This window comes from Schistocerca cancellata, chromosome 9 (genome assembly GCF_023864275.1).
Source record: "Schistocerca cancellata isolate TAMUIC-IGC-003103 chromosome 9, iqSchCanc2.1, whole genome shotgun sequence".
NCBI classification, from domain to species: domain Eukaryota; kingdom Metazoa; phylum Arthropoda; class Insecta; order Orthoptera; family Acrididae; genus Schistocerca; species Schistocerca cancellata.
This window is the reverse complement of record NC_064634.1, coordinates 449,650,343-449,722,431: the sequence shown is the minus strand read 5'-3', so window position 1 is coordinate 449,722,431 and position 72,089 is coordinate 449,650,343. Positions and strand designations below refer to the sequence as shown.

The 72,089-nt window shown below is 49.8% G+C and overlaps 1 protein-coding gene across 1 annotated transcript; it reads left to right on the top strand.

The window, feature by feature from the left end:
• The first annotated feature begins 28,610 nt into the window (after positions 1-28,610).
• LOC126101478 (uncharacterized) lies at positions 28,611-61,202 on the top strand. Its single transcript, XM_049912128.1, has 6 exons — positions 28,611-29,302; positions 35,442-35,666; positions 40,474-41,021; positions 42,495-42,789; positions 60,407-60,752; positions 60,864-61,202. Exons 1-6 carry the CDS (start codon positions 28,611-28,613, stop codon positions 61,200-61,202), a joined length of 2,445 nt encoding a protein of 814 aa, XP_049768085.1.
• The last annotated feature ends 10,887 nt before the right edge of the window (positions 61,203-72,089 follow it).

Below are 72,089 nucleotides of genomic sequence, written 5' to 3'. Positions count from 1 at the left end.
GAGAAGCGAGCGATCACGTGTCGGCCGGCCGCGGATGGATTACGACTCGGACGTGGATGCTGACGGAGCCAATGATGCGCTCATAGAGAGCAGGCGACGGGAGAGGCGCGAGGGAAGATCGTCGCGCGACCGTTCTCCGGCCAGGCGCTTCCGCGATGAACCGAGACAACAGGGATTCCAGTTGCCGCCTAAGAAGAAACAGGCAAAACAACAACTAGTTGTCTCAAGAGAATTAGATGTCACCAATCGATATCAACCGCTCCAGGGGACGGGAGCCCCTTTGGAAGAGGCAGCAGCTTCACTTGCTCGACAGCAGCACGAACGCGAGACGCAGCAGCGAACGCAACAAGACGTGCAAACCCACCAAGGAGAAATGGAAGCTGACCCGCCACCTGAAGATCAAGCATTGCAACATGCAGTACATAGGAAAGTACCTCCTATTGTACTGCAATTCAAGGAAGACTATAAACAATTCGGGAATTGGCTCAAAGAAAACGGTAAACAGTCATTCACGGTTAAACAAATTGGTGAAGGGACTCTGAAGCTTATGCTCTCATGCACAGAAGATTATACCATGGTGATCGATAAGCTTGGTCGTATGGGCATTCCAAATTACACTTTCCCATCAGTGCGCTCACCAACGATAAAGGCGCTCATCAAAGGCGTACCTAAGAGTTTGACTCGTGCAGATCTAAAAGAGGAGCTTGAAGATATGGCTTTTGTTGCTACCCGAGTTGACGACCACCGGATGCCGGGGACCAACCAGCTAACAGGGCATCGAGTCGTGATTCTGTCCGACACGCCAGCCCACCGTGAAATATTTCAACTCACAGGAGTCTACGACCTCAGCGTTACGGTTGAGAAGCTAAGGAAATCTCGTGGCCCTGTGCAGTGCTTTCGCTTTCGGGGCTTCCGACACGTCGCACGCCACTGCACATTGCCGCCAGCGTGCCTGAAATGCGGCGGCGAGCATGACAGCCGGTTCGTCCCTGCTCTTCGTACATTGGCAGCTAAGTGCGGCCTGTGCGGGGGAGCACACCCAGCCAACTTCCGGTCTTGCAGTAAGCACAAGCAGGAAAGCAGACGCCAGAGGGGGCGGCCTGCACTTCTGAAGACGACTAATACCGACGCCAGACGTCGCAGCAGCCCACCACCTCCACCTCCACCTCCACCTCCGACCACTGAAAGACGAACATGGCCGACGTTCATGGAACGACGCGCTGCCCGCATCCGAGACGATCTGACAGTTGCGGATACACTCAAGAATTCGCTCAACCCGACAACGGCATCGACTGCAGCACACCCGCCAACACCACCAGAGAGGCCGGCGACGCAACCCAGGCAGCACCAGCAGCAACCCACACATGCGCCGCCACCGCCCCAAGTCGCAACCTCGCTTGCTGAAGTGAGCAGCAAACAAATCACAAAGTTCCCAGCCATCATCGCCGCCTCAGTAGAACAGGCGGTCAGAGCCATAGCGGCATCAAGAGACGCTTCAGCATCACAACATGGCCAGAGCTCCTAGACTGGAAGACCTTCGTATATTGGCATACAATGCCGATAATCTGACGCATAACATACCGGAGCTCCAACAATTCATCGTTGACCACAACATCGACATATGTCTGGTCAATGAAACTTTTCTAAAACCAGGAATACGGAGCAACATAGCAAATTATAGATGCTACAGAACCGACAGACAGACACATGGAGGGGGCACCGCCATCTATATCCGTAATTCCATTCGACACTACGAAGTACGACCGCCAGTGACGCAGTACATCGAGATGACAGCGGTTTTGGTAGAGACGCATACGGGACCAGTAACATTCATCGCTGTATACCGAAGCCAACGACGACCACTAGAACTCGAAGACGCACGAAGGCTCCTCAGCGTACCTGGAAAGCTCTTTATCGCAGGCGACCTCAACTGTAAACAAGCTGGGTGGAACTCGCTTAACACTAACGACAGCGGCCGCCGTCTCATGCAAGCCCTGGAAGAAGTCAACGCTTACGCATGCGGACCAGAAGAACCAACTTGCTATCCATCTAACGGGCACTCCCGACATCATCGACATCGCCATCACCAAAGGACTACAGCAGCATCTGGACGCAGAAGTCATCCATGCTCTGAATTCAAACCATCTGCCCGTTCTATTCACCCTCAACATCACTCCAGAACATTACGCAACTGAACGACTCAACCTCCGACGCACGAATTGGGACCTATTCCGCAACCACGTCGACTTCTCAGTGAGTGTCATCGACGCGGACGAAGAAATTACTGACGATTCCATCACCAAGCAGTTTGGATTCCGGGGTGGTCACTCCTCTACGCAGCAGCTCGTCCGCGTTGTTGAGGCGATTACCACGGCCTTCAACAACCAGGAGTATTGTGGCGCTGTTTTCCTTTATGTCACCAAAGCTTTCGACAGTGTGTGGCATTCCGGGCTGCTGTGGAAGCTCCATATGCATGGATTTCCGCGGTCCCTCATCCGCCTGATGGACAGCTATCTGCGGGGCCGCGCCTTTGTGGTCCGCAATGATGACTCGACTTCGACACTCCGACCTATTGCCGCCGGCGTCCCGAAGGGCTCGGTCCTCGGTCCGACCCTATACTCTTTGTATACGGCCGATCTTCCTACCTCTCCCCGGGTGGAGCGCGCGATGTACGCTGATGACACGGCGATCCTAACCCGCAGCCGGTGGCCCCAAGCCATGTATCGCCGTCTCCAGGATGCGTGCGCCGCCCTCGAAGCGTGGACGACTCTTTGGCGTGTCCGGTTCAACGCTCAGAAGAGCCAAGCCGTGGTCTTCACGCGCAAGAGGACCCCGCCACATGATCAGCAACTACAGTTATTCGGCGAGGTTGTCCCCTGGATGCCGACAGCCACCTACCTCGGGGTTGTCATGGACCGCCAACTCATCTGGCAGCAGCAGGTGCTGGAAGTCCGCCGGAAGGTTGAGCAGCGGCTGGGGGCGCTTTATCCCCTGCTGAACGAGCACTCCGCGCTCTCAGTCAATAATGGGCTCCTCATCTACCGGATGTTTGTGCGTCCTGTTATGGACTATGCCTGTGCTGCATGAAGAAATGCGGCGCACCGACACCTTGATCGCCTGCAGGCGCAGCAGAATAAGGCTCTTCGCCGGATTTTCCACGTCCATCCACAGTTCCCGGCCCGAAATCTCCATGCAGCTGCTCAAGAACAGGAAGTCCTCGCTCGCTTTCAGGCCATCGCCCAGAAGATGTACGACAAAGCTGCTGCTTCAGATAATCCCCTAATCAGGACCCTTGGGGCGCCTATGGATGACCGTGACCTCTATCAGAGGCCCGTTGCGCTGCTCCATCGATGAGGACAGCAGTTGCAACTTTTAGAACCCTCAGTTCCCCCAGATAGTTCGTTCCCAACACCACATCCTTAGATGACAATAAAGAAAATCCTGATGTTTCTATTTTCCGATCCTCAGACGGTGTAGTAAATGCCTTCGGGTAAATGCTACATTTCTCACACTTGATGAAGTTAGATGAGAAGCGAGCGATCACGTGCCGGCCGGCCGCAGTCCGGCAGGGGTTGCCCCGTCGGCCGCCCCCCCATCAGCCGACACACCTATGACGACGACTCGACCCGGCGCGAGGGGAAGTATTAGTACCCTCGCGTCGGAGCTGCCTACGGACGCCGACATGGACTGCACACCGGAATTGCCTGATGATGATGATGATGATGATGATGATAACATGGTACGTGCCGAAGCGCTGAGAGAAGGAAAGCACCATGGAAGAGGAGACTGACTTCTCGAACGACGACCAGCGTGCACATGCAAGCACAAGCGGCGCCGACTTCCAACTGCCGCCACGAAAGAAACAGGCGCGGCTACAACAAGTTGTAGTCGCAAGAGAATTGAATATATCAAACAGATACCACCCTCTACAAGGGACGGGGGCGTCATTGAACGCTGCAACAGCCGACCTCGTCGAAAGACAGCAGCAACGAGAATCGCAACAACGCGCACAAAACGAACAAGAACGCAGACAAGAAGATGAGTCAATGGAAACAGACCAACCGACTGCGCCACAACAGCCAGCCCATGCAGTACATCAGAAGATTCCACCGATAATCATACGTTACAAGGAATCATACAAGACGCTACACACATGGCTGAAAAGTCACTGCAAAGCATCTTTCACCGTCAAACACACGGGCGGGGAAACACTAAAACTGATCCTGAATACGTAGTATTCAGGATCAGTAAAGGTTGTGGGAAAACTTTGAGTAGACGGCATTCCGATGCATACCACGCCAGCAGTCCGACCACCGACGCTGAAGACTCTGATTAAAGGAATTCCCGTGTCATTAACGCACGCAGAAGTCAAAGAAGAACTGGAAGAACTTGGATACATAGCAACACTTATAGAACATCACCGAATGCCGGGAACAAATCAGATGACGGGACATCGGGTCGTCATATTGCCTGACACGCCAGACCACCGTAGCATTTTTCAGCTGACACGAATCTATGACCTCTCAATCAAGGTTGAACGCCTGCGCCGCTCGCGCGGCCACGTTCAATGCTTCCGATGTCAAGGCTTTAATCACGTCGCTCGCTACTGTACTATGCCGCCTGTCTGTGTAAAATGCGGCGCGGACCACGATAGCAGAGAGTGCAAGCGACCGAAGGAAGACGCGCCAACCTGTGGACTATGCGGCGGGTCGCATCCTGCAAACTACCGCACATGCCCTAGACAACGAGGAAGTCAGTCGAAGATTCCGTGGCCTGCCACCAATGAAGCCTTCTGCTCGACGGCAACGCCCGCCGCCTCCTCCAGCACCGATTACGGACCAGAGAAGCTGTCCCACACCTATGCAACATCGTGCAAATCGACTACGCGCAGACCTCTCCGCTGCAGATGCGTTGAAGCAGGGCCTCCCGCCCACTGCACCACCGCCACCACCTCCAGCACCACAAAGACAGGCAGCACCGACAATACAGGGCTATTACAAATGATTGAAGCGATTTCATAAATTCACTGTAGCTCCATTCATTGACATATGGTCACGACACACTACAGATACGTAGAAAAACTCAAAGTTTTGTTCGGCTGAAGCCGCACTTCAAGTTTCTGCCGTCAGAGCGCTCGAGAGCGCAGTGAGACAAAATGGCGACAGGAGCCGAGAAAGCGTATGTCGTGCTTGAAATGCACTCACATCAGTCAGTCATAACAGTGCAACGACACTTCAGGACGAAGTTCAACAAAGATCCACCAACTGCTAACTCCATTCGGCGATGGTATGCGCAGTTTAAAGCTTCTGGATGCCTCTGTAAGGGGAAATCAACGGGTCGGCCTGCAGTGAGCGAAGAAACGGTTGAAAGCGTGCGGGCAAGTTTCACGCGTAGCCCGCGAAAAATTGGCTCATGCCACATCTGGAGACCGACAGCGCCGACTTCATCTTTCAACAGGATGGTGCTCCACCGCACTTACATCATGATGTTCGGCATTTCTTAAACAGGAGACTGGAAAACAGACAGATCGGTCGTGGTGGAGATCATGATCAGCAATTCATGTCATGGCCTCCACGCTCTCCAGACTTAACCCCATGCTATTTCTTTCTGTGGGGTTATGTGAAAGATTCAGTATTTAAACCTCCTCTACCAAGAAACGTGCCAGAACTGCGAGCTCGCATCAACGATGCTTTCGAACTCATTGATGGGGACATGCTGCGCCGAGTGTGGGAGGAACTTGATTATCGGCTTGATGTCTGCCGAATCACTAAAGGGGCACATATGGAACATTTGTGAATGCCTAAAAAAACTTTGAGTTGTTGTATGTGTGTGCAAAGCATTTTGAAAATCTCAAATAATAAAGTTATTGTAGAGCTGTGAAATCGCTTCAATCATTTGTAATAACCCTGTACATCGACAGCAGCCACCTCCAGCACCACGACCGCCGCCACCTACGCCAGAACAGCCTGATGTCTACGTTCTGCTCACGCAAATTGCATCAACGCTTGTGGAAGTGAGCAAAACGCTCGCACAACTTCCACACACCATCGCTGCCACCATTGAGGCAACGATTAGCAGAGCCTTGCCGGCAACCACAGCAGTCACAACACAGCAAAATGCCTAGAGCGCCACGAATCGAAGAACTACGCATTATGACGTACAATGCAGACAACTTGACCCACGACATTCCGGAACTGCAGCAATTCCTGACTGACTACAATATCGACATCTGCATGGTCAACGAGACATTTCTAAAGCCAGGCATCCGTTCAAATATACCAAACTACAGTTGCTACCGGACGGACCGACCGACGCACAGAGGCGGCACCGCCATTTTCATCCGCCGCTCCATCATTCATCACGAAGTTCAGCCGCCCATCACCCGCCACATCGAAGCCACCGCTGTTTCTGCGCAGACGCAAACCGGACCCATCACATTCATATCAGTATACCGCAGCCCAAGACAACTGCTGGACTTGGACGACGCACGAGAATTGCTCCGCGCGCCAGGGCAACTATTCATCGCCGGAGATCTAAACTCAAAACACGCGGCTTGGAACTCTTTGACGACCAATATGAGCGGTCGCCTTCTTCTACAGGCCACAGAAGAGGCAAACGCATATGTCTGCGGACCGGAAGATCCAACGTGCTATCCATCACGCGATCGCCCGGACATTATCGACATATCCATTACGAAGGGCATCCCTTAGTTCATGACAGCAGAAGTCATCCACGCGCTCAATTCCAACCATCTTCCCGTCGTCTTCTACCTCCACATCGTACCACAACATCACACCGGCCGCCTCAACCTCCGACGCACAAACTGGGACGCATTCCGAGAGCATGTCAGCTTCTCTGTGGACGAGCTGCATGGAGAGGAGGACATCACACAAGAATCCATCACTACATTCAAAGACTCCATCACTGAAGCCCTCACTCATGCCACACCACCGCCGAGGACGCCGCATCTGCCAACTCCGGGGCTGCCTCCAGAAATTCTCGCTTCAATACGACACAGGAATCGACTCAACCGCGAATGGCGTGTCACGAGAGATCCGCACCTCAGGCAGCTAATTAATCGAGCAATGGGCTGCCATAGTCACTCACAGAAACCAACAATGGGCTGCTAAACTCCGTGCATTCACTCCTGACCCAATGCACTGGCACATGATACGTTTCTTCACTAACCGCAGAACGACAATTCCACCGCTTCAACACCACAAGACAGAACAGCCTACCGACCGGAAGACAAGGCCAACATGCTGGCAGATACATTCGAAGCAAATTTTCAACCACTCAACGACAGGACTGACCCGCAACGCATCGCAACCGTTGAAAGGGAAGCAGACGCCATACTTCAACAACAAGACGACGAAGACGAGGACGAGGACGCAGAAGACGACCATCAGCGCAGAAGAAGTACAGGCTCGCATCCGGGCATTACCTTCGAACAAAGCACCCGGCGAAGATGACATCCAAGGACGTGTCTTGAAGCAACTGCCCTGGACAGCGATCGTGCGACTCGCCGCCATATTCAACTGGATCATCACCACCGCCACATACCCATCACAATGGAAGCATTCAATAGTTATAGCAGGACCTAAACCGGCAAAGGATCGCCACCACCCACAGAGTTATCGTCCTATAAGCCTCCTGCCACAAATCAGCAAGCTATTCGAACGCATCCTCCTGCCAAGACTACAAAACATCATCAATCGAAATGAAGTGCTACCACAAGAACAATTTGGATTCTGCAGCGGACACAGTACGACGCAGCAGATACTTCGAGCCGTCGAATACATCACTGAAGCATTTAACAAGAAGGAATTCTGCGGCGCCGTACTGCTGGACGTCACCAAAGCCTTTGACACTGTCTGGCACAAAGGCCTCACCTGGAAACTCAACAGACAACAATTTCCGAAGCCATACATCCGACTAATAGCCTCCTACCTGAAGAATCGCACCTTCGCTGTCCGGATTGACAACTCAATATCAACAGATCGCCATATAAACGCCGGAGTGCCGCAAGGATCTGTCCTTGGGCCAGTCCTGTACTCAATCTTCACCTCCGACATCCCATCGTAGCCGAGGGTGGAAAAAGCCATTTACGCAGACGACACGATGATCTTCACGAGAAGCAGATGGAGAGAAGTCCTCGTGCCTCGCCTACAGAGCTCACTTAACGTCCTTGAGCAATGGGCTGCCAAGTGGCGCATCAGCTTCAACCCGACCAAGACTCAAGCCGTCATATTCACCCGACGTAAGACCATGCCTGCACGCCATCTCCGACTTTACGACGTAGAACTACCGTGGGACGTCTCCGCCATATACCTGGGAGTCATCTTGGACAAACGACTGACATGGAAACTCCACATAGAAGACGTGAGAGCGAAAGTAAACCAGAAGATAGGGGCATTGTACCCCCTCATTAACGAAGACTCTGACCTCTCAGTAGAAAACGGGATTTTAATCTTCAGGATGTACATCAGGCCACTTATGGATTACGCCTCCGAAGTCTGGGGATGTGCAGCAAAGATGCACATCCAACGACTCCAGTCTCTCCAAAACCAAATTCTTCGACGCATCTTTCATGTACACTCAGTTTCCACACCGCTACCTACAGGAAGCCGCAGAAGAACTTTAAGTAATGCAGACACCAAGACCTGGCACGACGATTCTACAGCAAGACACAAGAAGCCGACAACCCACTCATACGAGCATTAGGAGCACCGCAGAACCCACGAGATCGATACAAGAGACCAATAGCACTACTGGACCGATAAAGACGACGTAACAACAAGACGAACAATTGCAGCCATGAAATGCTCAGAAGAAACCAAATATCGACGACAAAACAAAACTCCGTAATGCAATAAAGCAAAGTTCAACCCCCGTCCCACACACGCACACCAGATACACATAAAAATAAAGAAGCACAGACCCCACACGCCAACCCCAGAAGAAGCAGGCAATGCTTAACAAGTAAATCCTGCGCCACATAGCTATAAGTTAGCCACAAGAAGGTGGACGGAAAGTCTTTCTGTTATATTCCGGTTGAACGTCCATTATCCCCCGCAGACGCCACGGTGGAATCTACGACGTACTAACTGGGATGGCTACCGGTATCGGCTCACCCGTTTGCTGGAATCTACTCATCGACGGGTGCATCCGGTTGACGCCACGGCGGAGTTCACGGCTGCTGTTACCACAGCCCTCCGGCAGTCCACGCCACACGCCCGACATCAACCGCCACCTCGACCGGGATTACCACAAGACATCCTGGATCTCATACGCCTCCGCAATCGTCTCTGTAAAGACTGGCGAGTAACCAGAGACGCAGACCTCAAGAGGCGCGTCAACCAACTTCGGCGCGACATCAAGGCCGCCCTCATTGCCCACAGGAATCAGCAGCGAGCCACGAAACTCGAGGCCTTTACACCGGATGCCACTCACTGGGACACGGTTAGATTCCTCACGAAACGTCGGATGACCATTCCTCCGTTGGCAGCCCCGGCAGGAATCGTCTACACACCTGAGGACACGGCCAACGCCATCGCCGATGTCTTTGAAGCCAACTTCGTCCCCGTGAACGACCCGATTGATGACGGTCACGTTCAACGCATGGAAGCGGAAGTCCAACAATACCTGGACCAACCTGATGCTGCAGACGAGGATCCGTTTCCGCCCGTCACGAAGGACGAAGTTCAACGTGCATCGCTGGTCTGAACACCCCTAAGGCACCAGGGGCAGACGATATTCCTAATAAAGCCCTGAAGGAACTTCCTCCGGCGGCCTATATCTGGCTGGCTGCAGTCTTCAATACCATCTTCCGGACGCTGACGTATCCCGTGGAATGGAAAAGAGCCACGGTTATCCCCATTCCCAAAACCGGGGAAGAACAGAAGGGAATCGGCCAACTATCGACCGATTAGCCTGCTCACACACATCAGCAAAGTGTTTGAAAGGCTGCTGCTCCAAAAACTCCGCACCATCATGGACCAACGGAGGATACTCCCGCCAGAGCAATTCGAGTTCAGAAGAGGCCACTCCACCGAACTACAGGTGATCCGCATCGTTGAAGAAATAACACTTCAACAACAGGGAATACTGTGGAGCAGTATTCCTTGATATTTCCAAGGCGCTCGACAGTGTCTGGCATCAGGGGCTCCTGTGGAAACTGAAGCAACACGGTTTTCCCCGTTCCACGATTCAGCTGCTAGCATCCTATCTCCGAGGCAGAACATTCGCTGTTCGAGTTGCCACCTCCTGCTCGACTGTCCGGCACATCGGCGCTGGAGTACCTCAAGGATCTGTCCATGGGCCGATAATATACTGTCTCTTCACGTCGGACATCCCCACCTCCCCCAGGGTGGGGAAAGCTGTGTATGCTGATTACACCGCCATCTACACGCGCAGCCGCTGGCATCAGGCCATGCACCGCCGATTTCAGGATGCCTGCTCTGACCTTGGAAACTGGTCCCGCAAGTGGAGGATCCGTTCCAACGCTCAAAAGAGCCAAGCAGTTATTTTTACGAGACGACGACCGCCTCAAGTGCCGCAAGTTCGATTATTTGGGGAAGACGTCGCGTGGCTGCCTTCCGCAACTTATCTTGGAGTAGTGCTGGATCGCCAGTTAATCTGTCAACAGCACGTCACGGCCACTCGCAGGAAAGTGGACCAGCGCCTGGGAGCACTTTACCCACTGCTGAACGAAGACTCCTCACTATCAGTTGCCAACGGCCTCCTCATCTACAGGCGATTCGTCCGGCCGATCATGGACTATGCCTGCGTCGCCTGGGGCAATGCTGCCAGCAGACATATTCAACGTTTACAAGCGCTGGAAAACAAGGCCTTACGACGAGTTCTACACGTGCATCCGCAGTTCCCGTCACGGTACGTCCACGACGCTCTGCAAGAACCTGAAGTCCTTCGCCGCTTTCAATACAAAGCCAGAAGATTGTATCAAAAACCAGGGGTCTCAGAAAAACCCCTCATCCGGATCATCGGAGTCCCGTCTGACGTCCGGGACTCCTACCATAGATCTGTAGCACTGCTCAACAGGTAATGCACCTGGCAGTGCCCCACCCACAGAAGAACAAATCAATTTGGATCAAAAGCCGCAAATAAAGATGACCATTTCCTCCACCTGACGTTCCTTCTACCGTACACCTGACTTAGTAGTAAATGCCTTAGCGTAAACACTACCTTCCCTCAACCCAAGCTAGTAATTTAGACGATGCGGAACGGTGCGCTCGCGAGCGGAAGCAGACGCCATACTTCAAGAACCCGACGACGAAGACGTGGACGCAGAAGACGACCACATTCCGCCTATAAGCGCAGAAGAAGTACAGGCTGGCATCCGGGCATTACCATTAAACAAAGCACCCAGCGCAGACGACATTCAGGAACGTGTATTGAAGCAACTGCCCAGGACAGCGATCGTGCGACTCGCCGCCATATTCAACTGGATCATTATCAAAAAAATGGCTCTGAGCACTATGGGACTTAACTGCTGTGGTCATCAGTCATCTAGAACTTAGAACTAATTAAACCTAACTAACCTAAGAACATCACACACATCCACGCCCGAGGCAAGATTCGAACCTGCGACCGTAGCGGTCGCGCGGTTCCAGACTGACCCGCCTAGAACCGCTCGGCCACTCCGGCCGGCGGATCATTACCACCGCCGTATACCCCTCACAATGGAAACATTCAATCGCTGTTGCAGTACCTAAACCGGGAAAGGATCGTCACCACCCCCAGAGCTATCGACCTATAAGCCTCCAGCCACACATCAGCAAGCTGTTTGAACGGATTCTTCTACCAAGACAACAGAATATCATCAACAGGAATGAAGTGCTACCTCAAGAACACTTTGGTTTCCGCAGCGGACACAGTACGACGCAGCAGATACTTCGAGCCGTCGAGTACATCACATAAGCCTTTAAGAAGAAGGAATTCTGCGGCGCCGTACTGCTGGACGTCACTAAAGCCTTTGACACTGTCTGGAACAAAGGCCTCGTATGGAAGCTCAACAGATTGCGATTCTTCAGGTAGGAGGCTAGTAGTCGGATGTATGGCTTCGGAAATTGCACCTTCGCTGTCCGGATCGACAACTCACTATCAACAGCTGGCCATATCAACGCCGGAGTGCCGCAAGGATCTGTCCTTGGGCCAGTCCTGTACTAGATCTCCAACTCTGACATCGCATCGCAACCGCGGGAGGAAAAAGCCATCTATGCCGACGACACAATGATCTCCACGAGAAGCCGATGGAGAGAAGTCCTCGTGCCCCGCCTTCAGAGTTCTCTTAACGCCCTTGAGCAATGGGCTGCCAAGTGCCGCATCAGCTTCAACCCGACCACGACCCAAGCCGTCATATTCACCCGACGTAAGACCATGCCTGCACGCCATCTCCGACTTTACGACATCTAACTACCATGGGACGTCTCCGCAAGATACCTCGGAGTCATCTTGGGCAAACGACTGACATGGAAGCTCCACATAGAAGACGTGAGAGCGAAAGTACCCCCTCATTAATGAAGGTTCCGATCTTTCAGTCGAAAACGGACTACTAATGTTCAGAATGTACATCAGGCCTCTTATGGACTACGCCTGTGAAGTCTGGGGATGTGCAGCAAGGACGCACATACAACGACACACCGCTACCTACAGGACGCAGCAGAAGAACTCGAAGTAATGCAGAGACATAAAGAACTTGCAAGACGATTCTACAACAAGACGCAAGACGCCGACAATCCACCCATACGAGCACTAGGAGCACCACAGAACCCAAGAGACCGATACAGAAGACCAATCGCACTACTGGACAGATAAAATGACGTAGCAAGAAGACGAACTACTGCAGCCACAAAAGGCTCAGAAGAAACTAGCTACTGAAGACAAAACAAACTCCGTACCGCAAAAACAATGGAGTTCAACCCTCGTCCCACACATACACAAGATACACATAAAATAAAAAAGTACAGACCCTACACGCTCACCCTAGAAGCAGCAGGCAATGTTAAAAAATAAATCCTGCACAATATAGCTATAAGTTAGCATTAAGAAGGTGGACGGAGCGCTGGCGAGCTACCTATGGAACTGCAGTGGAAGGACTGCGTTAAATACCTCGGAGTGCCTACAGACAAGCAGCTTGCATGGAAGCTACACATCGACGACATCGGCGCCAAAGTGTCTCAAAGGATAGGGGCCCTTTTCCCCTTCATAAACGAAGGATCGGACCTCTCGATAGCAAACGGTCTACTGATATTCAGAATGTACATCCGCCCCATTTTTGACTACGCAGCGAGGTATGGGGCAACACGCCAGAGACACATCTTCAGCGCCTTCAATCGCTACAAAGTAAGGTACTTCGTCGTGTTTTCCACGTTCCCCCACAGCTCCCTTACCGGCACATCCATGAAGCCGCAGATGAACTGGAAATGCCACAACGACATCAACAGATAGCACGAAGATTCTACAACAGGACTGGAACTTCCGCCAATCGCCTGATACGAAACCTTGGAGCGCTGCATGAGCCAAGGGAACGCTATGCGCGACCCACTGCCATGCTGGAACGGTAATGTTAAATAATCCGAAATAAGACGGAATCTGCACCAAAGACAGGAGATAATTCGTGCCCGCCCACCCCCAAGACACACAAGCAAATAAAGATGTTACACGCAAACCCGACCACCAGAGAGAAGTAGGAAATGCTCCTGAGCAAACCCTAGACAACCCAGCTGCCGCAGATCAGCCTGGAGCAAAGCGGAAGTAGAGCAACTGCGGGAAGTCGAGATCGTGATGTCAGAGGGAGAGGACATGAGACTCGGCGCTCGCGAGACTGGTACACGTGTGCCAGTAACACCCGTGCCGGATGGTCGCGGTTCGACGGGGATTACTTCGCCGGCCGCCCCGCCATCAGCCGGCACATCTATGACGACCCGACCCGGCGCGAGGGGAAGTATTAGTACCCTCGCGTCGGAGCTGCCTCAGGACCACGAGATGGATTGCACTCCGGACCTGCCAGCTGAAAATGAACCTGCACACGCTCCTGAAGCCTCGAGAGATCGCAACATGCACGGAAGAGGAGACGGTAGCCTCTCTGCAGACGGCCGATGCGAACACGGCAACACAGCTGCATCTGAGTTCCAGCTACCGTCACGCAAAAAACAGGCGCGGCTTCGTGGCACGAGAGCTCGATATATCCAACCGTTACCAGCCCCTAGAAGGGACGTGGGTGACACTGGACGCCGCGAGCGAAGATTTGACTGAAAAACAGCGGCAACGAGAGGAGCAACAGCGGCTGCTGAATACGCCCGTTGATAGCAGCAATGACGTGCAAATGGAGGCTGAACAGCAAGCTGAGGCACATCAAACACCACCCGCAGGACAGACTGAGATATAAGGAGTCGTATAAAACGCTCCATACCTGGTTGAAGGCGAACTGTAAGGCGTCTTTCAACGTCAGGGAGACGGGCGGTGAAACGCTTAAACTGTTATTAAATACTACAGAAGACTGCGTCAACCGTCGTGCGAAAACTAGGAGAAGAAGGAATACCGATGTTCACGACGCCGGCGGTACGTCCACCGGTCATCGAGACGTTAATCAAAGGCATACCATCTACAGTGACGCATACTGAAGTCAAGGAAGAGCTGGAAGACCTTGGATTCGTCGCTACGATCGTTGGACACTACTCCGTGGCCCGTCGGTCGATTCGTGCCTGGCATTCGGTAGTTATCTTGCCGGACACGCCACAACATCGCGGCATATTCCAGCTGACGAGACTGCACGACCTGTCCATAAAGGTCAAGCGGCTAAGAAGATCGCGCGGGAACATTCAGTGTTACAGATGCCAGGGGTTGAACCACGTTGCCCGATACTGCACGATGCCACACATGTGTGTCAAATCCGGCGCAGAACACGACAGTCGCCAATGGAAGATGTCGAAAGAAGAAGCACCGACGTGCGGACTATGTGGCGGGGCTCACCCAGCCAATTACCGCACATGCCCCAAGCACTAGGAGGCAAGCAGGCGATTCCGCGGACTACCACCTATGGAGCCACCAACGCGCCGACAACGACCGCCGCCGCCTCCACCAGCGCCGATCGTGGACCACAACAGCTGGCCCACGCCCATGCAGCACCGCGCGAATAGACTGCGCGCGGAACTCACGGCAGCGGAAGCACTCCAACAGGGCCTCCAGCCTAATGCATCGACATCAATCCCGGCGTCACAGCGACAAACTGTGCCGCCCGCCTATAGACAGCAGCCGACAACTGATCCAGACCGCCGCCACCACCGAGAACGGAACAGCCTGACACCCACGTTCTACTCGCACAGATCGCTTCGACGCTCGCTGAGGTGAGGTGAGTAGAACGCTTGCGCAGCTTCCACTAACCGTCGCCGCCACTATCGAGGCGACGATAAGCAGAGCGCTACCCGCATCAAGAGACGTATGTATGCAGCAGAATGCCTAGAGCGCCAAGATTAGACGATTTACGTATCGTGACATACAATGCAGACAATTTGACTCACGACGTGCCTGAGCTGCAGCAATTTATTATTGACTACAATATCGACATTTGCCTCTTGAACAAAACATTTTTGAAGCCTGGAATCCGCTCTAATATTCCAAATTATCGATGTTATAGAACAGACAGGCAAACGCAAGGCGGCGGCACCGCTATTTTCATTCGCCGATCCATTCCACATCGTGACACTCATCCATCAATCACGCGCCACATAGAACCGACTGCAGTTGTTGCCGAGACGCAGAATCGACCAATCACGTTCATCGCCGTTTATCGAAGCCCACGTCAGCTCCTTGACCTCGATGATGCAAGAGCATTGTTACGAACGCCTGGACGACTTTTTATAGCTGGTGACTTAAATTCTGAACATGCAGCCTGGAATTCTCTTGTCACTAACATGTGCGGCCGCCTCCTTTTCCAAGCAACTGAAGAGGCTAATCCATACCTTCGTGGCCCTGAAGAGCCGACATGTTATCCATCCCGGGGACGACCAGATATCATAGACATTTCCATCACAAAGGCATCCCCCATTTCATGACTGCTGAAGTTGTACACGCATTAAACTCGAATCATCTGCCCGTCATCTTTCACCTTCATGTCACACCAGAAGAGCACGCAGGCCACCTAAATCTCCGTCGCACAAACTGGAATTTATTTCGTGAGCATGTAACCTTCTCCATCGACGTATTACAGGACGAAGACAACATTACAGAAGAATCAATCAGCTATGACGAGAAATCAAAGCCGCTCTCTTCGCTCATAGAAATCAGCAGTGGGCAGCAGCAAAACTTCGTGCCTTTACCCCAGAGCCTGTGCACTGGCATATGATAAAGTTCTTTACCAACAGCAGGACGACGATACCACCACTTCAGACGCAAGGCAGAACTGCATACCGACCTGAGGACAAAGCCAACATGCTCACCGACACATTCGAAACAAATTTCCAGCCGCAAAATGACAGGGTCGAGCCCCAACGCGTCGAAAGAATCGAACAAGAGGCAGACGAACTACTAGCGCCTGACGAGGAGGATGAAGAGGAACATCACATACCGCCTAGCAGTTCGAGAGAAGTCCAGGCAGGAATCAGGATGTTACCACCAAATAAAGCTCCCGGCGTTGACGATATACAGGGTGGTCCCGAATTCATGGTACAAACTTTAATGGTAGGTACAGGACATTGTAACAAGGATTTATTGTATAGGAATGTATAGTCGCAGGTGACGCGGTGAGGCGTAAACAGGGGAAAGAGAAATGGAGTGATCGGTTGGTGTCACTGCCGGTAGAGGGCAGTAGATGAACATGATGTATCGCAGTAGGGACAAGCGCCATTCACAATTGTGCTGCCGTAGACGATGGGTGACTTTACGTATGCAGAAAAAGCAGACATGCATTACATGTACGGCCGTGCAAATGGTAACGCCAGAGCTGCGTTACGAATGTATCGCGCGGAGTATCCTAATCGACGAATGCCGGATCATAGAATTTTTCAACGGTTACATCGTCAACTTTGTGAAACAGGTACGTTCGACGTCAACAGACATGACGCTGGTCGATTAAGAGCTGTACGCACTCCAAGACTGGAAGAACGCATCTTGAACATAGTGGCTGATAGACCCGAGTCAAGCACAAGAACTGTTGCGCGTGACGTACATGTGAGTCATCAGACTGTATGCAGAGTGTTAAATGAAAATCGCTTACACCCCTTCCATTTTCAAAAAGTACAAGCATTGAATCCGGCAGATTATCCTCTTCGCGTGAACTTCTGCCAGTGGTTGTTGCAGCAACGTGCGTTGCAGCCGGATTTCGTAGGTCATGTGCTATTTACAGATGAAGCGACATTTTCACGCGAGGGTGTCTTTAATGCGCACAATTCCCATGTGTGGGCAACAGATAATCCACATGCAACGCGTCCACATGCGTATCAACAACGTTTCGGTATTAATGTGTGGGCTGGTATTGTGAACGACTTTTTGATTGGGCCATACTTACTACCCACGCGACTCTGTGGCGAAAGCTATCGTATTTTTCTGCAAGAAGTGTTACCAGAACTGCTGCAAGATGTTCCGCTCGCCATTCGTAACCGCATGTGGTTTCAGCACGATGGAGCGCCAGCACACTTCAGCACTGCTGTACGGAATTACCTGAATGCCACGTTTGGTGCTAGATGGATTGGGCGTGGTGGACCAGTCCCTTGGCCACCCCGATCTCCTGATTTCTCTTGCCTCGATTACTTTTTATGGGGACATCTTAAGAGTCTTGTTTATGAGACTCCAGTTGACTCAGATGAGGATCTCGTTGCTCGCATATCTGTAGCTGCTGCAGGTGTGCGTGAAATACCAGGCATCTTTGAACGTGCACGCCAATCGCTGCACCGACGCTGTCAAGCATGTATCGCTCATGGTGGACGCAATTTTGAACACTTACTGTAAACATGACACTTGTCAACAACGATTTCAATAAAATCTTTCGTTTTCCTTTCGGCCGTTATTTCCCCTGTTTACGCCTCACCGCGTCACCTGGGACTATACATTCCTATACAATATATCCTTGTTACAATGTCCTGCACCTACCATTAAAGTTTGTACCATGAATTCGGGACCACCCTGTAGAATGTCGTGTATTGAAGCAACTCCCATGGACAGCGATAGTACGTCTTGCAGCCATCTTCAACTGGATCCTGACTACAGCTACATATCCATCTCATTGGAAACAATCCATAGTCGTTGCAGTACCAAAACCCGGCAAAGATCGATATCATCCACAGAACTACAGACCAATCAGCTTATACTACACGTCAGCAAACTCTTTGAACGCCTACTTCTCGCAAGATTACAAAATATTATCTGCAGCAACGAAGCTTTACTACCGGAACAATTCGGTTATCGCAGCGGCCATAGTACAACACAGCAAATACTCTCAGAGTCGTCCACTACATCACAGAAGCATTCAGAAAAGAATTTTGCGGCGCAGTTCTATTAGATGTCACCAAAGCATTCGACACCGTCTGGCATAAAGGATTAATCTGGAAACTCCATCACAGGCACTTCCCGAAGCCATACATTCGCCTACTCGCCTCATACCTGCAAGATCGTACTTTCGCTGCCCAGATCCACGATGCACTGTCGACAGCACGACGAATCAACACCGGGGTACCACAAAGATCGGTCCTTGGACCCATCCTGTATTCGCTCTTTACAACAGACATACCATCGCAGCCAAGAGTTGGGAAAGCAATATACGCTGATGATACTATGATTTTCACAAGAAGTCCTTGGCGAGAAGTTCTTGTACCACGTCTGCAGAGCGTGCTCCACGCTTTTGAACAATGGGCTGCGAAGTGGAGAATAATCTTCAATCCAACCAAGACACAAGCAGTAATCATGACAAGAAAGAAAACCATGCCTGTCCGCCACCTCCGCCTGTACAACACCTAGCTGCCATGGGACACATCCGCAACATATCTCGGCGTAATCCTCGATAAAAGACTCACTTGGAAGCTACAAATAGAATATGTTCGTGCCAAGATCAATCAGCGAATAGGAGCACTCTACCCGGTCATCAACAAGACTGAAAATAACCTCTCCCAGCCTAAAAAAGGCTCTGAAGTAAACCGCTCCTGAAGTTAAAATCAAAACACCGCAACGCAAAAGCCATAAAGTCCCCCCCCCCCCACACACACACACATATGACAAATAAATAAAAAAGACCAAAACGTAACACAATAAACCCCAGAAGAAGCAGGCAATGCTTTCCAGTAAACCCTGCATAAAATGGCTTTAAGATAGCCTTAAGAAAGTGAACGGAGAACAACCGCGGCAGTCGTGACAGATATCGCACGTAACGGAAGGAGGTTCTGCGCGCGTGTGAAGCGAGCGATCTCGTGTCGACCGGCAGCGGTTCGGTTCGGTGGGGGTTGCCCCGCAGGCCGCCCCGCCATCAGCAGACACACTATGACGAAAGGACCCGCGGTGGGGGGGAAGTATTAGTACCCTCGCCGCGGAGATGCCCCTGGACGAAGAGACGGATTACTACACGGACTCCGGCGACGCATCCGTCACCGTTAACGTCGAGAAGGCATCGCAACACAGACGAGTTTGACGCCGTCCAGATGCGCGATCGCGGCGAGTTCGACACGAAGCGACCGCCGAGGGCTTCGTACAGCCGCCCTTAAAGAAACAAGCTCGGCCATAGAGAATCGTTGCCAGAGAACTTGATGTTTCCAACCGCTACCAGCCTCTCCAGGGGGAGGGAGCGACGCTCGATGAAGCCGCAGCGTCCCTGGCGGATCAGCAGCAGCGCCGTGCAGCACAACAACGTGCGGGAGAAGAGGCCCGCCCCCCAAGGATGACCAACAGCCGTCTTCGCTGGACCGCCCACAGGCGCCGCCGTCGGCCCCACATCGAAAGGTGCCACCAATCGTCTTACGTTTCAAGGAATACTATAAATACACATGGTTGAAGACACACTGCAAACAGCCATTCACGGTGAAGCAAGCGGGAGGCGACACCCTGAAACTGCAGTTGTCTACAGAGGACTACACGCTCACAGTCGACGAGCTCGGGCGGTCGGGCTTCGCCATGTATACGTTCCCGGCGGTTCGTCCACCGGCCTCAAGACGCTCTTCAAGGGCATACCCATGTCGTTGACTCATGAAGATGTTAAAGAAGAGCCGCGGGACCGTGGGTTCTCTGCCTCACTCGTTGAACACCATCGGATGCCTGGTACAAACCAGCATACTGGACATCGCCTCATTATATTACCCGATATTCCAGCACATCGCGATATCTTCAAGCTCGACCGATTCTACGCTCATTCTATCACCGTCGAGAGATTGCGGAGGACGCGCGGCCCTGTTCAGTGTTACAGGTGCCAAGGTTTTCGTCACGTAGCACACCTGTGCACTATGGACTGGGTCTGCGTTAAATGCGGCGACCTATAGGACAGCAGAACCTGTACCAAGACCAGAGAACAGCCTCCTACATGTGGACTTTGCGGCGGACCTCATCCCGCCAACTTCAGATCCTGCGCTAAACACAAGGAGGAGAGTAGACGCCAGCGTCGCCTGCCTCCTGTTCCACCGAAGGAGACTCCCACTGCCGGTATACGCCGCCAACAGCCACCACCGCCTCCACAGCCCACTCATGCCCAGGCTTGGCCCACGCTAATGGAACGTCGGGCGGCCAAGATACGAGCTGACCTCACAGTTGCGGTCGCTCTAAAACAGTCAACGCAGCAAGCTACCACTCCGGCAGCCCCTCCACAAGCTGCAGCGCCACAACGCCGACACGAACAACCGCTCCCAGCAGCTTCCCAGCCTCTCCAGCCGGACCTGCAAGGAGTCTACGCCTGCTCACGCAAATCACTGCCTTCCTCGCCGAGGTCTACTAGACGATGTCACAACTACCCGCCACCATCGCCGCCGCCGTTGAGGCGACCATCAGTCGAGCCTTCCAGGCCCATATATATATATATATATATATATATATATATATATATATATTTCCATTCGCCATCATGAAGTTCACACCTGTGGCACTACACATATATAAAATGTATGTACGTCCGATCCTAGAATATGGCGCGATAGCATGGTGCGGAACCACAACTCAATGCAACAAGATCAAATCTGCAGCCAGGAGAATGCTGAGGACGATAGGAAAAATCCCATACGAACGGACAGCCACAATACACACCACGCTCAGGACTGACTCTATGGAAAAAAGACTCATAAAACAACTCCTACAGAGAATTCCGTATCACCTGAATATATCACAGCAGTAGCGACAGAAAAAATCTTTTCAGGGAAGCATACAGATATAGGAATTATCACAGAAGGCCAGGAATTACCGTAACACCTACAAAAACCATAAAGTACAAAAAAGAAGACATAAAAGCAAGGAATACAAGCCAACTCTAGCTGAGGTTATAGGGGGTTTCTCTCAGCCGTAAGGTATATACCGGAGTTGTGTATATCCCCCAACACAAAAACCTCCATGAGCCCGCCCCACCTCCCGGTGGAGGAATAAAAGTTTAAAAAATATAAAAATTTAAAAAAAGCTTCGAGTCAGCGATGCCGAGAGAGACGGACGCACACGCCGAGCGCTCTGCTCCCGAGGCCGCTAATGCGCTTCCGACTGCTCCAGCGGACAGGGTCGCGTCCCTGCACGCTAACGGGGTAGAGTCGAGTACGTCAGAGGCGCTACCAAGCGTCTCTGATAGTACTCCTCCCCCAACGACCGTCGACGGTAGCAGTACGAACCGTGCTCACGCTTATCGCGTCACCCGCGAAGTGAAACCGCGCTTACGACCTCGCGCGAGTGTTGTGCATCGTTGCAGCAGCCACTGGAGATTCAAGTGGACGTCCCCACCGCGCAGCAGGACAGCGACGTAGCACTCCAGCTTCTCGTGAGACTCGTGCCGCACTCAGCCGCTGCACCCCTCGGAGACAACACAGGCGGGCTCCCGAACGACAACGTCACGTGCCTCGAGGAAGAGGCACAAATTTGACGACGACGCCTCAGCCCGGACGTCCGCAAATTCCTCAAGGAAAATGCGCAAAACAACACGAAAACCGGGACAAAAACTCGCCTCCGCGCACGGGCTTCTAAAGTGGACAACGACTGCTTCGGAACTGCTACGAAGACCGCGAAAGCCACGTCAGCCGACAGCAGCACCAGTAGGCACTGGCAACAGCTTCCAAGCACTAAGCGACTCTGAAGACACACGAGGGCTGACACTGCCACCGCCGCAGCAGAGTCACGCACCGCCGCAGCAGAGTCAAGCACCGCCGCCGCTCGTAATTAAGTTCGAAGGCTGCTTTCGTGAGCTACAAAACGCACTGAACATGCTGATTGGCAAGTATAACTACAGCGTCAACGTGTCAGGCGATGATCTTCACAAAGTTAAGGTGAAAACTACCGAACGCTTTATGAAAGTCAGCGAGGAATGCACCAGACGGGGTTGGAACTTCTACACCTTCAGCTCCAATAGGAAGAAGCACCTAAAGGTTGTACTTCGCAAGATCCCACGCACCATGAAACCGGAAGAGGTGAAAGAATACATGGAGCAAATGGGTTACTGCGTTGAGGAAGTAATTAGGACGAAACCACAGCGCACTAAAGGACACAACCCACTATTCCTGGTGATCGAGATTAACACAAAGGAAAGCAGGAAACATTTCCAATTAAAGCGCATAGGCAACTTGGAAGTGTGTGCAGAAGTGCTTCGTAACAAAGCTGCATACACCCAGTGCTTCCGCTGCCTGTAACTCGGCCACTCAACAAAGTAATGTGCAATGCCTGAGTATTGCGTCAAGTGCGGTGAGCAACACGCCACCGACGTGTGTGTAAAAACAGGAGTACCTTACTAAGACTTTACTCCAAAGTGCAAACTCTGCGATGAAGGGCAAGGCGAAAATTACAGATGATTTACCAAGCGTAAGGCGTTCGCGGCTCGCGCCCACGGAAACGGAACGCAGCAGCGAAGAGTTTCGGCGGTAACGTCGCTCCTACGTGGAGCCCCAACGCCCAGCCACAGCCAGGAAAGGAGGAGACATGGCCGCCGAGGCTGCGCATCCGGCCGAACACATTCCGGGGCGGACATCGACCTCTCCCAGCAGCGCGGGAACTCCGACGGCAGGAACAAAGAGCGGCAGCAGCCCTGCAGGCAGCAGCAGAACGCCGCACCGGCAGTGGAGCGCGATGGCGGATAAGCTCCGCTCATCGCCTCCTAACGGGTACAAGCACGCCATCAGGCCGCAGCCAACCAGGCCGCAGAGCACAGCACCAGTGGGGGCCCAGCCGCTGGTAGCTCCGCCTCCTCCGCCTCAACCCCGGCAACAGCACCGACCACCGCGCCTCGCCATAGCGGAATGGACCAATCAGCGCCGCCGGTCCCGGACGGGACCCGACCAGCATGGGCGACTTCCCCCAACCGCGATGGCGGCGGCAGCGGCCAACCACCAGACAACAGCCTACACCGGCAGCCCACGCCAACGCTGGCCGGCAGCATGGCGGCGACCGGACCACGGGCAACGGCCATGCTGACGACACCCGACTAAATGGTGTCCGCACAGACAGCCATGATGTCGGCCTAGGACAAGATGGCGACCGCGTCCACCGTCTTCTCGACACGATGCAGCTAATGATGGCTCGCATGACCGAGTTGATGGCCGCAGTGCAGCAAGTACTCGCCATAGCCTCCTCCACCGCCCAACATGCCTGAAAATCTGAGAAGCCTGAGGATCTACGTATTCAACGCCAATGGCCTAAAACGCAGGCCGGCGAATTCTGGCAGTTTCTATGCGACGGGGACACAGACATCTGCCTCGTCGCGTTGACTCACCCAAAGCCTGGCGTACGAGTCGGCGTGGCCAACTACGTCTGCCACCGCTACGACAGACCGACAGCAGGAGGCAGGACGGCCGTTTACGTCCGGCATTCCATCAAACACCATCGTGTTCCCGTGCCAGAACTCACGTCGACTGAAGCAGCCGCCGTCGCACTCGATACTGCGCACGGCAGAATCACCTTGTGTGCCGCCTATATGCCGCCGCGCGGACAACTAGATGTCGCGGACGCCAACAAACTCATGTCCCTCCAAGGAAACCTTATACTTGGAGGCGACTGGAAAGCAAGGCACGGGGCATGGAACAGCTGCCTCACCAACAACAGCGGCAGACGGCTACAACCCGTCATAGAGCGTCACGACGCGGTCGCAGTAGGACCTCACGACGCAACCATATATCCAACACGCGGACGGGAGGCATACTAAAAGGCACGCGGCAGCAAGTGGCGGCCAGCACGCGAACGGCACTCGCGTCCGACCACTTGCCAGTCATCTTCATGCTCAACGCTTACATCACACCGTTCCAACGCAGAGGACTCGACCTAAGAGACATAAACTGGGAAAAGTACCGAGCGAACGTCAAGAAAGCCCTCACGACACTCCCCGACGTCGACGCCGAAGGCGCCGACGCCGCATTACAGCACCTGTCGCAAGCCATCACAGATGCAGCCACGGCCGCAACACCCGCGAAGTACACTTCCCTCACCAACTCCCGCAATGCACCCGAGACGCCATAGCTGCCAAAAACAGGCTCCAACGCGAATGGCAGCTCACGAGAAACCCACGCACCTAGGGGGGATTAAATCGCATGCGCCGCCACATCAGGGCGGACGTGGAAGCGCACCTAAACACCGAATGGGTTGCGAAAATAGAACAACTAAACATCAAGGACGGGACGACGTGCAAGACCATGAAAAGCTTCCTACGCCGCACGCAGCCCATACCACCTCTGCTAGTGGGTAACAGGTTTGTTACCGAACCAGACGCCAAGGCTAATGTACTGGCTGATGCTTTCGCTGCAAATGTCACCCCAATGGTTGAACCAATTGACGAAGAGCACGTCCGCCTCGTCGCACACCGCCTACCAGCCTTCCTACGTGAACGCGCAGAGGACGACGAGATCCAGCCCGCCTCGCCAGAAGTAGTGCACCTGCAGCTGGGCCACCTTCAGCGCAAGAAAGCAGGAAAGGACGTTTCACGTCCGTGCAGCCAGTGGAATTTCCACGGAGCGCCGAATACTTGCGGGCGTACCTCAAGGCTCTACATCGGCCCGACGCTTTACTCCCTCTACATCGTCGACCTGCCACGCACGAACCGCGTCCAGACGGAACTTTACGCGGACGACACGGCGATCTGCAGCAGCAGCTGGAGCGTCGACGTCCTGCAGCAGCGTCTACAGGCGGCCACAGACGAACTCACAGAGTGGGCAAGAAAGTAGCGCCTCGCCTACAACGGAGAAAAGAGTCAGGCGTGCCTTTAACCGGAAAGGCTACTGTGGCCTTGTGCTGCAAGACGTAGTCAAGGCTTTTGACAGTTTGTGGGACACCGGACTACATCGTACACATTAGGTTTCCCTGGCCATGTCGTTAAGCTCCTGAAGAGCTACCTAACCAACTGCACATTTTGCTTCAAAGTGGACACTGCCAGGTCCTCAAAGCGCACCAACAGGGCTGGGGTACCACAGGGCTCGGTACTGTACAACCTGTACACGGCCGACACACCGTCTGTTGCACAGATCCAGACAGCCCAATACGCCGATGACACGGCATTCTTCACCGTTAGCACAAATAGGAGGATGGTTACTGCAAGACTACAAAATTTACTACACTAGACGGAAGCCTGGGCCAGGAAACGGCGGATAACAATAAATGGGGAGAAAACGCAAGCGTTAATGCTCACCCAAAGGAGAGGCAAACGTGTCGTAGGCGGTGGGCAGGATTGCATCAGACAAGTACGACTACACAGACATGATATCCCATGGAGGGCTACGGCCAAATAGCTGGGTGTCACCCTTGACAGAAGACTGATATGGCGCGCACATATCGACATCAGAAGAAAGGCCAGCGGAAGACTCAACGACATTTACCCCCTTCTACACATCCAAAGCAGTTTGGCGGCAACTACAGGAGTGAGGCTGTACTGTACGCTTGTCCGCCCTATCATCGAGTATGCCTGCCCAGTCTGGGGCTATGCAGCCAAAACGCACTTGTAGAGGCTGCAGAGAGTCCAAAATCAGGCACTCAGACGGGAAATTCACGTTAGGACGCGCTTCCCCACTGCCGACACCCACGAGGCAACGGAAGTGAAGATGTTAAAAGAAAGATTCAGAGAACTCGAGGCAGCATTTTACCAAACCGCAAGTCACTCTGAAACCAACTAATAAACAACCTAGGGAACTACCCCACTGAAAATGTAAAATACAGGAGGCCAAAGTGCATCCTAAATTAAAAACACGCGAACTAAATAGAATGTGTCGTCACATTAAAGCCGAGGCGGACAGACACAGAAATGAAGAATGGGCGCACAAAGTGACGCAACTGAACTTGGAGGACGGCTCAGCCTGGAGGTCTGTAAAAGGCCACTTCCGCCGAGTACAACGGACACCTCCGCTTCAAGTGGGCGCGGCGTATGTCAGCGAGCCATCTGCAAAGGCCAACACCCTAGCAGACGCGTTCGCTGCGAACTTTACACCTGTGGACGACCCTGTAGACGCCGCCCACATCCAACTAGTAGCAGAACGCCTCCCCGTTTTCCTCCGCGCGCAAAACGACGCAGAGGACAACTTGACGCCCATCTCAGAGGAAGAGGTGCAACAACAACTCCGTCGTCTGGATAGAAAGAAGGCAGGAGGGCCAGACAATGTTACATACCTGATCCTAAAACAGCTGCCGGACGAGGCTACTACTCACATAACCTGCATATTCAACCAAGTGCTACAGACGAAGACTTTCCCGACATGCTGGAAGCACGCACAGGTGATCGCCCTTCCCAAACCGGGCAAGGACGCACGCCAACCCAAAAACTATCGGCCGGTAAGTCTGCTTCCGGCATTGTCGAAGATCTTTGAAAGACTATACCTAGCCCGCCTGCAGGCACATATGGAAGCGGAAGGAATCTTACCAAACGAGCAGTTCGGATTCCGGAGACATCACGCAACAACGCACCGACTCCGTGTGGCACGACGGCCTCCTGTTCAAGCTACTTGACCTGGGGGTACCTGTGTCACACGTGAAGCTCATCAAGAGCTACCTAGAGGGCAGAACGTTTCACGTTCGGGTAGATAGTGGAATTTCCACGGAGCGCCAGGTACTTGCGGGTGTACCTCAAGGCTCGGTCCTTGGGCCGACGCTTTACTCCGTATACACCGCAGACCTTCCGCATACAGACCGCACACATCTCGCTCTGTATGCGGACGACACAGCCATCTTCAGCCGCAGTAGGTGCGTCAATGCACTCCAGCGGCGACTGCAATCAGCCACAGACGCCCTCACCGAGTGGGCAACAAAGTGGCGCCTAGCATATAATGGGGAGAAATCCCAAGCCCACGTGCGCAAAGACACTCCAAACGTCGCATTACGGGGAGTCCCAGTCCCATGGAGTGCCACAGCTAAGTACCTGGGGGTCACACTGGACCGTCGACTTACTTGGGGGCACCATATCGAAGAAATTAGGGGGAAAGCACTGGGGCGTCTGAAACTGCTATACCCCCTACTAAACCCGACCTCCACACTTCCGGAACAGGTCGGCCTCACCCTTTACAAGGCCGCCATTCGACCACTACTGGAACACGCGGCCGTAGTATGGGGTAATACGGCCGAAACAAACCTAAGGAGACTCCATTCAATTCAAAATAGAGCCCTCAGGTTAGTACTCCACTTCCCATGGGACTTCCCGATGGAGGAATTGCACAGGCTCGCAGACGTTCCACCGCTAAGACAGCGCTACAAAGAACTTGCGGCCAGCTTCTATGGAAAAGCCGAACTGTCACCAAATCCCCTGGTGCGCGAGCTAGGCAACAGGCCACACTGGCGGGCAACGCTTCGCTGGCCTGACCTGCTGCGACGTCGAATCGACGCAGAACAGGGTTAAAGACGAGCTACCCAGCAGTAGCAACGAAGTCAAACTGCCTCACTAAGGTGAGGCAAGCATCATACCAATCCCAGCTCAGGATGCAGAGCAACTTCGACAACCCAAAGCATTGAAATTAATAAGAATCCAACCTGATGAAGGCAAGATTGCGAAAGGCGATCAGAACTTCACAGAAGAAGACGAGGACCTGTCCCCCCACGCTGGAGGGTCGCACAGGTATTCCTCGACATGATGCAGTGGCTTCCACTCGCGGCCAAGCCGCCGTAGCGTGAGGTCGTCCGCACGCCACGCCGCGCCGCTCCGCCACGCAGCAGCTGGGGGCGCTCTCAGCCGCCGCCTACGCTGCCGGGGACGCCGAAGAAGAGGCAAAATTGTTCGTGTCCAGTCAGGTCGCAAAAGAGACAGGCGAGATATTCTGGAAAGCCGGAATAGTAGGGACTGGATAGCATAGGGAACGCTGCAAGGTCAGGGCCCCTGCTGCGGCGGGACAAGCCCGCGCTTTGCCAGGCCAGGCTCAATAAATTAGGGCAAAGTGAACTTCGCGAACAGGGAAAGTAGTCTCCCACACAGACCACAACCATAGGAGAAAATGCCCTCCCCGTGAGGTACACCAACTACCACCTCCACCAGCCAGAAAATGGGGAAAATAGGACCCCATACAAAACTGGCAAAAAACACAACACCAGACGGGGAAAAGACCCAAACAGACGGCACGACCGTGCCAAACTACACAACACCACGACTCCTTTCCCCCGCTGAGCAGTGGGGACGAGAAAAGCAGAGTGAAATTTTAGCAAAAGAAATGGCTAAAAAGAAACTCGCCAAACCGGCAAGCGCCAAATACTCCACAGCCCGACAGAGCCGCCAAAATCGCGCTCTGTCTGCACCACAAAAGAACACAAAGGGCACCCGCGTCGGCATCACGAAACTCACGCAAAAAAGCCCAACCAACCGCGTCGCGTCGACTTCCGCATCTGCGAGCAGACCGACGACGACGAACACATCAGTAAACTCCACCCCACGACAACAGCAAGGGGCAGGGAAAAGGAAGTCACAGATCCCCACAAGAATACCACACAAGTTCGAGAGTCCCAACCGTTTTGACGCGTTAGGGGACTCGGATGAGGAAGGCGAGACAACCGCCTCCCCAGACGTCAACCCGCCACCGCAACAAACACCACCAGGGGATACACCAGCAGCTTTCACCGCTACGTCACACGACGACAACTCGACTCCCGCCGTCGCGGGTCAACAACAGCCCACCGACAGCGGAGAGGACGAGACAAATCCAAGAAATGTACCACCAATATTGGTGTACCAATTAGAGGGGTACACCAAACTAAACAAAGATATAAAACGCAAGATATCAGGCCCCTTAAAGGTCATCTTCCGGGGTGACTCGGTCAAGTGTAATTTCGAGTCCCTAAGAGATTACTATGCCGCGGCAGCTTTTCTAAGAGAAAGGGATGTACCGCATTTTAACCACCAACCGTCCGAGAAAAAGGATTTACACGTGGTCGTCCACGGCCTACCAGCCCAAGTCCTAGAGGAGGAACTACGAGAGGCCCTTGTAGAGAAAGGTTTCAGACCTACATACGTGCACCAGTTTAAGAAACGAGCATGTAATTCACGAAGGCTCATCCGAGAGCCAACGTACAAAGTCTCCCTTCCCAGGGGCTCGGGCGGTGAGAGGATATACGAAGTGCGGTACATCCTCCACACAAAGGTGACGGTAGAAACCTACCGTCCCAAGGAAGGTCGCGCGCAGTGTCACCGCTGCCACCGCCTAACGCACACGGCAAACTATTGCAACATGCCGGCGAGGTGCGTAAAGTGCGCGGGCCTCCACGCCACAAAAGACTGCCGGAAACCAGAGAGCGAGCCGCCAAAGTGTGTATTGTGCTCCGGAGACCATCCAGCATCTTGGAAAGGCTGCCCGGAACACCAAAAGTATATACACCGCTCCAGACAGCCGACAGAGGGACAGCACAAACAGCGTGCGCCCTCGAAAAACAGACAACCCCGACAAAACAAAAGTAAGGGCGAAAGACAGACGAGGACAGACCCTAACCAGGAGTTAAGAGACACACCACAGACAAAACACGACCAAACAAACAAAGAAACCCTCCCAGTAAGAGTCCCCACTCCAGGGGAAACAATACAACAGGCGACAAATGACGAAACAGAAAGAAAGACACGCAGAGCAGACAGACCAGACACACACCCAACAGAGGGCGCACGCTCCCCACGCCCCCCACGCTCACAACAAACAAGACCGCAGTTTCCACCTCTCCCTGCGCGACGACAGGTCCATCCGGACATTGCCGCAGTCGCACACGCGGAGGCGGCAGGCACAGACAAGAACACGCCAACACCTCGCCGCCGCTCCTTCAGAGAGGCACTAACATCACCAACGACCGACACAACACCAAATCACATGCAAACAAACACGACAAAACCAACGCAGATGCAAAAAGAGACAACACAAAACAGAAAACCCCTGCCACACTACACACAAATGAGAAAGGACTGCTCGTGGACGCCCTATGGGTGATCATAAACACGATCCGTTCCCTCGAGCAGGACTCAAACATCGTCACAACAATATTACACACGGCAAACGCGCTCCGTCAAGCATCGGACAGGACGGAAAAGACACACATAATACTACAGGGTCTGCTTAGTGCGTTCATGTAAAGATGGCGCAACGAGGCAGACAAAACACTGACACAACACTTTGCATCTGGAATGCAAACGGCATCAGAAACAAAAAGACGGAGCTCCAGACGTTCATATCGGAACACAATGTAGATGTCCTGTTAGTCTCCGAAACACACCTCCGGCCCTGCGACACTTTTAAACTGCGGAACATGACGGGTTACCGCACCGACAGACAAAATCAACGAGGAGGCGGTACGGACGTAGTCCTAAAACGGAAAATTCCGCACGATGTGGTGGACGCGCCGCCAGTGCAAGACATCGAGGTCACTCTGGTCACAATAAACACGGAAAGAGGGAAATTGACGGTGGGGGCAGCATACCTAGCCCCAAACCGCCAGTTACTGGAAGAAGACCTCAGAGTGATCTGCGACAGGCACCAGAGGGTGGCGTTGGGCGGGGACCTAAACGCCAAAAATCCAGCGTGGAATTCCCGCACAACGAACCCGAAAGGAACAAAACTCCTGCAACTGGAGGACGCGAACCACTACATCGTCCGCGGCCCAGACGACCCGACACACGTCCCAGTCATAGCCGGACACAGACCGGACGTCCTGGACGTACTGCTGACGAAAAACATTGGAGACGACGTCACGCTAGATACGATCCAGCACTTAACGTCTGACCACAATCCGGTACTAGTGAGGCTCCGCAGGATGAACTCTATCCCGGACGTCCCAAGAAAAGTGATAAACATGAACTGGGAACAGTATTGCAGGGTCCTCACAGACACAATAGACCCAACACTGGACCTGCCGTCAGAGGAAAAGCTGGACGATGCTGTCGAATACCAGACATCCAAAATACAAAAAGCCATAAAACAGACCAGGATAACCACAATACTACCGGATAGACACGAAACAGAACTCCCTCCGCTACTGCGGGAGCTCCGATGCCAGGAAAACAGACACAGAAAACTGTGGCAAAGAAGCAGGGACCCGCGGGAGCGGAGAGAAACGAACAGACTGTCTCGTGAACTCGAAAAGCGGCTGAAAGAATGGCGCGCAGAAACCTGGGAAGACAGGATGGAGACATTCTGCCTCCAAACCCAGGACGAGCGGCAACTGGTCAAAAACATTCGACAGCAGCGACCAGCTAAAAGGGCTATGCTAGGACCCCAGGGAACCGTGTTTGATGCCTTGTCGAAAGCCGAACTGTTTGCGGACACGTACGAGGAGCAAAACACAACTCCACAGATCGACCTCACAGCTGCAGAACAGCTTGAGAAAGAAAACGTCACACAAACAGTTCAAAATCTCCGAGACACACCGACACAAACATCACCAGAACTCACAACACCGACATACACTCCTGGATATGGAAAAAAGAACACATTGACATCGGTGTGTCAGACCCACCATACTTGCTCCGGACACTGCGAGAGGGCTGTACAAGCAATGATCACACGCACGGCACAGCGGACACACCAGGAACCGCGGTGTTGGCCGTCGAATGGCGCTAGCTGCGCAGCATTTGTGCACCGCCGCCGTCAGTGTCAGCCAGTTTGCCGTGGCATACGGAGCTCCATCGCAGTCTTTAACACTGGTAGCATGCCGCGACAGCGTGGACGTGAATCGTATGTGCAGTTGACGGACTTTCAGCGAGGGCGTATAGTGGGCATGCGGGAGGCCGGGTGGACGTACCGCCGAATTGCTCAACACGTGGGGCGTGAGGTCTCCACAGTACATCGATGTTGTCGCCAGTGGTCGGCGGAAGGTGCACGTGCCCGTCGACCTGGGACCGGACCGCAGCGACGCACGGATGCACGCCAAGACCGTAGGATCCTACGCAGTGCCGTAGGGGACCGCACCGCCACTTCCCAGCAAATTAGGGACACTGTTGCTCCTGGGGTATCGGCGAGGACCGTTCGCAACCGTCTCCATGAAGCTGGGCTACGGTCCCGCACACCGTTAGGCCGTCTTCCGCTCACGCCCCAACATCGTGCAGCCCGCCTCCAGTGGTGTCGCGACAGGCGTGAATGGAGGGACGAATGGAGACGTGTCGTCTTCAGCGATGAGATTCGCTTCTGCCTTGGTGCCAATGATGGTCGTATGCGTGCTTGGCGCCGTGCAGGTGAGCGCCACAATCAGGAATGCATACCACCTTGGCACACAGGGCCAACACCCGGCATCATGGTGTGGGGAGCGATCTCCTACACTGGCCGTACACCACTGGTGATCGTCGAGGGGACACTGAACAGTGCACGGTACATCCAAACCGTCATCGAACCCATCGTTCTACCATTCCTAGACCGGCAAGGGAACTTGCTGTTCCAACAGGACAATGCACGTCCGCATGTATCTCGTGCCACCCAACGTGCTCTAGAAGGTGTAAGTCAACTACCCTGGCCAGCAAGATCTCCGGATCTGTCCCCCATTGAGCATGTTTGGGACTGGATGAAGCGTCGTCTCACGCGGTCTGCACGTCCAGCACGAACGCTGGTCCAACTGAGGCGCCAGGTGGAAATGGCTTGGCAAGCCGTTCCACAGGACTACATCTAGCATCTCTACGATCGTCTCCATGGGAGAATAGCAGCCTGCATTGCTGCGAAAGGTGGATATACACTGTACTAGTGCCGACATTGTGCATGCTCTGTTGCCTGTGTCTATGTGCCTGTGGTTCTGTCAGTGCTATCATGTGAAGTATCTGACCCCAGGAATGTGTCAATAAAGTTTCCCCTTCCTGGGACAATGAATTCACGGTGTTCTTATTTCAATTTCCAGGAGTGTATATAAGGAAAATAATAGCCTGCAGAAAGGGCAGATCCGCACCAGGACTAGACAAAATTTCAAACATACATCTAAAGAACCTCTCTAGGAAACCACTAGTCCTGCTAACACGCATAATAAATAGCTGCATGCTGCTACAAAAATTCCCTGCAGCCTGGAAGGCAGCAAAAGTGATTACAATCCCAAAGGCAGAGAAAGACCTAAAACTACCGGCGAACCACCGCCCTATCAGTTTACTCTCCACAATGGGGAAAACACTTGAAAGAGTAGTATTGGAGGCTCTGAGCACTATGGGACTTAACACCTGTGGTCATCAGTCCCCTAGAACTTCGAACTACTTAAACCTAACTAACCTAAGGACATCACACACATCCATGCCCGAGGCAGGATTCGAACCTGCGACCGTAGCAGTCGCGCGGTTCCGGACTGCGCGCCTAGAACCGCGAGACCACCGCGGCCGGTAAGTAGTATTGGACAGGATCAACAAATGTCTCATGGACGATGAAACCATCAGACCGGAACAATTTGGGTTCCAGAAAAAGGTCTCTGCAGAGCTACAAGTCCTTCGACTAACAGAACACATTACACACAATTTCAACTACACAAACTCAATAGCAGCAGTATTCCTCGATTGGGAAAAGGCATACGACAAGGTTTGGCACGACAACTTGACCTTTAAGATACACCACAACACGACGATCCCCGATGTGTACACAAAATTAATAGACAGGTTTCTGACAGAAAGGATGTTCCTTGTTGAGGTCGACGGAAAACGCTCCTCAAGAAAGACCCTGAGGGCCAGAATCCCCCAGGGGTCGGTTCTATCACCCACACTTTTCAACATATACGCAAACGACATCCCCCTGTCACCGCATGCCAGGATAGCCCAATTCGCGGATGACACAGCCTCCTACACGAGTGGCAGGCAGCACCACTCTAACATAGCACGCCTCCAAAGGGAGCTAGACATGGTAGAAGACTGGTGTAGGGGAAACAAAATGACATTAAACGCAGAAAAAACTACAGCTGTCTATTTCACAAGGAAGCGGCCGGTACTCAGAAACCAGCTGTCCCTAAACGCCCAGGAATTAGCCCAGGTATTTCACGGAGTCTCTCCACGGTAACACTAGACAAAAAAAATGTTGTTTCACCTTCACATCGAGGAAAAGCGAAAGAGAGGTATAAACCTCGCAAAAGCCCTCCTGCCCTTCTTCCTCAGCAGGGAGATGTGGATGGAAACAAAACGAACACTATACAAAACAACAGTCCTCCCAGCACTAACGTACGGGTGTTCTACGTGGGGAATCACGTGCCAGACAAACCACAAAAAGTTGCAAAGGGTGCAAAACAAGGTACTAAGGTGGATTCTGGACGCCCCACCGTGGACACCCGTACGAGAGCTCCACGAAACAGTGGAAATCGAGAGGATACAAGATACAGTTAAAAGACTAGTAACAACACTATTTGACAAACTAGAACAAACCAGAGAAAACTGTAGACAACTCAGGGGCACAGGTACTGTGATACCCCGAACGTGGCACAGGCAGAGAGTGCCACGCCAAATCATACAAGACCCCATAGATTAGTAAGCAATAGTGAAAAGCCTAATAGTTAATAAGATTTCGTTTCTAGCTTAGTCCAGTAGCACTCCCCTTAACATAATATACTCTGTTATTGTCCTTGAAAATCCTTGCTCCCTTGTTGGGAACCAATAGGGAACAGAAATATGTCTAAATTGTTTGTGCCTTGATTAGTAGTTAAAATTTTTCTAGCTGATTGTGCTCCCTTGTTGTAACCTAATAGTTTTAGATAAATGTGTAAATCGAGATACCCTTGGGTTACCGTTTTTGTACCCAAGCAACTTAGCGTAGGACCCTAACTAAATCTAAGATGTAGTGACTAACCCCACTCCCCCCCCCCACTCTGTCGGCTGCACGACCACCCTTAGCTACATAGAGTAAACCACACTTGACAAAATGTTTTGAGAATAGATGTTAAAGTGAGATGCAGATCTGCTGCAGACCAATGAATGTCCGACGCCCGTACCCAGCGGGCAAGCGGCGGAAAACAACGGGCACAGCGGCCGCCACGGAACGACGACCACATCTCGCCGAGCGGCCGACTGGCACAACTCCACAAAAGGAAAGCAGTGGGAAGCAGCACCCGCTGCACCCACTGCGCAGAACCAAACAACTAAAACCCACGCCTCATAAATCGAGGATGGTCGGGGGCCGCAAGGCCTTATTGTTACCGACATTGCCCTCCAAAGCCAACGATTTGTTTTTGTCAATAAAAATTAATCACAGAGAATAACAAAACCAAGCCACACACAAATACACGTAGATTCGGCAAAGCCGAAGGAACTGTTAAACACCACGTGATAGAATGGATAGCGAAGGGAACGATGAAGACCCAGGGCCTCAGACGCAGGAACCCGACCGAGAGCAGCCCCCCCCCCCCCCCCCCGCGAGCTGTACGTCCGCGGCCTTCCAGGCAAAGAATTAGCAACAGGGCTGAGGTAGATCGCGCGAGTAGGTCTGAGCCAAATACCACCAACACACAAGAAACAGACGTTGAACACGCACTCAGACAACAAATTCAGAAGCTACAACAGGCACAACGAGACAGCAACATGGCGACTTCCCGAAAAAACCAACCAACCAATCACGACGCACCACGACAGGACACAGAGCAAAACTCGACAAATGAAGACACAAATCAAACATACGACGAAGACAACACTTCACAATATTACTGCTCTTCAGATTCTGAGATATCTGAGCAAGAAGAGATGGACCAAGACGATGGGTAAGGGGAATTCCAAACCCCTCCCCCACGGAAAACAGCAAAACGGAAGAACACTGAAGGCGACACTGCACCGCACAAACAATTCTCCGTTCAAACAGAAAACCGATTTGAACCTCTCTCACCTCCACCTCAACGAAGCAATAGTACTATTAATCCAGCAACTGCAACCCATCCAACACCATCATCATCAACTGCTCCTCAAGCCATCCACAAGAAACCAAGAATCCCGCCCATCAATATCCAATATAAGGGACACTACCTAACGCTCAATGCTGCATTAAAGAAGCACATGGAAGGACCAATACAGGCGATCTACAAAGGAGACACCATCAAATACCATTTCGACTCAATGAAGGACCAACGGACAGCATTCTACTTTTTTCACCACCACAACATTTCCAACTTCACTCATCAACCACAAAATCAAAGACATTTAAAAGTTGTAATTAAAGGTTTACCCGAAACAGTCACGGAAGCAGAAGTAGACAAGGACTTACGAGACCTCAACTTCATGCCGAGAAACGTCCACCAGTACAAGAAAAGAGACAATATTACGAAGCAATTAAGACCCATGGATGTATTCTGCGTAACTCTTGTCCGAAAACCTGAAAACAACGCCATCTACCACGTCCGCTACATACTTGACACGAAGGTAACAGTTGAATCCTATCAAAACAAAGACGGTCCACCTCAATGTAAAAAGTGCCAGGGTTTCTTTCACACCGCAAACTACTGTTCAATGCCTACTCGCTGTGTCCGCTGCGGTGGCGCCCATAGAGCAAGAGATTGCAGCCTCCCTGTAAATGCTACGTCACACTGCGTAAACTGTAAGCAAGACGGCCACCCCGCGTCCTTTCGCGGCTGCGAAGAATTCCTAAAAGCAATACGTATATACCAAGCACAACGACCAAGAGCCACCACTCCAGCAGTAGCAACAATTCAACTAGCCATAAAAAAACACACCAATGCCAACTCCAGCCGAAGCCAGCCGCAGAGGACGCAAAACATGGGCAAATCTCCAGACAAACCAGGAATCACCCTCAACTACCCAGACACATCAGGCAACAAATTCAACCTCAAACCAATCAACCAGACCTGCTTCCTTCCTCGACTTCCTAAACCACATGAAAAACTTTTGGAAAAATACACAGTGGACGAACATCATTTCAATCACCACCACCACATTTCAGCAATTCATGACTGCACAAGACTTAGTATCTAAAGTAATGGCAATTGTCGGTGGAATAATGAAATTCTTTGTCACCGATAATGGAAATTAGACCTACCAGGAAACAAAACCTTCGTTTTTGTAGCTTTAACGCATCAGGAATACACAACAAAAAAGACTTATTAAATGAATTCATAGAAGATAACAAGATCGACATACTATTTGTTACTGAAACACATTTACGTCCAACACAATCATTTAAACTCAGAAATATGCCACCGAACAGACCGAACTAACCGACAGGGAGGCGAAACGGCCATCTTCATTCGCTCACATATACGACACAATCCTGAAATTACGCCACAAATGACATCATTAGAAGCCACAATAGTTAAAATAGAAACAGCACAAGGAAAAATAACACTGGTGGCTGCATACCTCAGCCCCAGAGCAACATTCGAAGAAAACGACTTACTTCAAATACTCGACAACAACAAAATCTTACTGGCCGGCGACTTAAATGCAAAAAACACCACCTGGAATGCACGACGGAACAATGCACGCCGAAACACACTATATAACCTACAAGTACGACTGAACGCTGCAATATCCGCTCCTGAAGATATTACCCACATTCCATTCAATCACCGCCACCAACCGGACGTCCTAGATATCTGCATAACCAACAACCTCGATCCTGACTTGCATCTCCGAACCCTTCAAGATCTCACCTCCGACCATCTACCTGTAATCGGCCACATCGGTAACGCAATAGAACCGCCTCACCCACGACACAAAACCACAATAAATTGGGACCAATTCCAGAGATGGCTAAATAATATTCGTCCCACACTAGACCTAACAACTACACAAAAAATAGAAGAAGCAATCGGCTCTCTAACAGACAAAATTAAAACAGCCTATAAGAAAGCATCTACAACTACAATATTTTCTGAAACAAACGTCCACACTCTGCCACCACTTATACAAGATCTCAAGTACCTCAAAAACGCAGCTAGACGCCGATGGTCCAACCACGCAATCCGGAAGATAGAAGACAATTAAACAGATTCAAAAAACAAATACATCACCGTGTACAAGAATGGAGAGCCGAAGTCTGGGAAGACCGTATGAGCACCCTGCAATTCCGAAACAAAGACGATTGGAAACTAATCAGAAACCTGCGACGCACAAAAACACACAAATCGGTATTACTGCACAATAACAACCTCATCTTCGACGCCTTCAGCCAGGCAGAACTATTTGCAGCCACCTACGAACAACAAAATACAATAGAACTTCAAGGAAACCTACAACCTGACATACTGCAATATCAACAACATGTGACAGCTACAGCCCAGAAAATACGTCAGACACCACCTCGCGATCTACCAGAAGTAACCACTCCTGCTGGACCGGACCTCATCTCCAACATTCACCTCCAGAACCTGCCTAGAAAGCCTTTAGTCCTTCTGACCAGAATCATCAACGCCTGTCTAATCAACCATTATTTCAGACAAGCATGGAAGATCTCCAAAATAGTACCTATCCCAAAACCTGGAAAGGACCTGAAACAACCACATAATTACAGACTGATAAGCCTACTCCCAACAATGTCAAAGCTCCTGGAACGCATCCTGCTCCCAAGAATTCGACAACCATTACTTGACGGCAACATCATCCGACAAGAACAATTTGCATTCCAAGAAAAACTGTCAGCTGAACTCCAGATCCTCCGTATTACAGAACATATTACTAAAATAATGAACCTCTCCAAGTATACAGCCGCAATTTTTCTAGACGTCGAGAAAGCATACGATAAAGTATGGAATGACAACCTAGTCACGAAACTAAAAGACCAGACCGACATACCTGAATGCTACATCAAAATGATTGATAGTTTTTTACACGACCGGAGATGCTTTGTACGGATAGATAGCAAACGATCAGCACACAAAGTACTACAGGAAGGAATACCGCAGGGTTCAGTACTTTCGCCAACCCTATTCACCGTATATGTAAATGACATCCCGAAAACAGAAACCTCGACAATAGCGCAATTCGCAGACGATACAGCACTTCTAGAAACGCACAGACGACTATCAACAACAATAAATAACTACAAAAACAAGTTGATCACACAAAAAAATGGGCCAAACTAAACCAGATCAAAATAAACCCAGAGAAGACAGTCGCCATAATATTTACACGCCGTTGACCACAAATCCACGACCACATCGAGTTAAACGGAACGCAAATACCATGGAGAACATCAGTAAAATACCTTGGCGTAACAATAGGCAATAAAATGTTATTTAAGCAACACATAGAACAACAACGACAACGCATATCAAGAACCATCCACGCAATCTACCCTCTTCTGGCCAGCAAAGAAATGTTTCCAAGAACAAAATTAAACATATACAAAGCTATAGTCCTACCTATGATGCTCTACGGCTGCTCGTCGTGGGGCATAACCAGTAAAACCAACAGGAAATCACTCCAAACACTTCAAAACAGATGCTTAAAGCTCATTCTTAACGCACCATGGCGGACGAGTACAAATCGAATACACGAAGAACTAAACATGCCGACAGTGGACAACCAAATCATCACGTCTACAAGAAGACTCATCGAAAAAATAGAAAGGCTCAGACCTACCAGACAGGAATTACAAGAATTAGCAACTGTAGAACCAGCCCCTTGGCAAAAAGTAAGAGTTCCGCTATCCATATTACAACTAAGAACCAAGATGCAAATCAATAGAAAAGGTCAACAGAACAACGAAGCAACAATAAATATATATAAAAAATACAAAGACTGTGGGCCTCAAGGACCAATAAACTGTGCCCAAAGGCTCTCAAATGAAAACCAGGTGTCCCATCTTTTCTCAAATAAATGGTGTCCCCAGTAAGAAAACCTACCCCGCACACTTGAGGGACCAACCTCCTCCGGAGGTAAAGTGCCCTTGCCAACGCACAAAAAAAAAAGCGGCTTCATCACCGCGAGAAAAACTGCAAAGTCTGTGCTCACAAAGGACACCACACCTGTAAACGTAACAGTTTTGGCGCCCTTAGTGACGGGGAGGAGGAGGACATTGAAATGCCCAAGGCGCAACAGCGTCGCAAACCGCCGCCAATAGTCATTAAATTTGACGAACACTTTAGAGAGCTGCAAAACGCCATCAGCCTTTGCATTGGTAAAGACAACTATACAGTGCGCGTGACTGGTGACGAACTTTTCAAAATATGCACCAAAACATCTGAAGACTACCAAAAAGTGTCTCAGCTGGTGCAGGACAAGAAGTGGTCGCACTATACGTTCAGCCCCTTAAGAACAAAGCCGCTCAAAGTAGTATTTCGGCACTTGCCACGCACAATCCTGCCTTCAGAAGTAAAGGAGGACCTGGAGAACATGGGATTCGTGGTCGAAGAGGTCGTAAGAATGCGCCCTTTTCGCACACGCCGGCGTGGCCCACTTATGCTGGTAACAGCCAGCAACACAACTCGTAACAGGCAGCTCTCCAGCCTCACAAAAATAGGCAATGTGGAAGTGAAAGCTGAAGAACTGCGCAACAAGGCGGCCTACGCACAATACTACCGCTGCCTCGAACCTGGCCACGTCAGTAAGTACTGTACAATGCCAGACTACTGCGTGAAGTGCGGCGAGCAACACTCAACCGAGTCATGCGCGCTTAAAGGGGTGCCACACAAAGATTTCACCCCGACTTGCAAGCTCTGCCAAGGCAAACACGTGGCAAGTTACCGTGGCTGCCCAGTGCTCCTCGACTTCGCTGATCGCGCGCGCGGGAACAAAGACAAAGGAACACAAACGCAGAGTTCCCGCCAGCGCCCCACCCAGCCCCGGAAGAAGCGGAACAACAGGAGAGGCGGCCGCCGAGGCAGGGCAACGACCGCAAAAGCGCGCCAAGTCGCAGACAATGCCACGCCACAAAATGGATTCCCCGCTCCCCACGCATCGGAGAGCAATGGCGGACGATTCCTGCAGCCCAGTCGGTATGTAACCCGTCTGCCACCAGCACAGCCCCAAGCTCACGCAGCGAAGCCCCGCCTCCAGCACGATGGCGTCGCTCCCAGACAGCTGGCCCAGCTGGCAAGACTCAAGTTTCACACGGAATTTGCAGTCTCCCCTCGACAGCGGCCAACGGCCGGTCACGTGATTCCACCCCCACATGGACGGGAGGCGGGGCATGACCGCCAGCGCTCCTATTCAGCAGTTTGCTGAGAGCGACTGTATGGAAAATATTGACAGTTCAATAATTATTGTATCCTATTTGAGCAGCAAATGGACAAAATGTTGGAAACTCATTCTTCAGCCGACTGTAAAACTTTGAAAAGTCATATCCCATGTATTGCCAAACTATGCATTATATGTTATATCAGCCTAAGACACGGATATATTATGAACATAATGCTTGAAGTATGCGGAATAAAATCTCACAAGAACACCAGCAGACAGCAACCTCAATAAAGAAACGAAACGAGCAATGAACTGTTTGCATCTGCTAAATGTTTATGTACAAAGAAATAGCCAACTCGTTACAGCACGTTAAAGCGGAAATTTCAGGAACTTAAGCCTTTTTAATTGCCGTACACGAAATTAAAGCCGACTCCTTCGGCAATTTTGTCACAGACATTTTATTTTGAGCAATAAAAACATCACAGTAGAAACTCGTGTTCGCTACACACGAAAGTTAATAAGAAAGAATGTTTATTTTCAGAAACAAAACTGAAAAAGAGTGCAAACTTTTGTTAAGTCAATCTTCTAGGCTCTTTTTGAGCTGTATGTTTTTAAACAACTCGTAGTAAAAACCTGAAAAGAATCTGTGCAATCTGGCTGTAGTGCACTTTGCTGGTTTTGCTTACAAAGTACAGACACAAAGCAGGCGAGTGTGTGTTTACTGTTTGTGTTTTCTGGCGGGAAAGGCAACTAGTACTCTCAAGTAACACCAGGAGCGCTGGCAGTCACGCCGCGCCTCCTGTCCGTGTGGAGGTGGAATCACGTGACCGGCCTTTGGCCGTCGTGGAGGGGACACTGCAAATTCCGTGTGAAACTTGAGTCTTGCGCCCAGCTGCAGGACAGAGCTCCGCTGCCCCGCCCACAGCGCTGCCGCGTAGACAGGTAGCCCCGACCACTGCACCCCCGCAGCAACAGGCTCCCCACCCTGCAGCGACCCAGCGCGTAGCGGACCAATCAGCGCGAGCCGCCCGGCTCCGCAGGCACGCGCAGCGGACTAACCACCGGCAGCCGCTCGTAACATGGCGAGCCCCAAGGACTTCCCGGAGCCAAGATGGCGGCGTCCCACAGCGCCCCGCCATACTGTTGGCGCCCGACAAGATAGCGAACAAGCGGAGGCCGACGCGCGCCATGTTGTCGGCGGCAACGCTAGCAACGACGACCGCGTGGAACGGATGCTCAGCTGCATGGAGAAGATGATGCAGCAGATGTCTGAGCTCCTGGGCGTGGTACAGAAAGTTGCATCCGCCATCCAACCATGCAGCCATCATGCCTGAAGCTCTAAGCCTGCGTCTTCAACGCCGAGGGGCTCCTTAAGCAAGCAGGCGAATTTCGACAACGTATACGGGACGAAAACATCGACGTATGTCTGGTCACCGAAACGTGGCTTAAGCCTGGCGTCCGAGTCGGCGTAGCAAACTACGAATGCTACAGGGACGACAGGCCAACACACAGAGGCGGCACAGCGGTATATGTACGGAGGACGCTACGACACCACCGCGTCCAAATACCGGATCTGGCAACGACAGAAGCGACTGCCGTATCAGTGGAGACGGCACAAGGCGCCATAACGTTCGTCGCTGTCTACAGACCGCCTAGAGGAGCGCTCTTACCGGGAGACTACAACAAGTTGCTGGCTCTCCCCGGAAAAATCATACTGGGGGGAGACTTCAACGCAAAGCACGCGGTCTGGAACAGCAGGACGACCAACACAAGCGGGCGGCGCCTGCTCGACAATATATCCACGAAACCGGAGCCACCCGGATATCCCGGACATGATGATCATGAAGGGCGCCCGCCTGCACGTCACGGCCGGCACGCGGCCAAAGATGTCTTCCGACCACGTTCCGGTCATATTTGATCTCGACGCCGACGCTCTCCCAAGACAGCGGAGAGGTCTCGACATACGAAACATCAGCTGGGACGAGTTCCGCAACGCCGTCGCCGATTCCCTTCAGGCCACACCGGACGCGGCGGAACACGGAGCAGACGCAGCACTTCAGCACATCAGGCAGTCGATAGTTGACGCCGCGGCAGCGGCCACGCCTGTTAGAGACGACGCCAACATCGACTGCCGGCCACACCCTCTGCCACGACACATCCGGGAGGCTATCGTGCAGAAGAACCGCCTACAGCGCGAGTGGCAGAGGACAAGAAATCGAGCCACAAAGCGAGATCTAAATAGATTGCGGCGCGTGTCTACATCAGCCTTGATATGCCGGCACAATCAGGAGTGGGCGCGCAAGATGGCGCAACTAAACATCGAAGACGGCTCGGCTTGGAAAGCCGTAAAAGGCTACCTGCGCCGTATGCAACGGATTCCGCCGCTGCAAGTGGGAGCCGAATTCGTGAGCGAGCCGAACGCGAAAGCAGAAGCCCTAGCGGACGCGTTCGCCGCGAATTTCACGCCGGTCAACGACCCGATAGACGCCGCCCACATCCAGTTGGTAGAACAACGCCTCCCCGTCTTCCTCGATGCGGAATATGACGAGGTAGAAGACGCCATTCCGCCGATCTCAGCCGACGAAGTCAAGCTGCAACTTCGCCACCTAAATGGTAAAAAAGCAGGTGGACCAGATGACGTAACGAACGTAATGCTGAAGCAGCTACCAGACACGGCAGCAGACGTCCTCGCGTCAACCTTCAACCAGGTGCTGCTCAGCAAGCAGTTCCCAGCATGCTGAAGTAGTAGCCCTCCCCAAGCCAGGGAAGGACATCAGAAGGGCAAAGAACTACAGACCAATCAGCCTGCTTCCGGCACTATCTAAAGTATTCGAACGCCTGTATCTGGCCCGCCTGCGGGCGCACACCGAGGCAGAACAACTCCTGCCAAACGAACATTTTGGCTTCAGGAGTCAACACGCCACGACGCACCAGCTGCTGCGCCTAACAGAGGAGGCGTTCGGTGCCATCGACCGACGCGAGTATTTCGGCGCTCTCCTGCTCGACGTGTCGCGTGCCTTCGACTCCGTGTGGCATCGGGGCGGCATCGGGGCCTCCTGTTCAAACTATTTGACCTGGGCGTCCCGGTGTCGCACGTGAAGCTCTTACAGAGCTACCTCGAGGGCAGAACGTTCCACGTCAGAGCGGACAGTGGAATCTCGACGGAGCGTCGTATACTCGCGGGTGTACCTCAAGGCTCGGCCGTCGGGCCGACGCTCTACTCTCTGTACACTGCCGACCCACCGTGCACAGCCCACCTGGCGCTGTATGCGGACGACACAGCCACATACAGCCGCAGCAGATGCGTCGAGGCCTTGCAGCGCAAACTCCAGACGGCCACCGACGCCCTCACTGACTGGGCGAAAAAATGGCGTCTTGCCTACAATGGGGAAAAGTCACAAGCAATCATCATAGCGACGAGGCACGTCAAGGGCGACGCGTGGCTGACCATGAACTTTTTGGCAGTACCTTTAAAGTGACATGAATTCAAATATCCCGGTTTCCAGCGACTATTTATACACTAGTTGCCCGAAAATGTTTCTCTCTGGTTTCCTCAAGTTACTCTTTGACTTTGTGGCGGGACTGTTTTGTAAACAGTGTGATATAAGAAAGTAGTTGTTGTTGAGTTATTTCGTATTTAGTGCTTCATTTTTCGCAGTGAAAATGCCTAGAGCTAAAGCAAAAGTATTTAAAAAGCGTGTGAACTGGCAAAAGAAAAGAAATAATGATTCATTAGCAAAGCAAAGCAGTTCATCATCATCACTGTTGGAAAATGTGAATCCACTTATTACTGATTTGCCGAACGAACTTACACCAAATGAAAACAGTGCTTCTCATAAAAAACTAAGAGATTTGGAAGAGAAATATAATTTACTTGATAGAGGGAATGAAGTTTTTGAACTCATTGATACGAATATATTGTGTGAAGCTCTTGAAAACAGTTTGTGCTGCAAAAAATGTCATGGAAACGTTTCTCTGAAAGTAGAATCCCATGTTGGCCTGGCTGCCCAGTTTAATTTAATATGCAGTGTTTGTAAATACAGCTGTAAGTTTCCAAGTTCGGTTTCAGTAACTGTAAATAATGGATACAAGAAAACTGAACTTTATAGTGTAAATATTAGGTTAGTTTATGGATTGCGAGCAATTGGTAAGGGCAAAGCAGCTGGTGATATGCTATGTGGTGTTCTAAATCTTCCAAGTGCACCTTCAAAGTTTGAAGCTTACAATTATGTACTAGGATCTGCAGTTGAAGATGTAGCACAGAAGTCAATGCAGGTTGCTGTGGAAGAAGCAGTGGAAGAAAATGACGGCAGTCGTGACCTCACAGTGGCGTTTGATGGCACGTGGCAGAAAAGGGGCCACACCTCCAACAATGGTGTTGTAACAGCAACTAGTGTTGATACTGGCAAGGTTATTGATGTTGCAATAATGTCTAAATACTGTAGGTGCACAGGCAGGCTGAAAAATGAACACAGTGATGACTGTATTGCTAATTATTATGGTAGTAGTGGTGGCATGGAGGTTGCTGGGGTGAAGAAAATTTTTCATCGCTCTTCACAGTGGTATAATGTTCGCTATGTCAAATATCTGGGAGATGGTGACTCTAAAGCATTCAAAGAAGTTTTGGAAAGCAAACCATATGGGAACAGTGTAAATATAAGCAAACTTGAATGTATAGGACATGTGCAGAAGAGAATGGGTGCCAGGCTGAGAAGGTTAAAATCAGTTATGAAAGGGAAAAAACTAGATGATGGGAAAACCTTGGATGGCAGAGGAAGATTGACTGATTCCATAATAGACCACATTCAGAACTGCTATGGCCTTGCAATCAGGCAAAATACAGGCAATCTTGAAGAAATGAGGAGAGCTATATGGGCTTTATATTTCCACACCGCATCCACGGATGAGCATCCACAACATGGTTTGTGCCCCAAAGGTGAAAACAGCTGGTGTAAATACAATAGGGGACTAACAACAGGAGAGAAATACATTCACCACCACAGTCTACCATCAGCCATCATGGCAGAAATAAAGCCCATTTTCAGAGATCTGGCTGACAGAAGTCTTCTGATGAAATGTCTTCACGGAAAAACGCAGAACCCCAACGAGTGCTTGAATAGTGTGATATGGCATCGTCTCCCAAAAACAGTGTTTGTCGGAATTAATACACTACATTTTGGTGTGTATGATGCTGTGGCAACCTTCAATCTTGGAAATATAACTAAATGCCAGGTCCTTCAAAAGTTGGGTATGTGTGTTGGTTCCCGTACGGTACGTGCTATGTTCTTTTTAGATCAGCACAGACTAAGGCATGCTGATAATATAGTCAAGACATTAGTGAAAAAAGCAAGACAGGTGCAGAGGGGTGCCAAAAGAAGACTTGAAGATGATTATGAAAACTGTGAAGGGGGTACTAGCTACGGATCAGGAATGTTTTAATCTTCTTTCTCCGTTTCCCGTAAGTTTACTTTTTACTTCATCTAGGAACATTATCTCAGGTACTGGTCAACCTAGAAGTCTGAAATTTTTATGACGTAGTGACATAGGTCCCTATTACATACTGAAACAACGATTTTTTAATTACTTGATTTACAAAAGACTTAGGGGTGATAGTCTAGTAAAAAGCGATGGAAAAAATTTACTTAAAAATAAATGTACAATATCTCTGTAAGAAAATACTTTGACAATAAACTGTTGTTTCAGTATTGTTGTAACATATGAATGCACATACAGTAAAATTTTTACCTCTCTGTCTCCAGTAGTTTGTGAGAAAATGTTCCCTATAGTAGGCATATATTAACAATGCGGGGATAGGTGATTCCGTATCCCCTTAAGAAACTTCAAGAGCGAACTTTTGTACCATACAGAGATTCGGTAAGGAGTATGGCATCTGTATTGTATTTAAGCCTTTCGGCTAATTCACTTTCAATACGGAATTGAAAAAGGCTGGTTACGACTGGCTTCATTCCTTTCTTAGACGTAATCCCAATATAGTTGTAAGAAGAGCTGAAGGTGTGTCAGCTGCTCGAGCGAAAGGGATGAATAAGGACACTGTGAAAGAGTATTTCAAGCTTGCCGGCCAGTGTGGCCGTGCGGTACTAGGCGCTTCAGTTTGGATCCGCCTGGCCGCTACGGTCGCAGGTTCGAATCCTGCCTCGGGCATGGATGTGTGTGATGTCCTTAGGTTCGTTAGGTTTAAGTAGTTCTAAGTTCTAGGGGACTGATGACCACAGATGTTAAGTCTCATAGTGCTCAGAGCCATTTGAGCCATTTCAAGCTTCTTGCAAATGTCATGCGAGAAAAAGAATGGTTTGGCAAACCAGGCCACGTCTACAATATGTATGAAACTGGGCTGCAGCTGAACAAGAAACCTGGCAGTGTTTTAGCAATTAAAGTTTCAAGAAACGTTGCGTCAGTCAGATCTGGCGAGAAAGGAGAGAATCTGTGTTCTTTCTTGTGTCAATGGCGAAGGAACATATTTTCCACCCTTTTCCATAATGAAGGGGAAAAGCCCTAAAGCAGGAATTTATGGATGGAATGCCACCTGGTGCAATTTTAAGAATGTCTGAAAAATCTGCATATGTAAACAGGTCTATTTTCCTGGATTGGCTAAAACACCATTTCACCCCCAGGAAACCAGCAGGAAAAGTACTGTTAACACTTGATGGACACACGATCACACAAGCTGTTTCGAAACTTTAGAGTTTGCAGAGGAACATGGGATTCTTTTAATGAGTCTACCTCCACATACAGCCCACTGGTTGCAACTGTTGGATCGAACATTTTTCAAGTCACTGAAAAACTATTTTTACGAAGGTAGGAGATACTGGCAGAAGTAAAGCTGTGAGTACCGGGCGTGAGTCGTGCTTCGGTAGCTCAGATGGTAGAGCACTCGCCCGCGAAAGGCAAAGTCCCGAGTTCTAGTCTCGGTCGGGCGCACAGTTTTAATCTGCCAGGAAGTTTCTTATTTTTACAAAGCTTGCAACAATTCCTTGATAAATAATCCAGGGAGGAAAATAAACATTCTTCAGTTTGGAAAACTGCTCAATTCAGCGTGGGCTAAATCAGCCACCGTCGAAAATGGTACAAGTGGCTTCAAGGCATGCGGAATAATTCCACTGAATATGTCTGCATTCCCCGACTATGTTTTTTTGTCGGAAGTTGAGCCAGTGCCAACAAATATAGGAACAGAATCTGTAAAGGCGCGTTTACATTGAGCTCAGAACATGTTTTTGTTCGGAACATTGTGTGCAACTTGTTCCCACAACAGGTTGGCAGCATTGTTCGTCGTTCGCATTCCTGTTTACACTAGCGACCAACATTTCTACGTATTCACATAGTCTGCTGCGGTGAACTGATAGCGTATCTCTTGATGAGAGTACACAAAGTAACCTATGTCAAGTGAAGAGGAAGAATGAATGTCATTTGGTGCTGCATTTGAAACGTCTATGTCGAGTCTTTTCATACATGTTTGCCTCATATGATTCACTTACGTCTCATTTGATCCACTGCGCAATTGCGATTTTGCTCATTAACTCTCGCAGATAGACTGAGCAGTGGAACTGAAAGTAATTCACTATATATCCAACGTAAAATGCAAGCAAATGGTGTCTCGCACTAACATTTCAATGTATGGTATTCTAATTTTATGTTCTACGTGAAATCATGAGCCATATTTATCATGCCCCTCCGTTATGTTACCTTATGTGTAGTTGAATGTGAGTTAATGAGTGTTTTACGTATCTTTTCGGGCTTATTTTGTGGTGGAAGCTAGTTGGTTGTCGTGTGCTGGGAGCAGGGCAGGGTTCACAGGCTCACCAACTTAGAATTGCTCACCTGAGCAAAGAGGTTCATCCCTTTTGTCCCAAGATTTGTGTGTTTGTCAGGTTGGAGGCGGAAACGATCCCTCTGGTCGCTTCCGTCTCAGCCAAGGGGTTGCTAGGAGCTTTGTGCAGAGCAGGCGCTCTTCTCAGGCGGTTGGTGAGTACGGTTCGCAGCTCCCAAGTAAGGCTTCTAGTACTAATGACAAATATTCCAACGAATTTAACATAGGAAAATCGCGATTAACCCTGCCTCCTACTTTGAGTCGTTCAGCCCAACTGAAGCTTTACGAATTTCTGCTCGGACTGTGGTACAATTGGTTAATAATAGGTCATGATCAATGTGAGACTAGTTGTGTGTTTTGCGTGAATGGTTTTATTTTTTTCTATTTTTTGTGGTTTCTTGGTGATAGTATATGCTGGGGTTCGTATTGTACTTCGGGTTTGGTGAACCATGTAAGTTTCCGCTTCCTACTGCATACCGATAGGTTTTTCCAGTGCTAATTTAATTCGTTGAAACATCGGATTTTCGTGAATTAAGGCGAACTTTTGTAATGGTTTAATTCTTAACGGACCACGTGTACCTTGAATCATCGGAAGGTTCCTGCCATGGTGATTTAGTTTGCCGTTGTAGTGACAAACTCATTTTATAGTCGTTCCCTGAGAAAAGAAACGCTTCTTGTATTTGTGCTTTCCACCCAAAATTCTGCTTTGAAACCATAAATGTGTGACCCAGTTCACCACGTGGTGAACTGCGTTCTTTGCACGTGGGCGCACGGCTGATGTACTTACGCTGACCAAGTCTTGCAACGGAAATAAACCTCTTTGCAAATCAGTGCATGTTTGTAAAGGTGGTCGGTTATTCCTGTGATCTTTCTCTGTCGTGTGAATCTAGATTAAATGATTGAGAGGATGTTTCCAGTTTCCCCTTCCTCACCTTTTCCACTAATCACAACAGTTAAATCGTACAATATAATTTCACTCATAGAAAATAGATTAATGTAGTTCATGTTCAGGCACCAGCTAAGTGTACCTATACGATGTGCACGCTATTTCAATATCCTTATTAACGAATAAATATGCCGTAAAGGATAATACTGTGTGTCCTGCAACTTCATTTGTTTCCATTGAATTCCAAATTTGAATTAATTCCAGTTCAGTCATTCTTGTATGTTAGGAAGGGCTTGGGCTGGTTGCGACCGTGTAAATTTTATTGTAAAAAAAATTGACTTTTGATGGTAGCTTAACCGCAGATATTTGCCAAGTGTGGATGCAATTCGGTACTTAATATGGTTCGATTCAGTCTATTATCATCGATAAGGTTACGACGTATAGCTTACACCTACAAATAGAAATAGCTCCCACTGTAGACCAGCGAACTAGCGGTTTACATAAGTAGATTACACATTAATAATACTTAACGAAATAAACAGACGAAGAAAACTATGTAGGGGCTATATTTTTTATTTTGGAAACTTTTGCCTACGTAGGGATAAGCTTAAAATTAATACTCCCACCCCCACTTTTTTTTCAGGGTTTTGGGGTAAACAAACTGGGAAGATTCGGAAGAACTTTTAATGATGAACAGGAACTGGAACTCGCCCGACACTGCAGATCTTTGGACAAATGTTATTATGGTATGCCTCTGAAAGATTTCAGAAGATTAGTTCATGACTACTCTGAGAGCAATAACATAAAAACCAAATTTGACAAAAACACTAAGGTGCCCGGAAATGACTGGGCTTATGATTTCCTGCAGAGACGAAATCTTAGCCTTATTGGATCGCATAGAAAACTAGTCTCGGACGTGTGATGGGGTTCAACAAACAGCAAACATCAAAAACAAGAAAACGGAACTACAGACGTTTATATCGGACCACAATGTGGACATTCTGTTAGTTTCCGAGACACACCTCCGGCCCTGCGATACCTTCAAACTGCGGAACATGACGGAATACCTGCACCGACAGGCAAAACCAACGAGGAGGCGGTACGGCCGTGTTCCTAAAACGAACAATTCCGCACGATGCAGTGCTCGCACCTCTGGGGCAGGACATCGAGGTCACTCTGGTTACAATAAACACAGAGTGAGGGAAATTGACGGTGGGGGGCAGCATACTTAGCCCCAAACCGCCAGTTGCTGGAAGACGACCTCAGAGTGATCTTCGACAGGCACCAAAGGGTGGCATTGGGCAGGGATCTAAATGCTAAAAATCCAGCGTCGAACTCCCGCACGACAGACCCTAAGGGAGCAAAACTCCTGCAGCTGGAGGACGCTTTCCATTACGTCGCCCGCGGCCCCGATGACGCGACACACATCCCAGTCGTAGCCGGACACAGACCGGACGTCCTGGACGTACTGCTGACAGAAAACATCAGAGACGATGTCACGCTAGATGCGATCCAGGACCTAACGTCTGACCACAACCCGGTACTAGTGAGGCTCCGCAGGATGAAATCTCTCCCGGACGTTCCGAGAAAAGTGATACAGATGAACTGGGAACAATATCGCAGGGTCCTCACAGACACAATAAACCCAACACTGGACCTGTCGTCAGAGGAAAAGCTGGACGATGCTGTCGAATACCTGACAACAAAAATACAGGCAGCCATAAAGCAGACCAGGACAACAACAATATTAGCGAAAAGACACGAAACAGAACTCCCCCCGCTACTGCGGGAGCTCCGATGCCAGAAAAACAGACACACAAAACTGTGGCAAAGAAGCAGGGACCCGCGGGAGCGGAGAGAAATGAACAGATTGTCTCGAGAACTTGAGAAACGTCTGTAAGAATGGCCCGCAGAAACCTGGGAAGACAGGATGGAGACCTTCAGCCTCCAAACCCAGGACGAACGGCAACTGGTCAAAAACATTCGACAGCAGCTACCAGCCAAAAGGGCAATGCTAGGACCCCAGGGAATCGTGTTTGATGCCTTGTCGAAAGCCGAACTGTTTGCAGATACGTACGAGGAGCAAAACACAACACCACAGATCGACCTCACAGCCGCAGAGCAGCTTGAGGAAGATAATATTACACAAGCAGTACAAAACTTCCGAGACACACCGACACAAATAAAGAAAACACTAGCCTGCAGAAAGGGTAGATCCGCACCAGGACTAAACAAAATTTCAAACATACGCCTAAAGAACCTCCCTCGGAAACTACTACTCCTGTTAACACGTATTAGCTGCATGCTGGCACAAAAATTCCCTGCGGCCTGGAAGGCAGCAAAAGTTATTACAATCCCAAAGGCAGGGAAAGACCCAAAATTACCGGCGAACCATCGCCCAATCAGCCTACTCTCCACAGTGTGAAAACGCTTGAAAGAGTAGTTTTGAACAGGATCTACAAATGTCTCATAGACGATGAAACCATCGGACCGGGACAATTCGGGTTCCAGAAAAAGGTCTCTGCAGAGCTACAAGTCCTTCGACTGACAGAACACATTACACACAATTTCAATTACACAAACTCAACAGCAGCAGTATTCCTCGATTGGGAAAAGGCATACGACAAGGTTTGGCACGACAACTTGACCTTTAAGATACACCACAACACGACGATCCCCGATGTGTACACAAAATTAATAGACAGGTTTCTGACAGACAGGATGTTCCTTGTTGAGGTAGACGGAAAACGCTCCTCAAGAAAGACCCTGAGGGCCAGAATCCCCCAGGGGTCGGTTCTATCACCCACACTTTTCAAAATATACGCAAACGACATCCCCCTGTCACCGCATGCCACGATAGCCCAATTCGCGGATGACACAGCCTCCTACACGAGTGGCAGGCAGCACCACTCAAACATAGCACGCCTCCAAAGGGAGGTAGACATGGTAGAAGACTGGTGTAGGGGAAACAAAATGACATTAAACGCAGACAAAACTACAGCTGTCTATTTCACAAGAAAGCGGCCGGTACTCAGAAACCAGCTGTCTCTAAACGCCCAGGAATTACCGTGGAGAGACTCCGTGAAATACCTGGGTGTTACACTAGACAAAAAAATGCTTTTCCACCTCCACATCGGGGAAAAGAGGAAGAGACGTATATCTCACAAAAGCCCTCCTGCCCTTCTTCCTCAGCAGGGAGATGTGGATGGAAACCAAGAGAACACTCAACAAGACAACAGTCCTCCAAGCGCTAACGTACGGGTGTTCTGCGTGGGGAATCACGTGCGAGACTAACCACAAAAAACTGCAAAGAGTGCAAAACAAAGTACTAAGGTGGATTCTGGATGCCCCACCATGGACACCCATACGCGAGCTCCACGAAACAGTGGAAATTGAAATGATGCACGACGCTGTGAAAAGATTAGTGAATACACTGTATGACAAATTAGAAACTCTAAGAGACAGTTGTAGACAAGTGAGGGGCACAGGCAGAGTGTGGCACGCCTAATCATCCAAGACCATCTAGAGTAGTAAACAATAGTGAATAGTTTAAATGTTTAATATGTTTTGTCCTTGTTTAGTCCATTCGTGTTCCCTTTGATACAATATGCTTTTGTTATTTTGTCTTACCGATTCGTGCTCCCTTGTTGGTATCCAACAGTGAACAGATAAATGTTTAATTTGTTTTTGCCTTTGTTTTGTCGTTTCGTGTTCCCAAGCAATTAGTAGCGTAGGAACCCAAACTAACGTAAGACGTAGCGACTAAGTCCAACCCCCCTCCCCCCACTCTGTCGGCTGAGCGACCACCCTTAGCAACACAGATTTACCTAGAGATAACCAGAGCTAGACTAGGAAGTAAACAGTCCAAGTTAAAGTGTAGACGCAGCTCAGCTGCGGACCTACGCACGCACGACGCCCGTCCTCAGCGGGCAAGCGGCGGGGAACACCGTACCCCACCAAGGTGGGGACGACCAGCATCCCACAACAACGACCATAGCGGCCGCCACGGAACGACATCATCTCGCCGAGCGGCCGACTGGCGCAACTGTACAAAAGGAAGCAGTGGGAAGCAGCACCCCCTGCACAGAACCCAACAACCCTGAACCCACGCCCCATAAATCGAGGATGGTCGGGGGCCGCAAGGCCTCATTATTACCGACCATGCCCTCCAAAGCGCACGATTTGTTTTGTAAATAAAAGAAATCCCAGAGAATAACAACCAAAACTACACACAAAAATAGACGTAGATTCGGCGAAGCCGAAGGCACTGTAAAACACCACGTCGCCCCCCCCCCCCACACACACACACAAAGAAAGGAAAAAACAGCAAACGAGCATCTTATTTGACAATCTCGTCGCTGATGGAGAGATATAAATTTGAACCTCATCGCATATGTAACATGGATGAGTAAGGAATTACAACTATTCCTAACGAAGTTCCGAAAGTGATTGCAACAAGCGGCAAGAAGCATATAGGCAAAATAGCATCTGCAGAAAGAGGTCAGCTGATAACGGTTGTATGTTGTATGGAAGCTGGGGGGAGTTAGATCCCTCCAGGAATATTTCCTCGGAAAAGGATGAAGGAGAGTTTGAAGAACGGTGCCCCTCCTGGGTCGCTAATGATGTGTTCGGAACCTGGATACATCAACTCAGATTTGTATCTCACACGGCTACAACATTTTGAAAAACATACATAGCCAACAGAAGACACTCCAGTCTTGTTAATTTTGGACAATCACTCGTCACATTTGAGTCTGAACGCCGTTCTTTAGTGCAGGGACCATAACATTCACGTGCTTACCATTCCTCCACACAGCAGCCACAAAATGCAGCCACTAGATCGCTGCTTTTTCAAGCCACTGAAGGACTTTTGTTCACAGGAATGCGACCAGTGGCTCATTAACCACCCTGGATATGTAATTACGCAAGAATGTATCGCTGAATTGTTTGGAAATGCTGATCAAAGGACGGCCACAATGACGAAGGCAACAAAGACGTTCAAGGCAGACCAGTGACAAATTTAATGATGCATCCACAGTTGAAACTGGATCTCTCCAGAGCCAAAGTTCAGAGACGTCTACAAATGAACCACGACCAGGACCAAGTACCTACGTTTCCCCAAAAGAAATAATTCCTTTGCTAAGAAGAAAAGATTGCCAAAAAAGAGATAAGAAAGGAAAGAAGTCAGAAATAATATCTGGGACCCCATTCGAGAAGCAACTGGAATACCAATCAACAGAACAAGAAATGAAGAAACCAAAGAGGAAACTGTTTGATTCTGATCAAGCAAACAAAAAGAAAGCAAAGCAAAACTTAAATACGTCTAGGGAAAATTCACAAACTTTTCACTGTCCAGGCTGTACTGAAAAATACAATAACCCACCAACAGAAGACTGGATTCAATGTCTCAAGTGCGAGGAGTGGTGGCATGAAGGTTCTGGACCTTCATTTGTAATCTCTGTTAAAAAGATTTTCGTCCGACAGGAATATTTTTGCATGTTTTTGATGACAGGCCCAGATTTGTTCATTAGGTCAAATATTGTTTCAATAGTAACTGTTATTAGCTGAGAAACAAGGTATATTACGTTTATGTACGCTATAAATTAAATAAATGACGAAGAACTAAATGACACATATGTTTTTCTTATTTGATAATAACGCGCAAATTTACCCCACTAGAAACGCACTCTTACCCCACGGTCGGGTAAGACTGCGCATTTGCATTACTTTTTTTACTAAGTGCGAATTACAGTTTAAATTGTTTCTATGACTTTCGGACTCCGGCATTTCATCTGAATTTTGCTTGTTATATGACAGTTAAAATATAACTGTAATTTGTGACGTTTCCTTCAATATATCGCTATTTAAACCTTAAGTGCGCAATCTTGCCCCACTTTACGTATTCGGCTACGAGGGAGAAAGCGCTGAAAGCCGTCTACAGAGGGTTCTCCTTTAAAACGGAGCCAAGTCACATAAAAGAAGAGCTGGAAAAAATGATACGCCGCTGACTGAGTATCCCAAACATGAAAAACCCAAAGACGAGGAAAGACTCGCCGCTGTTGTGCGTATACCCCCCAAAGACACAGCGCAAGAGGCAGTTGTTTCAACTCTGGCTGATAGCCAACTGCAGTGTGACACTGGAAAACCTGCGCACGAAGCAACCGTACGCACAGTGCTGCCGGTGCCAACAACTAGGACATGTACAGAAGCACTGCGGTAAGGACGAGAGGTGCGTGAGATGTGCAGGGGAGCACTTATCTCGCGACTGCCCGATTAAAGAAGTCCCGCACAATGTCTTCACACCAAATTGCGCCCTGTGCGGTGGAAACCACAGGGGCTGCGGAAAGTACATAGCCTTCCTCGAGCGCGTTCAAAGACAGCAGCAGCGCGGCTGCCGGCCCGTTCTGCGAGTTGTGGATTGCGGGACACGCTAGTGGTCTGTCAGACCAAGGAGAATATTTTCACATTAATGCAATGTCTGAAAGTTGTTTCTAAGAGGCTATCTTCTCAGTACCTTTCAGTGAGCGTAATAGGAGTGGTTCGGTATGCTGTGTCTGGTATTTCAACAATAGCACTTCCGGTTAGCTCACAACAAAGAGGTCTAGGGTCCCACAGGCCAGCCTCGTGCACTGGTGTCAGTTTATTGTTAGCTCCGCCAAGATACTAAAATGTAGACTTTCACGGCCGGAAATATGATGTCCATTCTAATTATCCGGGCTGTTATGCTGTGGTCGGTTGATGAATTCTGTGTCAATTCCCAACGTTTCGTCTCCGACTGCGGGAGACATCTTCAAGGGGGTCCGTAGCTCGATGGAAGGTCCAACACACCCACTGGCTCACTACTGACTGCCGCTAAATTACGTGTCCGCGCGCCGCGGCGTGACGTCACGTGTTTTGAAAACGTCAGTGCAATTGCCGCTGTCCGTCGCCGTCGATTGCCGTTGCCATCACCCGAATCCCGTTACGAAACGGCAGCTGAATAGAATGCCGTGGGAAATCAAAGCGACCGCCGACGCCCACAGGCTCGAAGAATGGGCGCGAAAAGTCGCGTCTTTGAAACGGAGGACGGCACAGCGAGGCAATCGGTGGAAGGATTCTTCTGCTGCACCGCCAAAATACCGCCGCTGCAAATGGGCGACGTCTTCGTCAGCGAACCGGACGCTAAGGCCGACGCCAGCGTCCGACGCCCTTTCGCACGTGTTCGCTGCAAACTTCAACTCGGTGGAAGACCCCACGTGGCGCTCGTAGAGGAACGACTTCAGGTTTTCATGGCGGCCGAAGATGCTGAAACCGTCATCCAGCTGATCGCCGAAGAGGAGGTCGGAGCTCCAGCTGCGCCAGCTCAACGGCAGAAAGGCAGAAGGCCCTGACCTCGTCACCAACCAACTCATTAAACAACTGCCGCCAATGTCAGCTGTGCACCTCACGACGATCTACAACTCCATCCTCACGAGAATTTCCAGGTAGGCGGTAGTTATCGGCCTGTACGAACGCTCGATATATCCGTCACGCGGCCATCCCGATGTACTGGATACCATCGTTGTAAAGGGAATTCGTCAGAATGTAACTGCCAGCGCTAGGATGCCGATGTCATCAGATCATCTCCCAGAAATATTCGAACTGGAAGCAGACGTCGCACCTCCAGACGGCAGAGGACTAGACCTGCAGGGAATAGAGTGGCCCCGCTACAAAGAGTTAGTCACCGAAACGCTAGCGGAAACACCCGACCCAGCGCATTTTGGTGCAGAAGTTGCTGTACAACATATCACGAGAGGCATCATTCAAGCCCCTACCAGCTGCTTAGCGGCGAGGACAGAGGACGACGGCAACTTCAGGCAACCAGCGCAGTCCCCACAACACCTCGTGGACGAAATTACGGCCAAAAATAGTTTACACCGAGAGTGGATAAGGTCGCGCAACCAGGCGATAAAGAGGACATTAAACCGGATGCAGAGCCATATGTAAGCGGCTCTGGACGCCCACAGGTAACGAGCGTGGGCAGATAAAATAGCTCAACTAAACATCAAAGACGGCATCGTCTGGAAGGTACTCAAAACCTACCAGCGCCGATCGATGAAGATGCCGCCCTTGCAGATCGGCGGGGATTACGTTAGTGAGCCGAATGCAAAGGCAAACGCCTTGGCAGACACTTTCGCCGCTAACTTTACGCTGATCGAAGACCCTGTGAACGCCGATCACATACAGCTCGTCAGGAAGCGCCTCCGTCTTCCTGGCAGCGAGGGATGATGGCCAAGCTATCACACCAATGAGCCCAGCCGAAGTCGCCGCGCAACGTCGCACACTCAACAGCAGAAAGGCAGGAGGCCCAGACTTGGTAACAAACGCTGTGCTGATACAACTGCCGGCCACAGCAGCGGATGTTCTAGACAATGCTTTCATCATCATACTGCAGACTGGAACATTCCCATCGTGCTAGAAACACACAGAGGTGGTAGCTCTTCCCAAGCCAGGGAAAGACATCCGCTTGGCGAATAACTACTGTCCTATCAGCCTACTGCCAGCGCTATCAAAGGTGTTTGAGAGGTTATACATTCTGCGCGTCCACAGGCATACTGGAGAGCGAGGGCATCATACCAATGAACAGTTCGGCTTTCGCCAGAGTCACTCGACGGTCCACCAACTACTACGTCTAATGGAAGAGATTCAGAGCCACTGACCGATGCGAGTACTTTGGCGTTCTTCTGCACGAGCTGTCTCGTGCCTTTGACCCCGTGTGGCACGACGGCCTCCTTTACAAACTTTTTGTACTGTGGGTTCCGACAGCGCACTTGAGTCTCCTGCAGAGCTATTTTCAGGACAGGGCGTTTCACTTTCGGGCTGCCAGTGGAATTTCCACAGTGGCTCGTATACTCGCGGCTATGCCACAAGACTCGGTCATTGGCCCGACCCTTATTCGTTACACACAGTGCCCCCGCCGCGTACAGAGTCGAACAAACTTGCCCTATACGCTGACGAAACCGCAGTTTACGGCCGCAGCAGAAGCCCAGCCGTCGTGCAAAGGCGACTACAGAGGGCCACAGACGACCTGACGGAGCGGGCCATCAAATGGCGGCTATTGTACAATGCAGAAAAGTCGCAGGCCATAATGATCACAAGAAGACAGATCCCACCTGGGATACCACCGATGTCAGCACGTAGATGTCCAGTAGAGTCGAGCGCCAGTGTCATATACCTTGTCGTCACGATAGACAAACGTCTGACGTGGCGCCAACATATAGAAGAGGTGAGGGCGAAAGCACAAGGCCTGCTGCGACTACTATACCCTGTGCTAAGCCCCACAACAACGCTAACTGCCCAATAAGGTCTCACACTGTATAAAGCAACAATACGACCCCTGCTAGAACATGCAGCGGTAGTGTGGGGAAACACTGCAGAGACCAACATACACCGCCTTCAGGCAATCCAAAATAAGGCTCTGAAACTGGCACTCCACCTCCCACGAGATTTCCCCTCGGAGGACATACACGTCGTCGCCGACATACTATCATTAAGAAGACGGTTTAAGCAAACCGCCGAAAAGTTCTAGGTGGCCAGACCTGTTACGTCTGGAGTAAGCGAGTCGTAATCTCACGAATCGTCTCAAAGCTCCAGTGCAGAGCAACGAAGCCATTCAAAAGACTTTCACTAAGAAGATCACCCCAACTTTAGAAGGACCAATAGCGAAAGGCTACTTAAGACATCTACGGAATCAGGAGGCGCGCGGTAACGAAAGCGCAGGGAATGCAAACTGATGCACAGGTCCTCCTCACCCACTAGCCGGTGGGTGGAGGCCGCCAGCTGTGTCTGTCTGTCACGCACAGTGTTTCCGCTGCCTTACTCTAGGCCACGTGCAACGATTTTGCTCAATGCAGGAATATTGCGTACGGTGTGCCGAACCGCACCCAGCCAGTGCGTGTGATAAGAAAGGAGTGCCACATAAAGATTTCACTCCCAAGTGCAAACTGTGCGGTGGCGAGCACGTCGCAACGTTTCGCGGCTGCATCAAGCACGTGGAATTTGCCGAGCGCCTTCTCAAAGCTGAAACACCGAAGAAAGGCGCAGTTTCGGCGGGAAACAGCCGTTTGGCGGGAAACGGCAGACAGAGCGGCGCCACAGCCGGAACAAAGAACCCGCGCGCGCGACGAGGACGACGTGGTGGGAAGAAGCAGTCGCCATCGTACAGAGGTAACTCCGCCCCACAGCCAGCTCCCAGGCAGAAGCAGGCACCGGCTATGCCACAAAATGGTGGACGAGCTCCACCCGCCGCCGCCATTACCGCGCAAGGGCCCGCCGACGGCCAGTCTCGCAAGCAGGTAGCTCCGCCGTCCGCGCCGAGCCAATCGCCGGCAGCCCCACCCTCCGCGCCCATCCGGGCGCAGGAAGCTCCGCCTACCGCGCCCAGCCAATGGGGGGCGTCCTCGCCTCCCGCACCGAGCTCCGCGCAGGCAGCGCCGCCTACCGCACCTCACCGCAACGCGGCAGCCAATCCAGTTGCGCCTCGCCAGGACACCGCTGCGCCAGAGAAGAAAGATTGCAACTGCAACGCGCCGTTCCAGGATAACATGGCGGACTTCCCGGCTCTACGGCCACGCCCCGGGCGGCGACCTGACAATGCCCAAACAGCCGTCCGCCATCCCGTAGGAAACAGCAATGGCGCCCCAACGATCGTACCACATGCAAAAGCTATGAGCGGCTCACAACAAAATGAGCGCCCAGACTCACTTGGGAACTACTGCGCCTTCTTCGAGCGCATGTTCGGCTTAATGGAGAAACTTATGACGCGCGTCCTCGACGCGATCAGTGAGATCCCAGCCAGAATGACGGCCGCGGTCAACCAGGCCATTCAAGCAAACTTCCAACAACAACAGCATGGCGGAGCCGCTGCGAGGAATTAAACTGTGTGTGTTCAACGCAAATGGTCTGCGCACACAAGACGCGGAATTCCGACAAATGCTCCGAGACGAGTGCATAGACATCTGCCTAGTCTCGGAGACGCATTTGAAACCTGGAGTCAGAGTCGGCGTAGCAAATTACGTATGCTACAGATACGACCGACCGACAGCTGGAGGAGGAACCAGAGTCTCGCCGAACGCCACGAGGCGGTTGTAATAGGACCGCACGATCCTACTATATACCCATCGAGAGGCGAGCCTGACGTACTGGACATCATTGTAGTCAAAGGAATACGTCGCAACATAACCGCCAGTACCATGACGGCGCTGTCGTCAGACAACCTGCCAGTAATTTTTGAACTGGAAACTGATGTCGCGCCCCCTGAACGCAGAGGGTTAGACCTGAGGAAGATAGAGTGGCCCCGCTACAAGGAGTTAGTCGCAGAAGCACTGGATGAAACACCGGACCCAGCGCTAGCGGGAGCCGAAGCTGCCATACAACATCTCACCCGAGGCATCGTCCAAGCCGCTACAGCTGCCGTACCGGCGAGGAGAGAAGGCGACGGCAACTTCAGGCAACCACCGCAACTCCCACAACATCTTCTGGAGGAAATTACGTCCAAGAACCGGCTGCAGCGGGAGTGGATACGGACGCGTAATCCTGCGATTAAAAGGGCGCTAAACAGGATGAGGCGTCACATCAAAGCGGCTGTGGATGCACACAGGCAACAACAGTGGGCCAACAAAATCGAGCAATTAAATACCGAAGATGGCACCGCATGGAGGGTGGTGAAAGGCCTCCTGCGCCGATCACTGAAGATACCACCATTGCAAATCGCAGAATATCTGAGTGACCACCATCAAACGTTCATTTCTGAGGAAGAGGATGTGGAACAAAAATGGAAAAAATTCAGAAACATCGTCCAGTACGCCTTAGATAAGTTCGTACCGACTAAGGTCCAAAGGGAGGGGAAAGATCCACCGTGGTATAACAATCATGTACGAAAGGTACTACGGAAACAAAGAAAGCTTCATCATAGGTTTAAGAGTAGTCGAATCATAGCTGATAAGGAAAAACTGAACGAAGCGAAAAAGAGCGTAAAGAGAGCAATGAGAGAAGCATTCAACGAATTCGAACATAAATCATTGGAAAACAATCTAAACAAGAACCCTAAAAAGTTTTGGTCATATGTAAAATCGGTAAGCGGATCTAAATCCCCTATTCAGTCACTCGTTGACCACGATGGCACCGAAACAGAGGACGACCGAAGAAAGGCAGAAATACTGAATTCAGTGTTCCGAAACTGTTTCACTGCGGAAAATCGTAACACGGTCCCTGACTTCAGCCGTCGCACGGACGCCAAAATGGAAAATATTGAAATAAACGATATCGGAATTGAAAAACAACTGCTATCACTTAGTAGCGGAAAAGCATCCGGACCAGACGAGATACCCTTAAGATTCTACAGTGATTATGCTAAAGAACTTGCCCCCTTTCTATCAGCAATTTATCGTAGATAGCTGGAAGAACGTACAGTACCTAGCGACTGGAAGAAAGCGCAGGTCGTTCCCATTTTCAAGAAGGGTCATAAATCAGATGCGAATAATTATAGGCCTATTTCGCTTACGTCAATCTGTTGTAGAATAATGGAACATGTTTTGTGTTCTCGTATTATGACGTTCTTAGATAATACAAATCTCCTTCATCATAACCAACATGGATTCCGCAAACAGAGATCATGTGAAACTCAGCTCGCCCTATTTGCCCAAGAAATTCACAGTGCCGTAGACACTGGCGAGCAGATTGATGCCGTATTCCTGGACTTCAGGAAGGCATTTGATACGGTTCCGCACTTACGTTTAGTGAAAAAAATACGAGCTTACGGAATATCGGACCAGGTTTGTGATTGGATTCAGGATTTCCTAGAAGAAAGAACACAACATGTCATTCTTAACGGTTCAAAATCTGCAGATGTAGAGGTAATTTCGGGAGTACCGCAAGGAAGCGTGATAGGACCTTTATTGTTTACAATATACATAAATGACTTAGTTGAAAACATCGGTAGCTCCGTGAGGCTATTTGCAGATAACACGGTTGTCTACAAGAAAGTAGCAACATCAGAAGACTCGTACGTACTCCAGGAAGACCTGCAGAGGATTAATGCATGGTGCGACAGCTGGCAGCTTTCCCTAAACGTAGATAAATGTAATATAATGCGCATACATAGGGGCAGAAATCCATTCCAGTACGATTATGCCATAGGTGGTAAATCATTGGAAGCGGTAACGACCGTAAAATACTTAGGAGTTACTATCCGGAGCGATCTGAAGTGGAATGATCACATAAAACAAATAGTGGGAAAAGCAGGCGCCAGGTTGAGATTCATAGGAAGAATTCTAAGAAAATGTGACTCATCGACGAAAGAAGTAGCTTACAAAACGCTTGTTCGTCCGATTCTTGAGTATTGCTCATCAGTATGGGACCCTTACCAGGTTGGATTAATAGAAGAGATAGACATGATCCAGCGAAAAGCAGCGCGATTCGTCATGGGGACATTTAGTCAGCGCGAGAGCGTTACGGAGATGCTGAACAAGCTCCAGTGGCGGACACTTCAAGAAAGGCATTACGCAATACGGAGAGGTTTATTATCGAAATTACGAGAGAGCACATTCCGGGAAGAGATGGGCAACATATTACTACCGCCCACATATATCTCGCGTAATGATCACAACGAAAAGATCCGAGAACTTAGAGCAAATACGGAGACTTACAAGCAGTCGTTCTTCCCACGCACAATTCGTGAATGGAACAGGGAAGGGGGGATCAGATAGTGGTACAATAAGTACCCTCCGCCACACACCGTAAGGTGGCTCGCGGAGTATAGATGTAGATGTAGATGTAGATTACGTTAGCGAGCCAAATGCGAAGGCAAATGCCTTGGCAGACGCTAACTTCGTGCCGATCGAAAACCCGGTGGACGCAGACCACATTCAGCTAGTCAGGGAGCGCCTCCCTGTCTTTATGGCAGCGAGGGATGAGGACCACGACATTACACCGATCAGCGCAGACGAGGTCACCGTCCAACTCCGCGCACTTAACAGCAAGAAGGCAGGAGGCCCTGACCTGGTTACCAACATTCTTCTGAAGCAGCTGCCAGACACAGCAGCGGATGTCCTGGCAAACGTCTTCAACTGCATACTGCAGACCGGCACCTACCCAGGATGCTGGAAACACGCTGAGATGGTAGCGCTTCCCAAACCAGGGAAAGACATCCGCTTGGCGAAGAACTACCGCCCCATCAGCTTACTACCTGCCCTGTCGAAGGTGTTCGAGAGACTGTACATTCAGCGCCTCCACCAGCTCATCGAAGACGAGGGCATCTTGCCCAATGAGCAATTCGGCTTCCGGCAGGGTCACTCGACGGTCCACCAACTGTTGCGTCTGACGGAAGAGGCGTTCGGGGCCATTGACCGACGCGAGTACTTCGGCGCTCTCCTGCTCGACGTGTCTCGCGCCTTTGACTCCGTGTGGCACGAAGGCCTCCTGTACAAACTATTTGTGCTGGGGGTTCCGACGCCGCACGTGAGTCTCCTGCAGAGTTATCTGCAGGATAGGACGTTTCACGTACGAGCTGCCAGTGGAATGTCCACGGAGCGTCGAATACTCGCGGGTGTACCTCAAGGCTCGGTCATAGGCCCGACACACTATTCGTTATACACAGCGGAGCTGCCGCGTACAGAGCCAATCAAACTCGCCCTGTACGCAGACGACACCGCAGTCTACGGCCGCAGCAGAAGTGCAGCCACCCTCCAAAGAAGACTACAAACGGCCACAGAAGTCCTGACACAGTGGGCAGTCAAATGGCGACTCTCCTACAATGCTGAAAAGTCGCAGGCCATCCCATCATCGCAAGACGACGCATTCCACCGGGACTGCCACGCTTAGCAGTCCGAGGACGACCAGTAGAGTGGAGTGCCAGTGTCAAATATCTTGGCGTCACGATAGACAAGCGTCTAACGTGGGGCCAACATATAGAAGAGGTGAGGGGGAAAGCACTGGGCAGACTACGTCTGCTTTACCCTGTGCTAAACCCGACATCAACGCTTCCTGCCCACTTAGGTCTCACGCTGTACAAGGCTACTATTCGCCCCCTGCTGGAATATGCAGCGGTGGTATGGGGCAACACAGCGGAGACAAATCTACGCCGACTGCAGACGATCCAAAATAGGTCTCTGAAGCTGGCACTCCACCTACCACGAGATTTTCCCTCGGAGGAATTACACGTCGTCGCCGACACTCTGCCACTGAGAAGGCGATTCAAGGAAATCGCCAAGAAGTTCTATGAAAATACCGAGCTAGCAAGTAAGTAATCCACTGATTCGCGAGCTCGGACATAGGCCACACTGGTCACACTCCATCAGGTGGCCCGACCTGTTGCGGCTTGACTAACCAAGCCCATCCACGAATCATCACAAGGCTCCAGTGCTGAGCAACTTAGCCAATAAAAAGACTTTCTCTAACAAGGACAACAGACTTATTAGAAGGAACAACAGTAATAAACTGTTATAGACTTCTCCAAACAAAGGTGTTGCGCGGAAAAAGCCCGCTGCAACTCCAAACTGAAGCACAAGGCGCTGTGTCTGTCTGTCAGTCACCCACAGCAGCCAGCCCGCCGGCCCAGCGCCGACACGGCGCAAAGTTGCGACAAAGAAACGAGTCACGCAGCTCGAACGCATCCTGAAAGAATCAGATGACGAGCACAAAGAAAAAAAAACGAAGACCTAAAAACGTCATTTTATCAAAACTAGGATCCATCCTCTCAATCCAGATGACGACTTCTTGGTGGAGATAGTTTTTCAAAAGCTAACTAACGTACCAGTTGCCGTTGATGATCCAATAGGACTAAACACAGCATCAGATGATTCACTGGTGACTACAAGTGAGCCAAATGGAAATGATCGTAACATCAATCCATCTACGGCTTGCCCTTATTAAAAAAAATATTGAAATATAACAGAATGATCCATTAGGCCTAGTGAAGAGTAGCACAATATTTCCAATAAATGACATCTTTCTATTGCCTGGTTGTTGCATCTGGCCAGATAATTTGAATTCCAAAACACCGAGGCAAAAGCAGCACTCAGAAATTCTCACCTCAAGCCCAATGCAGAAAAAGCTTTGAGAAAGAAAGAAAACAATATACCAGAAAAAATCTCAGGCGAAGAAACGAAATTATCATAGAAAAGCAAGCCCTCTCTCTAAAACTATAAACAAAAGGAATAACAGGCCTAAGAAACAACGGTGGGGAGACTTTTAGACTCTTGACCCTGATGATTCCAATAATGGAAAAAGTTTGAGTCAGGATCAATAGGAAAATTAAGATTTTGGTAACAATGCAGTTTGCTCTTACTGTGGACAATTTGGAATGGATGATAAACGTCGGTTTCGATGCACAGTTTGTGGAATATGGGCTCGTGAAGCATTTTCAGGACGGGATAGTGCTGACGGCTACATGTGCGACTTCTGCAACGAATAACGACAATGTAGACTATTTTTATTACGCATATTTTTGATATATCTCTTTAGTCTCATTTGTTGTTATATAGTAACCTCCATGTTAAGGCACTGACTGTCATTACCCGAAGCTAGGGGTAATGCCAATAAAAGGTACAATTCTGTTAAAAATATCTTAATAATAAATTAAAAAGAAAAAAATACTTGAACAACATTGCTAAAAAGTGCATAATATTCTTATTGACTTGCACGTGGTTTGAAAACTACAGTTGTATGCTAAAAATTTCCTTAGGTTATCGCCATTATTCCAGACTCCCTAGGCCTATCCATTTTTTCGTGGCAGATCTAAATCAAGAAAAGTTATGAAGAGAAGGATGTTATCAACAAAAACTTAAAACCACCCCAATGTACCATTGTGATGACAAAAGAAACTTACGATAAAGTAGTAAATGAAATTGAAGAAGCATAATTAGCTATTTCAAAAAATCCACAGAAACAGTACAGAATACTATATTTATTCAAAGTTATTATTTGTGGAACGCGAAAGATAAGAAGCCTAGTAAGCGCTACAGGGTGGTGCACGACAAACCGGCCCGGAGCACCAGACTCCACAGTGTCGACCGCAAATTGTCATCTATTGTTTCGAAGCTGTCGCGACTACATTTCGTATTGTCAGTAATAAAGCCGCTGCGACTTCGTTAAGACGTGTGATGTATGTATGTATCCTCTTCCAGAAAGAATCAATAGTGGAGGCGTTCTACCGGTTCCTTTAATGAAACGTGGTACATTTTGCAAGAAATTTTCTAGCGTTTCAATACCATCAAAGAGCAGTGTACAGGACTTGGTGAGAAAGTGGTGTACTACAGGCTCAGTGGCAAACGCAAAAAAGAATCGAGCCCCGTCCGTTCGTACACCTGCTGTGATCGCGGATATTCGAGGAGGAATTATCCAGAATCCAAAGAATTCGACGCGTAAATTATCGCAACAAGTGAACGTTTCGCGTAGGACTTGTCAACGTGTTTTTCCATATAGGAATGCACCCGTACAAAATGGCGTGTCCAAGAAGCTGGGGAGGAAGATAAGGCAAAACGTGTGAATTGCTGTAAGTGGCTATGTCAAACAAGTGTTGTATCCGCTGTTGTATTTGATGAGTGATGCAGCCTGATTCCGTTGGACAGGTCGTTTTAAGTCCCGGAACATCACATACTGGTCACTACACTATCTATATACGATTAATGAGGAGCCTCTTCACCGAGAAAAACATCGGATCGTCGTGTACCGCATCAGCATGTCAGACTGTGCATTGCATTCAAATGGCTCTGAGCACTATGGGACTTAACTTCTGTGGTCATCAGTCCGCTAGAACTTAGAACTACTTAAACCTAACTAACCTAAGGACATCACACACATCCATGCCCGAGGCAGGATTCGAACCTGCGACCGTAGCAGTCCCGCGGTTCCGGACTGCGCGCCTAGAACCACTAGACCACCGCGGCCGGCGTGCATTGCATTTTTTTAAACTGTTATCACTGCTGTGTATAGGCGGGTGTTTGAGGAGTTTTACGCAGTTGATCCCCCATGGAGGTACGTATGCTGTATTTCAACAGGATGGGGCGACCTGTCAAATTTTACGCAAGTCAATCTCAAGATTTCATAAGACAGTCACAGAAGAAAGGGCTGTCAGCAAAGGAATGTGGCCGCATTCGCCAGACTTAACCACTTGTGACTTATTTGGGGCAGTCTAATCACTCAATAACGTTAGAAGACCTGAAGGACAATATTCGTAATTAAATTTTGAGAATTGATGCACGAGGGTTGCGCACATTGTATATGAACATGTTAGGGAACACGCGAAAGTGAAATGAAGCACGTGGAGGTCTTTTCAGAACCTAATTTGAACGACAAGATCAAATCAGTATATATAGACCTTTGCATTACCTTATTTTTATTTCTTATAGTTATTACATGTTTATCTATTTGTTGCTGCATCTGCTGGTGGTTAGCAACAATTCGTGTGTAATTGGAGAGCACTATATTCGGGGCAATTTTCAGTATTACTGAGGCAGATCATGATGCAATTGGCCATGAAGGTCCAGGCAAACTAAAAATTGCAACTTCAAGAAAGTATGAAAACATAACAATAGAGATAATATTTATCTGTGTACGAAACATACCAGCGTCAGAAGAGTGTGAAGAAAAAGAGGGTCTGTTTCGAAACCTATACTTCATTCACAAATGAACAGTCGTGGCCATGATCGTGGATTCAAGTTTAAAATGGTGTGTCAGAACCAGTTCACAAAAACTGTGCAAAATAAATATTGCTAAACTTATTGCAATAATTAGAGACAAATGTCATCACAAAGACTTTCAGTGGCTCCTTGGTTCAAAGCACTGAAAATGAGCCACTGTGTAATGCTGCTAGATATGCAAGTAATTCAGTAATGTTTTAAGGTTTAATATTTCTATTGTAATATGCATAGTGCGTAGAAGTTCCTATAAAATACCTAATCGCCTTTTAAACGAGGTAAGTGAATGTGCTTTTTCAGGTCCAAATTCGACTTGTCCAAAGAACAATTCTTAATACTAGAAGTAGTGCCAGAAATATACATCTGCTGCCAACGCAGCAACCTTAGTAACAGACCAAGAATTTGTTTGCTGTGTGCACCAAAGCGTGTATGTAAAAAATGTACTTTTGTGAGGAAAAAAATGTTCTTTTGTAAGGAAAAAAAGGCAGCCCGTGTAACTCAAAATGCTGCAATTATTTGGCTTATAATAACAAGTGAGGTGAACTAACCTATCCCCTTTTTAAATTTCTATCGTTATTAAGCTCAAGCTACTTTCGTTAAATGTATCAGACTAATATATTTCTAATTTACGATTAATTTCAATTGCTTTAATTAATACTGTTATCATGGTTCTGTGATGTTCCTTAAAAATGTTCCTCTAGTGAATGAGGACACTGTACTAAACAGAACATATTCTTTTTAGAATTGCAATCAACACTTAATTGCTTTTAACTGAATTATCTCTGCCAAACACGTTTCTCTAGCTAAAACCAGTTTTGTCTAGTGTTCTAAATTAAAATTGGTTTTATCTAAAATTCAACATGTATAGCAGCAACTTCAAGTTGTAGCTACAAAATTCTAGATGAAACAAAGGCATTCAGTATAAACTAGTTTCTATTGCAGATGTGATTTAGCAAACAACTGGTTTTGACTGCAACATATACACAAATTTATTTCCTATGTGAGTCCACATTCATCTGCCATTCATCACAGATGACAATGTTAATTACCCTTACCAACTAAACCGGAATTATGCAGTTTTGCATATGCAATGCCCCGCTGAATAAATACCTTCACTTTTCCCCTGATTGCACTACTGAGCTAACTCACAAAAAATGTAACACTACCATCATCACCATCAAAAGGAGACCTCCAAATCTCCATTGATGAACAGGATTTCGCCTGGCATGATACCGTGAAGTACAGTATTTAGGCCTAAAATTCAACTGCAAGCACATACAAACAATGTACCGTAATAAAGGTTCAGCTGGTCTCTGTAATTTTTACCCATTAGGCTAGAGTAATGGGATCACCAACAGAGCAAAATACCTTATTTGGAAGATGGTGATGCTTTCATCCTTGTTATGTGGTTGTGAGATCTATGGCACCTCTGCATAACTTATTTGAATTAGATCCAAGTTTTCCAGAACAGAGCTGTTAGAAGCATCACAGACGTGCCCTGTACATCACACACACACACACACACACACAAATACGCATCAGGATACAAACATGCCCACTGACACATCACTCATACAGCATAAAACTAAGTAATACGCATCATCACAGAATTTTCCCTTTAAGCTCATTTCTTCATTAGGTTCTGAACCATTTCATGTAAGTTACAAACGCCCTGAAAACACGATAACTCACAGATTAAGTGTTTAACACATTCTTACACTGAAACAAAAAACACGACAAAATGTAAAGGAATCAAAATTTCTAATCCCACTAGCTCAGATTGAAGGCATTCTGGGTCAGTCCACTGACCCTTCAGAGTAAAGGGCAGAAGCCTAGCCATACTCCGAAGGATCCTGCTTGTCACATGACATCTGAAAACTAGTGCCCACACTGCAAAAAGCTTAACATCCTGAACAAAAAGTTTCCGGGAAGGGTTAACACATATTTTACACGCATCACTGAAAATGTCCCTGGAGACATACAGCATGCACTATGTGGCCAATTCAAGCAACGTAACTCCCAGCTGAAACTCCACAATGGAGATCACTGTCTACAAACATCTACTAACAGGTTAACAGGGGCATAGTTCCATTTAAAATTAATCATTTAGGTGAGTCAGGCCACACTGAAAAGTTCCTAAGAGTGGTACACATACGTCCACCGTAGTCACAGGAAAAAATCAGAGCCCCTGTTTCCCCCACCCAAGCATGACGTCTTCGTGCATCAACAAAGTGATCAACCAAATGGATACCACAGACAGGCAATAAGAGTAGCTAACAGAAGAATATACACCAAAAACCACGGCGAATTCTTTCAGTTAAAAAAATAAATAAAAACGGTCACTCAATTGCAGAAATACAAGTCATTCCCTCTATGGGGCACAACTGCTCGAAAGAAGACCACAACCTCTAAGGATCACATGTATTTCTAAGGCTACACAAAATGGAACCCCTAACCTACCAGCTCCTCAAGCCTTCCAGTGCGGTAAATACTTCAGTTTCGAGCACAACACAGAAAATTGCACCAGCAAAAACCCAAAGTGCTTAACGTGTGGCGGCCATCACAAGTTTAGTAGATGCAGCAAGCTTCAAGTCAAGCACAAAGTCACCTGACAGGGAGCCTACATAGCGTCCATCACATGCTTGCTGCAACCGACACAACATAGCAAACTCAATCATGAAGACTGCATATTCTTCATCCCTGCCAGCAAGATGATCAGAAATCCTGAAGGGAACAGTGATAAAAGACCACATTCACCTTCAAGCCTAATTTAAGCAACTTGTTCCAGGACAGAAAGATAGAAATCATCACTATGACTAAGCAGTTGGTCAGCAGACCATTAAACAAAGACTTCCATGTCACACAGACAGACATCCAACTCCATCACACAGTCTACAGACTTCACCTACAGCTCAGCCACCTGACACTATTATCTCTGTTGATCCATTGTGGACATGGGGCAGTGGCTGATCAAATATTTAACAATGAAATTCGCCAAACAGCTGTGCACTTGACAAGTTATTTTATTTTGTTTTCGCTAACAGTTTTGGCACTTCATTACGCATATGGGGCCTGAAGAAGACATAATGAAGTGCCAGTTTTGGCACTTCATTATGTCATCTTCAGGCC

What these genes read in the sequence shown, in the direction of transcription:
- LOC126101478 (XM_049912128.1), top strand. Translation starts at nt 28,611, where the DNA reads ATGGGGAAAATAGGACCCCATACAAAACTGGCAAAAAACACAACACCA. An exon ending in CCTCGAACCTGGCCACGTCA is followed by an intron (nt 41,022 to 42,494) that starts GTAAGTACTGTA and finishes GCCCAGCTGCAG; the next exon opens with GACAGAGCTCCGCTGCCCCG. An exon ending in AGGCCGACGCGCGCCATGTT is followed by an intron (nt 42,790 to 60,406) that starts GTCGGCGGCAAC and finishes GGGAAACGGCAG; the next exon opens with ACAGAGCGGCGCCACAGCCG.